At 44.1% G+C, this 72,089-nt stretch overlaps 1 long non-coding RNA gene across 1 annotated transcript; it reads right to left on the bottom strand.

Annotated features, from left to right (window-relative positions):
• Positions 1–42,505: 42,505 nt before the first annotated feature.
• Positions 42,506–65,058, bottom strand: LOC128338146 (uncharacterized). The gene is made up of 3 exons (XR_008312540.1): positions 64,962–65,058; positions 44,132–44,340; positions 42,506–42,629 (listed from the first exon to the last, which is right to left on the bottom strand). It is a non-coding gene; the product is annotated as an uncharacterized LOC128338146 (long non-coding RNA).
• Positions 65,059–72,089: the final 7,031 nt, after the last annotated feature.

The following is a 72,089-nucleotide window of genomic DNA, read 5'->3' as shown; positions in this document are numbered from 1 at the left end:
ACCTTTCCCTTTCCCTCAAAATGTACCAGGCAATGGCAGCAACAAAAGGTGGAGGGTGGGGTGCAGCAGCCTTGATTAGGCTTTAGAGCACGACAAGAACAAAACCTTGGGTGCCAGGTTCCTGAAGAATTGTAGTTTCTCTAATCCTGTAGATCTGGATTTCCTGTAAGGACCCCCAAACTGTGGGAAACCACAATTCCCAGGGAACCCACCAGTGTTCCCTCTAAAGTGTGCTACGCATGTGCAGGTGCTCACACATTTTTTTAATGTCCGCTCAGTTAATTTTAGATCCGACTCAGGTTGAATCTGGAAGGTTCCATTCTAAATGGATGTCCGCACACATTGTCTTAATACTGCTGCCCCAAGCAAAAGATCATTCTGCACAAAGCTGAAAATAATTAGAGAGAACACTGGAACCCACAATGCTCCTGTAGTGTTCAAGGGCCTAATAAATGTTAAAGGCACAGTCCTTTTCATCACGGCCACCAACAGATACATTTCAACAGGAAAGGGAAGGGAGAGTGTCTATTAGCAGGAAGGGCTGATGCTGGAGCTAATGCTAAAGTCACTATGACTTGAACTCAATCTATGGAAAGGTTTGAACTCTGTTTGCAACTAGCCCTGAAGCTGCTTTGCTCAGCAGCAGAGCACATACTTTGCCTGCACAAGATCCCACAATCACTACCTGGAATCTCCAGTTTAAAAGATCTTGGGTATCCAGGCTGCAAAAGACCTCTGTTGCCCAAGATCTTGGGAGCCTTCATAGGCCATTTTCAGACATCACAGGAAACCTGAAGCAAACTCACCTCAGGTTTGCCCCTGTGATGTCTGAACAGTCAGAGCCATGGCTCTGGGACCCAACCGCGGCTCTGATTCCATCCCCCAGCCTCCGATTGAACCCTTGGTTGTAAGTAAGGTACACTTACCTAACCGAGGGTCCGGAGGCTGGAGCGTGTTGTCTGGTTTGGGCAGAGTTAAGAGAGGAAACTCCTCCCGCTGCTCAAAATTCATTGGCTAGCACAGCTTTCCTTCCTGGGTCAAAGGAAGCCCACACACCCAGTTCTGCCCCCTTTGCAGTCTCCCAGACTGCAGATAGTCATCCTGTGGAAGTGTACTGTGGGACTCAGAGGGAAACTGCAGGTCCCCTGAACCCTCAGTTGGAAGGTATATCCAAAGGTGGCCATAGTCAGAGTAGACCCCACTAGAATGAGAATAGCTGGACCAATGTTCTGACCTGCTATAAGGCTTATGGTTTATGCACATCAGCATAACTTCAGCAAATTGAAACTCCCCAATGCAACAGGTTTTTTCCCCCCTAGTGATCCTTATTTGTTATCATATATTGAAAAAATGTGTGTTGATGTCCACATGGCACTCCTGACCAAGTGCTTTTTGCTTCAGTGGAGAGGGTAATTCAATGCCTGCATGGATGGAAGTGAATCAGGAAACTCTTATGGGCCGGGAGCTCCAAGTGGAGATTGCAACTTCATATCCTTAAACAAAATTACTGAAATGGGATATTTTTCTCAGTCATCACCAGTGGAAATGGGTCTAGCACATTATTTCCCAGGCAATTCTATCCACTAGCTCAAACCTTCAAGCATCTCTTAATGGGGTGGGTGGGTAGGATTACCAGTGGCAGAACTTACATTGTGATTTCTTCCTCTGGGTGGTTTTTTGTTTTTTTTTAAGCTTATTGGACTAAATCCAGAGGTTTTCTTCCAAAGGAACTCTTCCTTTGAAATAATTCTGTTTTCCCCTTCTGCACATTCAAATATTTATTTGCTATAGAAAGGCAGAGATTAGCAACAGCAACCCGAAGCGTTACTATTAACAGAGCCTGATGTCCATTATGGATTTCTATTCAGTCTTTGCTATACAATTGGCATTCTTTCAGGCACTGAAACAGACTTTATCCTAAATTATCCTTGCAGAGAACATCAGAGATTGATATATTTGGAATTAGATTGGATACATGCTTTTAATGCAAGCAAGGACAGAATTTGTCTGTGGAATGTCTATAATACATTGAAGGGAAAATTGCCCAGATAAAACAGATAAAATTATTAAGTCATAATTTTAGGTATTCCAGTATATACTGCAGCAGTGGCCTAACTTCAGCTTGTAAGTCAAAGCCAGACTCTGGGTTTAAGCAGCCTCAGGAGAAAAATAGGGCACAAAGCATGAGTCCCAGGAACCTGAGTCTGAATCTTGCACATGGAGACAAACTCCAAGTCTACATGGAGGCTAGCACTGGGCAATCCCTTTATTGCCGAGGCAAAGTTCCAATCTGACCTGGAAGCCTTTCTAAGCCCCTGGGTCAACAAAAGCCAATGAACTGCCTAGATGGTGGGCAGAGTTGCCATGGAGCCTGTGCATTGTAATCTATAACAACTCGGACGACAGCTGGAACGACGCTGGAGGAAGAGTCGTGACAAATCCAATCAAACACAGACTAGAGCCCATTGTAGAGACTACTCCGTGGCGGTGGGGGCAGCGAAGAAATGTTTTTTCTCTGCCTCCATTGCATCCGCTCAGTGCAAAAAAAAAAGAGCTGTTTCATGTGGTGAAAACATTGCTCCACACATCCCCCCATATAATGGGGGAGGAATCATCCACAGCCCGCTGCGATCAGTTTGCTTGCCACTTTGCAGATAAAGTTGCTCGCATCCATGCTGATTTGGACTCCAGAGTTTTGGCAGTTCTGGCAGACGTACCTCTGGTACCATCTGGTCCCGTTGTGTTGGATTCTTTTCAGTTGGTGCGGCCTGAGGATGTGGACAAGATCCTGGGCAATGTGAGGGCGACATCGTGTGCTCTTGACCCTTGCCCTTCATGGCTAATAAAAGCTGCCAGGGAGGGTACAGGTAGATGGTTGGAGGTGACTATTAATGCCTCATTAAGGGAGGGCAGGATGCCACCATGCCTCAAGGAGGCGGTGGTAAGACCACTACTAAAAAAGCCCTCCCTTGATCCCTCCAACCTAGACAACTATAGACCAGTCTCTAACCTACCTTTTTTGGGCAAGGTGATAGAGCGTGTGGTGGCGTCCCAGCTGCAGAGGGTCTTCGATGGTACGGATTATCTGGACCCTTTTCAGTCTGGCTTCTGCCCCGGGTATGGGACTGAGACTGCCTTGGTCGCTCTAGTGCAGTGTTTCTCAACCACCGGTCCCTGGACCGCTGCCGGTCCCCAAAGGGTTGAGTGCCGGTCCCTGACTGGGAGTCAACCCCCCCCCAACTGAAATCAAGGCACTCACTTCCTCAATTTTGCACATGGCACGGAAGAGGAAGAGTATCACGGAGGCATGGGACCCTTCTTGTGCCTTGCCTCCACGTGCTGCTGAGATCTTCCTACAGCTATCTTATTCCCTATCTTTACAGCTTCAAACTGTATGCGGTGCAGGGGCATGGAGGAAAAGGTATGGCAGTGGGCGCCACTTGAAGGGCTGCTGGTTCTTGCATGCTCATTGTTTGCAGCCAAAGGTTGGTTGATTGAAACCCAGCTGCCTGTTGTGGTCGAGGCGCCTTGAGAGGGAACGCTGTTTCCCTCTTGCATCAGTGGGGCTTGCTTGTATGTTGTTTTCATTGGCCCCATGTAGCTTTTGAATTTTTCTAATGGCCCAACATCCCCTCTCCACTGAGTAATCAGAAGCACCTCCACCACCACCCCGCACATACTGAAGACATACTGGAGACAAATTTGTTCACCCAGGCTTTTAGATTCAGGGGTTCTCAACCTTGGGTACCCAGACGTTGGTGGACTTCTACTCCCATAATCCCCAGCCATAATGGCCAAATGCCATTGTTGTTGGGGGTTATGGGAGTTTAACTGAGGGACCCAAGGTTAAGAACCCCTAATATTCCATGTTTGCAAAAGATTCCAAATTTAATTATTTTAATGCTTATATTATTTTCATTCTAAACTGCCCAGAGATGCAAGTTTTAGGCAGTATAGAAGTCAGATAGATAGATAGACAGACTTGAAACCCCTTTACTAACTGCTGGTCCGGGAAACTGCGCATGAAGAATGTAGCGGTCCTTGAAACTCTGCACGAAGAATTTAGCAGTCCTTGACTCCAAAAAGTTTGAGAAACACTGCTCTAGTGGATGTCCTACGCCGGGAACTAGACAGGGGGAGTGCGTCCCTGTTGGTTCTGCTGGACCTCTCGGTGGCGTTCAGTACCATCGACGATGGTATCCTTCTGGGCCGCATCTCGAGTATGGGAATCGGAGGCACTGCGTTGCAGTGGTTCCGGTCCTTTCTTGGGGGGAGGGTCCAGAAGGTGGTGCTGGGTGACTACTGCTCGGCTCTGAGGCCACTGGCCTGTGGGGTCCCGCAGGGATCGGTCTTGTCTCCCATGCTGTTTAACATCTACATGAAGCTGCTGGGAGAGGTCATCCGGGGATTTGGACTGAGTTGTCAGCAATATGCGGATGACACTCAGCTCTATCTCTCCTTGTCATCTGATCCTAGGGAGGCGGTGGATGTCCTGAATCGGGGACTGGAGGCCGTGATGGGTTGGATGTGGGCTAACAAACTGAAATTGAATCTGGATAAGACGGAGGTACTGTTGGTCAGTAGGAGAGCCAGTCGGGATGAGGAGATTTTACTGGTTCTGGATGGGGTTGCACTCCCCTTGAAGGAGCAAGTACGCAGCTTGGGGGTACTACTGGACCCGGCTCTGCTTTTGGAAGCTCAGGTGGAGGTGGTGGCCAGGGGTGCCTTTGCACAGCTTCGGCTAGTGCGCCAGTTGCGTCCCTTTCTCGAGAAGGCAGATCTGGCCACGGTTACCCATGCCTTAGTCACGTCGCGGCTGGATTACTGTAACATGCTCTACGTGGGGCTGCCCTTCAAGAATATCCGGAAACTGCAGCTAGTGCAAAACGCGGCAGCGAGGGTTTTATCTGGAGCTGCCCGTTGGGAACACATCACCCCCATTTTGAAAGAGTTGCACCGGCTGCCGGTTCGTTTCTGGGTCCAATTCAAGGTGCAGGTTTTGACCTTTAAAGCCCTTAACGGTTTGGGCCCGGGGTATTTGAGGGACCGCCTGCTCCCAAGGGTTGCTGCCCGCTTGACGAGGACATCTGAGGGGGCCCTGCTCCGGGTGCCGACAATGAGAGAGGCCCGGCTGTCGTGCACTCGGGACAGGGCCTTCTCTGTTGCTGCTCCTAGACTCTGGAATGCTCTCCCAGTGGCCATTCACTCCTCAGACTCCATCACGGCTTTTAGAAAGCTTGTAAAGACTTGGCTTTTTACCCAGGCTTTTACATAATCGTTTTTACTGCTGCTTCTGTGTGTTTTTACCTGTTGTATTGTTTTATGCCTGTTTTTATGTGTTTTTAGATTTTTTAGCTTGATGTTTTTATTGCCTTTTTATTGTGTTTTAACTTTTGTAAACTGCCTTGGGGTTGTCTTTTAACGAAAGGCGATATATAAGTGCAAAAATAAATAAATAATAGTGTAGGCTATGAAAGAAAGAAATTAGGCCTATGGCAAAAGGCGGGTGTAGCGGATTATAAGCAAGCTCACATGAGGGAAAGAAAAATGCTGAATCATCCCTTCTATGATTTCTGAGTAAGGCTTTTCCTTACTTTCCTGTATTTCTAGTAGTTTAAAAAATGGCTGCCACGACTATCACCTCTCTTTATCACGGAGCTTGACCGTTCCTGGACTTGGGGTGTAAATCCTAGGGGAAAACTCCCTTTATGTTGCTTTAAACTAAATGCAAAAACCTTCCACGTGCAAGCCTACACATGGTGAGAAAACTGATCCAAGTGGACTGAGACTCAGGCGTGTCTGCACCAGAGTAAAATCCCCTTTTAGCCCCCCCCACTTCCTCCTGAGCCAAAAATCCACTCAGAGAGACTCATAAAATGCAAGGGGGGGCTTTATTCTAATCTAAGGACTGCTTCCATCTGAGGCTCTCTCAACTTTTAGTTACAAGTAAAAATACTCCATGGTTACAAGAATACTTCAAAAAGTACCCCAGTTGCAGGGAACAGGGATGTAGGAAGATACAAAAGCACCTTTAAAAAGCTTACAAAGTCTTTTACAATGCCCTGGCTGGATGGGCGAAGGTTAGTATTTCTTAATTTAGTTACATTACTGGTAAACAAACGTAGAACAATTTCAGGGATCTACAAAGCACACAAAAGAAAACAAAAGTCTAACTCCAAGTCTGACTAAATGAACTTTTCCCTAGACTGCTTTCCAAAGTCAAAAGCCCTGGCTTCCTTTGTCTTGAATTCACCAAATCCTGGATGAGAATTCAACGCCTCCCCTCCTGGCTTCCCCGGACTTGCAGAGAAATTTTCCTGCCAGACCTCATAGCAACATCTCCTCTGCTCCTCCAGCCAGCTCCTTCTAACAAAGAAAGTATTCTCTTCCTTCCAGTGGCCTCCTAGGTCCCACCTACCTGGTGTGCAGATTAGCTAATCTCTGGAGTTCACCAGCCTGTCAGTCAGGACAGGGTTCACTTCCTGTTAACTCTTTAGGGGAGGGCTGGCTGGTCACTACAGGGGGCAAAGAAGCTATGAACGAGAATTTCTAAGAATAGTTGCCAGATTCCAAGCAAGAAATATGCACCCTTAAGCCCATTGAAATCAATATGCTTAAGCATGCTGAGTGCTCTGTTAGACTGTGGCTTTTGCTGGTAAGGGAAAACAAAAGTAAGTGGTGGGTTGAAAAAAGCAGAACTTTGGGAGCTCCAGCATCTCTCTCTGGCATCTCTCGCCATTTGGTCCTATCCAGCCCCAACACAACATCCTTCCAGTGGCTGTTGCTGGTATCTGCTTTATGTTTTTTAGATTGTGAACCATTTGGGGACAGGGGACCATCTTATTTATGTATATATTTATGTATTTTTCTATGTAAATAACTTTGAGAACTTTGGTTGAAGAATGGTATATAAATATTTGTTGTAGTAGTATTAGTGGTAGTATCTATCTCCCTCCCTCCCTCCCTCTCTCACGCACACTATCCATCCCTTAAAATTGGCTAGTTTAAGCATAACTGAATAGTATCAGCATAAGTGAGAGAACTGAATAGTATCAGCATAAGTGAGAGAACTTCACTGGTGGCCAGGGAGTGGTGGTGGTGGTGAGGTTTTACTAGCCTAGAGTCGCTGTCTGTTTTATAAGAAAGCTAAATATTAAGAGCCATAATGTAGAATTGCTCCCACTCAAGTACAGTATAGTCAGAAACAGGGCTGGCCTATAAAGTTGTGCCTGATGCAACAAGGCATTTTAAAAGTAGGCTGCAGATGAAACGCATGGGTTATCTTACAGGATGCCTGTGTAGCTTTCTTAAGAGAGGCTCCCCTCCCATCTTGTTGTGACCAAAGTGTCTCTGCCACCTCTTCTCCTACTTTAGCTCCACTGAAACGGAGGCCAAGATATTGGACTGGGTTTAATGCTGGATTTTCTGTCGCTTCACTTAGCTAATTAAAATAACAAATCTTCACAGCAGCCCTCTTTGGATTCCTTCTTATCACCATAAACTAATTAAAATAACACAACTGGTGGCAACTCATTAAACATCAGCCATATTTTCTGTATAATTATAAACCTAACGGATTGCAGGAAAACCCTCAAGAGGAAATGCTGCCACTTCCTGTCTTCATGATGTACAAGAGTGTTGCATGTGGGTTATGTCTTCTCTTGCCTTTTAGTCAGGAGGGCTAACGAGAGGAACATATGCACAGTTGCCGCCTACGGTGGATGTCAGCAACCTGCCAGGGCTGCCGCACAACTTCAATGGCAGCCTTGAAAGTGTGGCAACAGGGCTGCTGTGAAATGATTTAAAGCACTTCTTCTGGGCAGCAGCACTGCACTCCTTTTCACGGGAGTAACTTTCCATCACTTTCCCAAGAAGTGCTGCCCTGCAGCCCAGAAGCTCTTCAAAGACTTTCCATAGCAGCCCCCTCACTACACCATTGGGGCTGCCTTCTAAGTTACGTAGCAGCTCCAGCAGGTCACTGCCGTTGATGGCGGGCTGCACAGAATGTAGCCAGGAGGACAGTCCCTGCTGTATCAGGCAAAGCTTCATGGTTCAGTCCTGTTTCCCAAAAGGAGCCAGCTTCTTGGTGCTCACAAGCAGGGGCCAAGGACAGATTTTTCCTGTTGTTGGTACCAAGCAACTGGTGCTGGTATACTGCCTCTGAAAATGGAGGGTCTGTTCCTAACTAATTTCACTGACTGACCACTACCATCCCTGGGTTCCCTTGAAGCCAAGCCACTCAGACAGGAACTTGGCTTCAACCTGCGCTGCACCATGTTTGTGTCATGTTGAACAGAATCTGCATTTACACATCAGTATCGTTACATATGGAATTCATTGCCAGAATATGCTAGGGAGGCCACCAGTTTGGGTGGTTTTAAGGGCAAACTGGGGATAGCTCCATCGATGGCTATTTCCCATTATGTATGCAAATCAAACCTCCATTTTTCAGGGTAAAATACCTCTCATTAATGGATGCTGAAAACAAACAACAGAGAAGAGCTATCATCACTATCTACTGCTAGTATCAAGAGATGTCTTTGGGGCCACCACTGATATGGAGGAAGTAACAACTGAGTTGGAATGAATTCACTGATGCCTAGGAAGCTGCCTTCTACTGAATCAGCCCTTGGTCCATCGAGGTCAGTTTTGTCTACAGTGACTGGCAATGGCTCTTCGGGGTTTCCGACAAGAGTATTTTCCAGCCCTATTTGCAGATGTCAGTTGCTGAAACTGGAACCTGAGCTGTGGTTTCTCCCCAAGAGACACTGCTGTTCAACAATAATCACAATAGCATGGTGGATTAAAAAGCAATGTGCTGCATTCACACAAATTGCTGCCAAGAAGAAAGCTTCTGTCACCCTGGTTCAAACATTTTGTCCTCCATATGGCCGTGCCCATGAGAATCCTCTGTGTGGAGGATTTTAGAGTTCCTGAATGGGGTGTTAATTGGTATAGTCCAGTATTAAATGACTTGATTGGAAAATAGTAAGGTCATTCACACAATCAGAAAGTGTGTTCTACCTGGGATTTGGAGCTGTGTGCACTCCCAATTTTTGGTTGTGTGGAAGCAGGGTAGGATGAAAATCTGGGTATTTTTTCCTCCTGCCTTGCTTCCACACGGTCATTTCTACCCACATTTTCCTCCTACCTTGCTTCTACACAACCAAAAATTGGGAGCACACACAGTTCCCAAACCTGGGTAGAACACACTTTTTGATTGTGTGAATGACCTCATTGTATTTTGAGATGATAGAACAGTTCTATCTGCTATGGTTGATCTGTGACCTGTACTTATCAAGTGATAGCATGCACATGTGAAACTACTCTCAGTTATCATATCATCCAAGAGTGGATTTCAATGATCACCAGCATCAACATGTGACAAGGATGAGATGATGTCATTGAAGGATGCCCTGATGCACTGTTGGGTCATCCTTTAATCAAGTGGGGCATTCCTCAGAATCACTCCAAAAGCGTTTTGGAGTTCATATAGAGGAGCGATTCAGATGAACACCTCTCTCTCAAGAATGCCCTGACAGCATGTCAGGACATCCTGCAGTGACATCAGGGCAAGCACTCTCTCGGTACAACCCTGTCCTGATTGTGTATTGATGCTGGTGATCATTCAAACCAGCTCTAAATCAACACTTACAATTGCTCTTGCTTACAGATCCAGAACTACCAAATACAGTATGTCTCCACAGAAATATGCAGGCAAACATGTTAGCGGTCCGAGGTTCAGCTTTATGTAATGGTTGGGATGAAATTCTGTGGGGTTTTTAAAATATATATATATATATCTTCCTTTCCTTCTTCTTTTAAAAAACATTTGATACATTTCTTGGAAATTTTCCCATTCTGTAAATTAATATGCATCTCAGGCAATAATGTCCATACACATTTTTGAAGCAGGTTTAATCATTTATTTACTGCAAGACTTTCACTGTAATTGGTTCTTCCTTGTCTTTTTCTTTTATTACAAGTTCCCCCAGAGAAAATTTTCCTTGTCTGTTCCTAGAGTAGCTCAGCTTCATACTGAGTCAGATCTACTCATGGGGGCCTTCTTTTGTGCTCAGTAACTGACATCATTTTTCCCCCAAAGCACACAATTATATGTGTCCACTTCTTTTGCAATATCTCTTTCATGAGACAAGGCCTTCTCCATGCCCTAACTTAAAACTTCTGGGAGTGAAAAAATAGGCTTCAGTGAAGAAGTAACTGCAGAACAGTGGATGCTATTAATAAAACCGGAACACACCCTGTTCCATTTAGTCCAGGATGGAGATTTTTCAAAACCATTCTAAACATATTAGGTTACTGATCTTCAGCTAGCCAAAGTGTAAATAATAGTTAGGGTTTTAAAAAATCATGCATGACTTTAACAACATAGGAAGAGCCCTGCTGGATCAGAAAAAGGGCCCATTATCCTGTTTCCCACAGTGGCTTGCCAGACGCTTCTGGAAGATCCACAAGTAAGTTCATATTCTGATATTAGCAACAGAACCAATCTTACACAACATGTTGCCCACCAAATAGAGCACAGCCCAACAGAAATGTATGGTGGGCCATTAGGGGCTTGACCAACTTCCTGTTTTTGCTGACTCCCCCAGGACTGCAAAAAAAATGGGGTGGGTGGAGTAGGGAGATGGTTGAGCATCCCAGAGACCACAATACACCTGTGGGGGACTATATTCAGCTTATTCACAAGTTTTAGCGGTCTGAACAAATTCATAGAAATTAGGTTTGACATTTTTAAGGCCTTAGGCTTGGAGGAAATCTCTGGTGGTTGTGTGTGTGTGTGTGTGTGTGTGTGTGAATGTTATACTAAATCTAGAAATACTTAATTTTGTCATCAAATTATTTTGTATTATGCACAAATTGGTTAACTGCACACACAAGCTGCATTTTATACCCATCCTCTAACACCCATTAATATGCATAATTACCCATTTTCAATAGCTAATTAAGTTAGTTTTGCATATAGAGATGGTATGCTGCCACTTCCAAACACATGATTGCATGTGCCAGACTCTGACTCAGTTATGTACATTATGACATGTGGTAGGTACATGTACACATGATGTGGGAAGTCTGTAATTATTGATGAAAGTCTGGAATTACATTTGTAAGCGCTACATATATCTATACATATTCTGCACTGTAATTTGTATCAGCAACTTGGTTTTGGAGCTTCATCTATCTAACAGAAGAACACATCTCTATAGATGTAATTCTGCTGTCAGAGCCAGGTTGCTGATCACAGAAATGCCCACCATCACAATGATGGTGTTTTCCTCTTCAGACAAATGCTGTGTACTATGAGTAGTGTGGGATGGGAATGAGTGACATGCCGGGGCAGGACTTCTGGATCCAGTTTAGACAGTATACATGAGTACACCATCTTTTTAACAAAACATCTGAAGAGCGTGTCTACTGGTGTTGCTGATTGTTTTTTTCAACACAAGTCTAGAACATGGTCAGCTACACTGAGTCCAACATGGCATGGCAACACTGAGTCCAACATGTTTAACTTCGTATGGATATAATTTTATTAAACCATCTCTGATGTTTAAGTGGAATTATTTGGCCTCTTCTGCTGTCTTCTTGTGAAACATTCTAATATACTTGGTTATCTCCTTCTAATCTATTTGGTGTTCTCTGTGGAGGTATGAAGAGCAATTTTTCAATAAAGGAAGGTGGACTGGCCAATTTTGAGGTCTCTGTAGCCTAATGGTTCTATGTGTCATTGGCGCATTCGCACTTAATACAAAACCAGAGCTGAAGGGTCATCCAGTTTCAATCTGTGGCTGAATGTGGGCAAGTGCAGTTAAAAAAGAAAATGGACCTGCAGTTTCCCTCCCTGGACAGTGACTAGTAACTTCGGTTTGTAGTGAGGTCTGCTGTCTGGACCTCTGGTTCCACAGTGACAACATTATGACCAAACGCTGGCACCACAGTCTTGTTGCTTTGCAACTGGAGTTGAGGAAGGATGTTCCTCCCTCTCTCCAGTTGCTATTGGCTGCCGGGGCTGTCCTTCAGTAAAGAAGGAAGCCCAAGAAGCCAGTTCCCCCTCCTCTCTGCAGTCAGCGAGACTGCAGAGAAAGAGAGAACTCATGAATGTCCAAATTCGGATGGGAGAGCAGTGGCGGTCGGGGGGAGTGGATCCATGGGTCCAGTAGACCCACGGCTCTGTGTTACATGCAAATGTGGCCCATGTGATGTCTAGCAAAATTCTCTGTATTTGCTTACAGGTTGACCATTCATGGAGTAATGGATGTAATTCTACCCTGGAAGAATTTGGTCAAAATTCCACTGCATCCTTTTGATAGGCTCATTTTGATGCCTGTCCAGGCCCAGTTTGTTTATTTAAAACATGTTATATATAAAACATTTGGATTCAACTGAGTTGACTGGATGTGTCTTTCGATGTGAATTTGCGATACATATTCCCACTGAGGGCCACTAGTTGCACATGACTAGTTGTAGTTATGTGAGAGAGGATTTAGGGGCCATTTCATTGTGGGAACCTTTCCTTTTAAATGACAATGTACCGCCACACAGGATATTTTGTATGGTTAACTCCACATAAATAATAAACGATTTGTTTTCCTAATTCTTGTAAATTAAAATAACTTCTGTAGTTGACATTTCCAAAAACAAACAAATAGAAACATTTGTGGCAAATGTGGGTTCTTTTCTTTTCTTTTCTTTTCTTTTCTCTTTCTATAAGCAAGCTTGGTATAGAAAGTAGACCTTTAGGTTGAAAAGATTTCCTAGAAATTGACTCTATCTTTGCGTTCTGGAAGTAAATGAGCAGCTTGAGTGTACACTGACAGCTTTGTTGTGTTTTTCTATAATCTTCACAAAAACAAGATTCCTGTAAAACACAGACTAAAAGAGAGGCGCTCATTAAGAGTATGATATTCCCTAGGAAAGTGGAATGAAAAGCACATAAGTCTGATCTAGCTAGGGACCAGACATGCACATAAGCCTTATTCAGATGTTATGTTCGACATTTGTATAATGAATGTACAATGTACACAGGTACTGAACTGTGCAGTTATTCACATGTTATATCAAATGCAGGTGCAGCAGTATACTTCCTGTATGTATCCTGTACTTGAGAGACCTGTACCCAGGTTCACTTTTGAAACTAATGTAGCTAAAGTCATTCACACATGTACACACATTGGAATGTGGGTGCAACAGAACGTCTGAATAGGTCTAGAATCTCATAACATATCTGGGTGGGAAACTGCAGTGAGAGATCAGACCAAGGTTCCATCTAGACCAGCATCCTGTTTCCCAACATTAGCCAACTAGATGACTCTCAACAGTCCACTCAATGGGCATCGTGATGACTTTCCTCTGCTATTTGTCCCCAACATTTAGTATTCAGATAAACAATACGGCTATTCTCACAAGCAGCCTAATCTAGGCTAGGGCATCCCAGCCTGGGTTAGACTATCCTGGTGCTTCTGCCCCACCTAACCTGACTTTTTACCCCAGCATTTAGACAGGGTTAGGGTGTGACAGCTCCCTTAACCCCAGTGCCGGGGTCATGTGTGTGCTCGGGCTGTACGCAGCCCGAGCACACACAGAGTCAACTGCCTACAGCGCTCAACTCATGGGGAATCCCCCAGTGTACCAAAGTACTCACATGGTTCATTTTGTGATTCCTAGAGTCTGGGACTCATTTTCCTGGCCTCCAGAGATTCGTGCTGCTGGGAGCAGTGCAGATTGTGTGGGTGCATGAGTAGCATGTCCCACACATGTAGCAAGGTCCTCCTGGGGGGAAGGTAAGCTCAATCTTGCCTAGTTCTCATGAACAGCAGATGATGTAGTAAAACCTGTGTCTGGACTATACCACATCTGAGCACTGCATTATGAAATACTCCTCATTTTTTAAAAATAAAAATAAAAATCTTTCCATTATACAACTAGCAAGCATGATGAGGAAGAAGGTAAGGCTAGGAAGATTTCCCCAACATCTAGTATATTCAGTGCACCAGACTGAAAGCTGAGTGAAAGTAGCATAATAATGCAGGGGAGGGGGAAGAACTTTTTGTGTGTGGATTTCCCTAGCCTGACCCAGCCACAGGGGTTGCATGTACCTAGACTGTTCAGCCCTGTAAAATAGGCTGGAACCACATCAATAAGCTATTTGGGACTGGAGGTCTGACTTTAATCTCCCTCATACCCACACTTGCCCACTGCTACAATCAGCTGATTGGTGGGACTATCTCCTTTTACAGTACTACATCTGCAGAGTGGCTGCACAGACACAATGTTGGAGCGGGACCACGGCTCTTAAAGAAATGCATTTCTGTGTAGAACTGAAATACAGTCGGTTCATTCCACCTCAAGTTGTAGCCATTATTCTCCACAAATATTTTAAATATGCATTGATCTATTACTCAGTTCAGTTGTACAGCAACCTCCCAATCACGGAAACGGCTGCCATCATGCTTATGGAATTTGCCTCTTCAGACAAATGCTGTAAGCATGGAAAGCGTTGGGAAAGTGATGCTTCTCAACACATTAGGGCAAGGCTTGCTTCTCAACACACTAGGGCAAGGCTTGCTGGTGCACTTTTGGGACACTGAACACTAGTATACCCCTACCTCCCCCCCTTTTTTTTTTTTTCATGTCTGAAGAGAGCTAGACAGGTGTGCCATTTAAGCAAGGACAGGGCAAGAGAAGTGAAATTTATCCAAAGTGAAATTTGGAGGAGAATTTCAGAGCTTCTCCTCAGGGTTCTTCCCAAAGAGAAACACTGGACAATTTTCTCAGTCTTTCTACATTTCAAAAGCATATGAACCATTTCCCCTGAGCTATTTTCGAGGGGTGGTATATAAATCAAAACAAATTATTTATTATTGTTGTTGTTATTTATTTATTTATTTATTTACATAGACAGGTGTTATTAACTGGTTTGTTTTATCCAGACATCGAGTCCTTCCCAAGGACCTGGGATGGCTGAATTTTATTGTCAATGTTGTTGCTGTTGTTATAGATATCATCGCAGAATATAGGCTGTTCCCAGTAAAGTTGCTTTTTGTAATTGGCAGATGGTGATTTCTGTGGCCCCTATGGTGTTGAGGTGCTCTTCAAGGTCTTTTGGAATTGCACCTAGGGCGCCAATTACCACTGGGATTATTTTGGTCTTCTTCTGCCACAGCCTTTGCATTTCAATTTGTAGATCTTTGTATTTTGTGATTGTTTTTCTATTTCTTTTTCTTCTATTCTGCTATCCCCTGGTATTGCTATGTTGATTATTTTGACTTGTTTTTCTTTCTTCTCGATTAAATAATAATAATAATAATAATAATAAATATATCCTTCTTTCAGATCATGTGTCAGTTTTCCTCTTATATATCTGACCAGTACACTGGTTCTACAATAGATTGATGATTGTGATTTAAAATAATTAAATATGTCTGCATAGCAGATGCGAATACTAAAGGCACACATAAGTTCTGCTTTTTAAAAAATATTCTGTATTCATAGAACTGCTATAGTTATTGTGAGGTATAAAAACAGAAATCATCACAGCAAATGTTCCTATATTTAAAACAATTTATCCTTGAATGCATCTAAACAGCAAATCTTTTAACCTTATCAAACCTCTGCCTCCCTATTGAAATCTTATGTGCCTTGGAACCTCATGCACCTGAAATCTGAAATGACAACACAGATAACAGTTTGACCTAAAAAGAACACTCTGTACCTGAAAACCTTAGACTAGTTCCACCACGTTTCTCCTTTGTTTCTCTTCTGTGCCTTACAAGGGGACTGTGTGCTTTAGTTAGCACTAGGGAATTAACAGAGTAACTGCTGGATTTTATATTTTCTGGAAATGGAGAAACAGCCAGTATTGTCTCTTCTTTGTCCTAGAAGACCTGGGTGCCGCCTGAGATCATTTCTCATAATTAGTGGAGCTGATCAACAGGAGTCTGCTTAACTTCTCCTGTACTCCAGCCGCAGACATTCAAGGCTATTCCACTATGCCCAGTCAGCCCCCACAAACCTTTTGTTTTGCTTAACATCCAGCACGGTAAAGAGTTCTGGAGCACTCAACAGCTTGCTTAAAATCTTGTATCTGCTTGATGTATACGGTGGATTTATTTCCCAAGCAGTTCATCTGAATCACACATTGGGGCTATTCTCACGATTAAGAAAAATCGGGCTAGGAGAGCCTAGCCCAATTTTGGTTAATCATCAGAACCATCAGGCTTGTCAGGCTTGATTGGCTGATAAAAATTTTGGAATACGCGGAGATGGCAAAACTTACAGTATTGATAAGAGATCAAAATCTAGAATGCTTTAAAGAAGATTGGAAACCATTCTTGTTGTATCTAAAGAACTATTTTCCTACTATGGATTTTACAGCAGGGTTTGAAATTTAGTAATAATAGCAGGTTGGGTAGATTAAAATTGTGTTTGTAAGGTTTAAATTTATGTTTTGAATTATTATTATAGCAAAGGTAAATTTTATAGTTGATGATTCACGAAGAGGTGTGAGCGGGGAGTCCGTATTTGTTTATTTGTTGTGAATGTTAATAAGAATATTGTCAAAATTAATAAAAATTTAATTTGCAAAAAAAAAAAGAACCATCAGGCTTGGCTGCAGCCCGGTGGTTCTAGAGCGGGTAACCTGCTCTGGTACCCCTGGTAAAAAGCAGGTTTGCGGAGCGAGCGCTCCGCAAACCTGCTTTTTACAATCGTGAGTAGCCGCAGCGCGCCTTTGTGCCATGCCTACTCATGAGTAGACCCCTGGCCGGGAGGCGAAAAGCTACCTCCCGGGTCTGGAGTCTCCCCAGTATGCCCTGCGCGCTTGCAGGATGCTTCAGTTCTGGGACAATACATAGTTATTAAATGAAAAATGCCTTGTATGGCACAGTGAGATCATTCACATGACCAGGTGTATGGCAGGTGGCGGGGAAGGCTGGTTGAACTCACCTCCCCCCACCCCAGATGAGCACTTGCCTGTTGCTAGGAGCATGGACCATACTCCCAGATGATCAGTACTGCGTGGAACTCCAGAGGCCGAGGCCACAAGAGGAATGGTACACCCTGGATATCTGCTGGCTACGATGCATAATGTGGTGCATTGTGGGATATCCAGAAGCCAGGACCACACATCCCAGCCTCCAGATATCCCACAATGCACTATGTGACATGTACGATGCCGTGGTGGATTGCCCCAGGAGATGGGTGCTTTAGGAACCTCTCTCTGTGTTTGCTGCGACTGAATGTAGCCCCAGCAAACACACTCCCCAGATTAAGGGCTCACTTGCTAAGAGCTGGGGTTTAAAAGCTGGGCTAGGTGGCATTGCCCTACCAGGATCTGGCCTGATCCTGGCAATTCTCATGCACAGCCTAACCCAGGATGGCCTTCCCTAGCTTTGGTTAGGGTGACTGTGAGAACAGCCTCAGTATCTTTCAACTCTCATCCCTAGTTGCACTGTATAAGACATCAGGCATGGCCTCCATACAGGCCTGTAGTCAGGGAATGTCCAGGGTGTACCATTCCTCTCCAAACTATTCTCTGGCCCCACCAAGCCAAACACTTCATATGCCACCTCCTCTGATTTAGTTGGAATCTAAGTTCAGTGCAGGTATTGTGATCTCCAAGGAATTCAGCTGGTTGGCTAACAAGGGTTGTCTGTATTTCATTAATGAGGTGCAACGTGTTAGGGATTAAGTGTCAATTACCCTTGAAAGTCTGTGTTAATACTTCAGTTGACAGTGGGTGGAGGACCTGCTGCTCAGGGATAAGCCCCAGGTATGAACAAACCATTGGAATTACATTCTACACCATTTAAATTAAGGGCCTCTCCTTTGAGACAAAGACAAAACAGGCCATTGTTTAGATACCAGCACTGGAATTCACATTTCCTTGCACTCCAAATATATGTGAATGTCCCCTTTCCATTAATATTCATTAGTTGCTTTCAGTCATTCTCAGAGAGTGCATCAGAGGTCTGCATTCATTAACATGCTAATTGGGCAGTCCCTCCCAGTGGAGTTTCTAAGACTAACAGTAAACAAACCTGGTTAGCACCACAATCTTCCAGTCTTCCGTGAGAGTACAGTGCTTTGCTGAAGTGAATCAAAATGAATCATGGGACAGTGTGGCACTATTCAGCCATTAAGTTATATGTACACATGTACATGTTTCTGTGTGATGTGTTTTAAAAATGAACCTGGGCACAGGCTCTTCAGATGCAGAATCCAGATGGGAAGTGTGCTACTATATGTGCATTGAATGTTGCATCTGAATAACTGTATGTGCATATAGTACTGTATATTATTACACTGTACACAAGTGGTACATGAATTGAACATAACCAATGGGGTAGTTTCTAGCTACCCTTTCTAATCATTTGTAGTAGATGTACCAGTTTGATACCAAAAGGTCCCATTTAAATATTTATAGTTTGATACCAAAAGGTCCCATTTATATATTACTGTTGCATCATGATACCCACTTCTGCTGCTTTGTTTCTTCCATGCCACACCAGCTGCATTTATGGGCAGAAACCACATAGGACAGTTGGCAACGCTGCTGTTTCTTATACCAGCACCACCATGGAGAGATGTGGGAAGTGCTAATATGATCTGCTCATTCCTTAGGTTGCCTTACCAATGCTTCATGGGTCCTGATCATATAGTTGTGGCCCCACACTTCAAGTTATTCATCCGTTCAAATACCATAGAAGTTATACACACACTGAACTGATTAATATGTTAGACTTATAGACATTTCTGTTCTGCAGCAGTTGCAGAAATCAGTCAAAATCTGTCTCATCATAATGACTGAGTATCAGGTTAAGCCTGACAAATCATACTTTTTCCAAAGTCTGTTAGCAACCAAAGAGAGTGGCTGTATTCATACGTAACACAAAACCAGAAGTTGGCGGACCTGCAATTAAATTTTCAAACCAAGTGCATCTCAGATGTTCATCCAATCGCAGTCTGACAACCTCCAGTTTCAGGGCAAGGGAGCCTCTCCCTTTTCCTGGTCTGTTAAGGCTGTATCCCAGCAAGCTCTGTAGCGCTTGCATCACCAGACTGTGGGCAGGGCATCAGCACGTCAAGGAACAGCTGCCATTTGCTACAATCTTTAAAGGAGTGTGCTGAGCACAATCGTGCCTTTTCAGAACGGTATGCCCTCCTTTGGCATGGAAAGGATGTTTAAATCCCTTTATATGCCATGCCATGCCATGCCATGCCATGCCATGCCATGCCATGCCAGCGCTTCTTCTAACAGTGAAAGCACTGCTGCCCACCTAAAAGCCCTAAAACAAAACTGTCCTGCACAAGCACGATTTTTTTTGGGGGGGGGGGAGTTGGGGGCACTATTTCCCTGTTACTCAGGAAAGGGAAGGGAACATGATGACTTCCTAGGAGGGGATATGTATTTGAGGGAGGGCAAAGGATCCTGGGGGTTCTGGCCTGCTGTGACCAAGGATGCTCTTGTGAGGGCTCACCCTGGCAAAGCAGTCCATGCAGACCAAACCACACTCCTGCTCCCCTGGTGGCTTGCTGTTAGCAGACTTCAACTCTCATGAGAGGGGCAGACTACCAGGGAGGACCTTAGGGTATAAAACCCTCCGTCCTCCATCAGACTGTGCACTCAGGAGTTGAGCAAATCCCCCAAAGCCCACCCCACTTGCATGGGGCCTCCACTCTCTCTAGTTGCCCAGCGGAGAACACATTTTGACAGCTTCTTCACGGCAGTCACCAAGGCAGGGAGAGCAGTTACCGGGGTACCCATCCCCACTGCTTTCCTATATAGCGCAACCTGGCCGGGCAGCATCTACCATCTGGCCCACATGGCCTGACACTCTCATGGGAGAAGGGGATGTCGTAATACATTATTAGCTGTCCAGCTTGACACCCCTGTCCCCATAGACGGTTCTTCTCATGAGTTGTGTGTGTGTGGGGGGGGGGTGTTTCCATGGCCTTACACTTTCATGAGTGAGTGGTCCACTCGGGATCAGCACCCATCATCATTGCAGAGGAGGGATCTCCCCTCTCAGTGTCGGAAATGCTGTTCCTGCTGCCTGGCCCTTCTCATGAGTATGTCTAGGGAATGCACAGGTACCCCAACAGGGAAGGAGCTATTCCCCCCACTTCCTCAACATCTTTGTACAAAAAATATACCTTAGCTATTCAAGAAACTCTGGTTGGGGCCGCCCATTAAACCCAACCCCAGGTATCTCCATCCAGCCATATGTTCCTGTCCTTGTGCTCTAATGAGGTGCCCTGTTTATGTTGCCATCTGGAGTGCTTGTGAACATACATCTTTGTTGCTTCTTTTTCAGGGAGTAAAGCACTTAGTGGCCGTCCTTTCATCCCACCCCTTTTCCCTCTTGTCTGCAGGAGGGGGGAGCAAGGGACAGAGTGGGAAGAGGGCATGCCCCTGTTTGACTGTGCAAATATTCTACACTCACCCCTACTTTCAATCCTTAACTACTTTGCCACACTGTAAAGATTACTGGCAGCAGGAAGAAGATACTTGATTGGTAATGATCAAATGTGCATGGACACTGCCATATACTTGTAGGTGTGTGCACCTAAACCTATATCATGAACTTTGGGACATAGGAAGCATAATGAGTGCATTCTCCCATAGGACTATTGGAGTGGGTCCAGTTAGGCTATTGACCTGTATTTATTATTTAGTTATCATATTTATATCCCACCTGATATGTGGACCTCTAGGCAGTGTACACAATTTAAAACACAACAAATATAAGCGTTATAACAAAACAATTTCACAAAATAAAAAGGTAAAACTATTTACTGTATTAACTTTGTATGACTTGGCCCTTTAAAGTTACCTAGTAAATGTTTAGTGTTTTCTCCCTTTATTTTTAATTTTCAAAAAATATCATTTTGATATAAAGTAAGGAAGAAGATGCACACAATGAATGGAGATATATATATACACACACACACACACACACATATACATATATACACACACACACATATACACACACACATATATATATATAAATTCTAAGCAGCATTTCTAAGCAGAAAAGAGTTGTCTGGAGCTTGGGGTGTACACGGAACTGCCCCGAGTGGTTTGGTTTGAGCTCAAACTGGACTTAAACCAAACTGCCAGGTCCATGAGCCAATTTGTTAGAACCAGCCGGTAGTTTGGTTCATGTCCTAGAACCGGGTTGAACTAGGTCGAGCTGGTTCGGCCTGGTTCAGGATGCTTGCAAAAGGAAATACAATGATTCCAAGCACCAGGGGAACTCTAATTGCTTGGAAGGCAGGCGGAGGCTGCCTTATGTGCTACAGCAGCACCTTAGCAGCAGCGGCAGGCTGTCAAGGACTCCCCTAAGCACTGTCAGCATCTCTCCCCATCAGGGCGACCAGTCTGGTTTGAGCTTGAACCAGTCAAAATGGGCCTGTTCAATGTCAAACTCAGTTTGAGTCAAACTAGTTCACACACCCAGAGCTGTCCCTTGGGGGGTTGCGGGGTTCGGGGCCCACTCCCTTCGTCTGACGTCAGCAGCACCTGACGTCAGACGCAGCAGGGGGAGTGGCCTCGCTCTGAAACGGGGCTGCGCCCCCCCGCCCCATTTCAGAGCAAATGCTGGCCAGCACTGCGAGTGCAGTGCTGGCCAGGAGCTGCTCTCCCTGCCTTAAGGCAGAGAAAGCAGCTCCCGGCCACACTGTGAATGCAGCACTGTGGGTATTTGCTCTGAAATGGAGCACACAGCATCAGGCACAGGGGGCATGGGGCTTGCTCCTCCCCCAGGCAAGCACACACAGTGGTGGCAGGCAGCTGCAGCGGCTGCTGTGCACACCGCTGCCAGCAGCCAAGCATGCAGGCAGTCTGCGAGGCTGCCCGATGCTCGCTGGCACAGTGGGGCCCCAGGCTACCACCCTGGTCGCCCCGCCCTAAGGTCAGGCCTGCACACACCCCTACTTGCAGTATAAACTAAGTCTCTTCTATTTTATCTTTTCAGTCTGAACATGCACAGAGGTCATGTGTGTACCCTGTGTACAAATATTTGTAGGGATTGACAGATCTCTCTAGCCTGATTCAGACATTACGCTGTACGAGTGCACAGATGTCTGTACACTCGTACATGTGTTTGTGTAAATGACTGCACCTGTGTTCATTTTAAAAGCGAACCTGGATACAGGCCCTTCAAATGCATGGTACAGATAAGAAGTGTACTGCTGTACCTGTATTCAACCTAACATGTGAATAAATTTACTTGTCTACAGATCTGTACCTGTGAACACCATAAACTCATTGTACGAGTGTTGAACATAACATGTGAATGGGCCTTCTGCTGCCATTCCTTCCAAGCTTCATACATTTCCCCTTGATTCTCATTGTGTTCTCTGCTAAACATTCTCAGGATTTTCCCCTAATCAATGAAAAAAAATATGTATGTAACTATACAGATTTAAATACAGATTTGTTTCCAGTATTTTCATGTATTTCCTTCCCAAGTAACTTTACCACAGTTCTTATGTACTGTGGCACCATTATAACAGGGGCACAGAGAAGGCTGACGTCCTGACATGTGCAGACTGTGGAGAATTTGATCAGAGGTGTTGTGTGAATGCATTAGATCCCCAAAATGAACAACACGCAGATATACCCTCCAGCTTCAGTTCCCTAGGATTATGTTATTTTCTTTTAATGCTGTAAATCTATTGTAATGGTTGGGCCTCAGAATGAAGAGGAAGGTATTTTTTTGCAGTTCAAAAATCCTTTGAGTCTTAATGGATATGTTTGATGTCTGACACATAAGCATTTCAGAAATGTTCTCGGAGAACTCTTAACTCCTAATATTCATGCCATTTCCCTCCTCTTTTTCCATTGTGGAGAATGCAATTTAAACTTGACATGTAAAATTGATCTTAAACAACCGAGTCTGACATTCATAGCCATTTCATTTTTAAAATAAGAAAAATCCAAATTCTAAGCAACCAGTAGCAGTCATTTGGTAGCAATGCAATTCCTGGCAATAATCTGCTATGGAGCAGTGGGGAGGGGTGATATTTCAGTCAGCATTATCACTAGGCATAGTGAACAGAAATATTTGATTCCGGGAGTGCTGCTACAGAAATCCACTTGAGTTGCCCTTCAAATGGTGAGGAGATGGATTCAAGGGGATATGAAATAGAAAACCAAGAAGATGGGGTCTGACTTTGATACTTGCTTAGTGTGATAGAGTAATTTACTTGCCATATAGATCTCAAAGTAAGGGGGGAAGATGAGGGGTGAAAGGGAAGCAGTAATGTGTCACCTTATCTAAATAAGGTACCTGTCATTCTTGAAAAACTGTTTAAACTATGATAGATGTTCTTAGTCAAGAAAGAGAGGAATTTTGCCCCAGTGAAGGCAGATCCCTTTAAATAGAAAATGTTATAATAAGCCCATATTTCCTGGCTCAAGATGATGAGCAAGAACAATGAAGAAAGCCAGATCTGATTTTTATTCTGAAAGAAAATAAAAGGATTTACTCGAAGATTCTACTTGCATTATGTCTTTCCGTGTGGGAGAGTATGTACACTATTGGGTCAAATCAGTGGCAACGATGACAACCTGCTAATAGCCTTTGCTGATATGAGAACATATGGGAAATGCTTTTACTTTGGTTTGCAACTGGGAGATGCTTAGGGTTGGGTTTTTTTTAATGTTAACGTTAAAGACAAGAACCAAAAGGGGAAAGTACAGCTCTTAAGTACTGACATTTGAAGGCACAGAACCTAGGCAAATGAAAAATGAATAACTTCATTCAAGTTGAGGGCATTTCAGCCTTGCAGTGTTCATGCCAGTAGTGTTTAATGGAATGTCACTTCCTCTTCTATAGTAATGCAAAAATTTGATTTGTGGATTTGTTAATTTTTAAGAAAACACATTATTATTCTCTGCTGGAGCATCATGGTTATTCTGTTATTGCACCCCTGGACAACTTATGACCCACCAAGTGAAACACAACCTACCAGAGGCTCAGTGCCTGGTTTTGGACCTTCCTAAGACCACAGACACTGAGCAATTGTCAAGTGGCACATCAAAGCCAAAATATATGGCTTATTTAATAGGAAACTTTATCCTAACTTTTAGAGATGTGCAGAACATTATGAGGACAGAATGTTCCACCTCGAAACAGGCCGTTTCAAGTATTCTTCTGTTTCAAGTATCCATTTTATTTATTTATTTCTCTGTGTAAAACGCTTTGGAAACTTTTGTTGAGAAGCAGTATATAAATATTTGTTCTTGTTTGTTTATTCTGAGCTCAGAACAGAACACCCTTTGAAAGGGAGTCCTGTTCCAAGCTAGGAATGGAATGATCCATTCCAAGGCAGAATGTTCTGACCCTGGTCCAAGCACCATTTTGAACTCCAAAATGGCAACCAGAATGGTCAGGCAGAAGTGGGGTCATTCCGCCGGCACAACCGGCTTGCCCAGTTGTTCTGACAAAATGCTTCCTGCATTTAGCTCAGAACAGAACAAAACATTTGTATCGTGCACACTCCTACTATATTTTCATTGTCAAAGAGAATGCCTAAATGGACTCACGTTTTTAAAAGTTCATACCATTGCCTAAAAACAGTTACAAACAACAATAAAAAGAGTCTTCAAGTGGAGGCTGAACAGCCATCTCTCAGGTATGTTCTGTATTTCCTGCATTGAGCGGGGTGGTGGGGGTGGACTAGATGGCCTACAAAGTCCAATCTGAGCTCTGAGATTCAATGAAAACAACATACATCATAAGCTTTAGAATGTCCTAATAAGAAACAGAAGAATCCACTTGAATGGGAGGAGAGTTGGTCTTGTGGTAGCAAGCATGAATTGGCCCCCTTGCTAAGCAAAGGACCACCCTGGTTTACATTTGAATGGGAGACTATATGTGAGCACTCTAAGATATTCACTTTAGGGGATAGGGCCACTCTAGGAAGAGCACCTGCATGCTTGCATATAGAAGGTTCTAAGTTACCTCCTTAGAATTTATTGATAATGTTCTGCAAATGTTTCAGACCATGATTGTGTTTGTAGTTCTATGTCCTATTCCATAATGGAGCAAAGTTTGCAGCAGGCTTAGAAAGCAACACTGAGATGAATTCTGCCTGTAAATTTGCAGGGGGAAATTTGAAGATAGATAGATAGGCAAGCAGGCAAATGGGCAGGCATGATCAGTTGCATTGTTTGCACAGCATTTCCATCAGTAAACGTGCTGCTCACCACGTGTGGAAGAGCCTGACAGACAAGACTTACCTAATTTAGCCGATGTCTGCTTGACACCTCAGCAGGGGAGGAGTGCTCTGCTTTTGAAACAGACAGGGTGCCCAGCCCCAATCTAGAGAGTGTATAGCAATGCTGAAATGCACACTTTTGATGTGCACTTTTGACAAAGCCTGTCTTATTTTAGTTCCCAACCTCAAATAAAGGCCATTTTAAATTACAGGCGTGAATGACCTTCTTTTTCCAACAGCATTTCCTCTTTCCATTTGCTGCTGGTATTTGAAGAGACAAACTACACATTCAACAGAAAAACCCTTGCTTTCCCCCTGCAGCTTCCCTCAGCTGTATATCCCCAGTAGCCACAGTCTTCCAGCTGCTGCCACCTGCTGCTTCTTACTCGCTTTAAAGTGGAGAACTACCATAGTGAGTGGATTTTCCAGCCCCATCTTTGCTACTAAATGTATAGTTCAGGCCTAGGAGTGAAAAGCATGGTATTATTTAAAACAACAACAACACGGCATTCTGATGCCCATTTCTAAATATGAAATACAATAATTAGGTCATTAGAAGTTGTTGCGATTGCATTATTTAATTTTCACTCTCCAACTCACCATTCTCCACTGTTTAATGATTAAAGGATCCCTTAAGTCATATCATATGAAAAAGTCAATATTGTATTCTCTGTTCTGCATATCATTGACATTTCTGTCCTTGGGAAGTGCTATGAGCTGTCGGCTAGACATTTCAAGGAGCAACGCACGCTTGTGTGCATCCACTCCGTTTTGGCACCCCGGAGGGGAACCCAACAGCAACAGCTGTTCAACGTCGCAGCAGAAGTTCTACACAAAACTCTTCTAAGCAACTGAAATGTCTGCTTTTTAAATGACATGTTTCTAGGGCTGTCACAGTTTGAATAGAATATGGTTATTGAATTGCTGTGGTGCTAATTCTGCGCTTGATATTATTATTCAAGTCAGAAACAGATAATGATGGAGCCAAAATAGAACACAAGCAAAAGGAAAGAAATCTGTCCCAGACTGTTGTATTGGTTTACCCCCACCAACAACTTAAAATGATTAGCAGCCATGGAGATAACTGCTATTTACAAAATACAGAATATTCCCCATAGATAACCCTTCCAGCTTTCTTTGCCTGTAGGGTGGGAGCCTTCAGGTGCTTTAGGACTTCTAAATGGACAGAGCCAGGTGACTTTTCATGTTTAATCGAAAATGCAAAATGCATCCCGGTGCTCAGCATTATACCTGGCTGCTTTTCAATTTGCTTTTCAGATAATAAGGGCAGGTTTGCATACCCACCGGAAAGTAAGGTGGAGGGAATTCAAAATTCCCAGTGAATACACACTTCCAGTGTGAACCACTACTTTTACTCATTTCGGTTTCATCTAAACCTGCCACTGACAGGTCAACAGTACTGGATTCCCTCCACCAGCCAACTTCTGCCGCCCAACTTCAAATGTAGGTTACAAATGTCCGATAGTGGAGGAAATCCAACACTGCCTACCCAATCTTGGCAATGTGACATTGGTGGGTTTGGATGAACCTCCAGTTCCCCTTGAGTTAGCAAAAATTTTGCTCACAATTCCCCTCTGTCAATTTCTTTTACCAAAAAGATGATTCCATTCAGAATAAATCAAGTTTTAAATGGTTTCAAGGCATTTGGCAAGAAGGTACTACCTCCTTACTCCGTTCTTGAAGGATGAAACAGAAAATATTCCATTGTGGGTCTATTTGTTTACAATAGAACCCATGATTACATCTGGATATGCTGGAGAGCATCCATACTAGTTAGTCATGACTAAGCACCATAGAAATCAATTAGACAAGTTAGTCATGATTAACTTAAGTCCCGTTAATTTCAATAGGATTTGATTATGACTAACTTAGGATGCTGCCCAGTGTTTCTGACTGCAATTCAACAGTTGGTTACACTTAGACATGGCTCAGATGAAATGCTAAATCGTGGTTTAGCACAATGTAAACAAGCCTGAGTGGGCTGTGGCTTCCTGCTTCTCCTTCCCTCTCCTCCACACTAGCCCACAAGAAGAGACGGAAAGCTTCTACCTTCCCTTTAAGAACAAACCACAGCTCCCCTCTGAAGCTATTCCGACAATCAGCAGAAAGAGGGCCAAGGGAGCCTGGCGTGCTTTCTGGTGATTGTCAGAATCGTGTGCTGCCGCAGTATGCAATGACACACGAGTAGACCCCCAACTGGGAGGCTACAAGCAGCCTACCAGGCTCAGGGGTCCCCCCACCCCAGAATGCCCCATGCACTTGCGCAGGGCATCCTGGGACTTCCGGGGGCTGAGCAGTGCCCTATCCCCGCAGCCCCCACCAGCTCCGTGACAGAGCTGGTAGTCATGTGGGCAGCTGATCCGGCCACCTAGGGCTCTGCAGGCAATCATCTGCAGGGAGAGCAGGCTAAGCCTGCTCTCCCCACAAACTACCTCAAGGTGCTTCACACTAATCATGTGAAGCACCTCATTATGTACAAACTCAGCAAATGTGGTTTCGTAACTAGACATAGAGCCCTTTCTCACAAGCAAATAAAGGGCTCCGATGGGGTGAGGGGAGGAAACCTCAAAAAGCTTACCTCCTCTGCAGATGAGCAGTTCCTTGCCTCTGGGCGGGCGGCTGACAGATGATTGGTAAAATGAGGTTAAGGGAGCACTCAGTCCCTTAACCTCATTTCGAAGGGAGGCTTCATAGGTGGGTTTGCCGCCATGGTGCCACTGGGATCAGCCTGATCCCAGCAGTTTACACACACATGCAAAACCAGGCTGAGGTCCCTTAGCCTGGATTTGCATGCGTGTGTGAAGAGCCTCATAGTCAAAACAAGGAAGCATCTCAAACCAGGATCAAACAATAGCCTGAAATCCTGGCTTGTTCTAACACTAGTTAGTTCAGAAACCACAGTTCCCTGAGTTCATATGGAGCAGAGAATTGCAGTTTATAAACCTTTAATTTTCTTTCTCTGGGGTGTAAGATCACTGGGGCTTGCACATATCACTAAACCATGCTTTAGCACTACAGCTGAACCAGGCCTTAAACCTAACTCTGTGATGGCCTGATAGCTGTTATTTTACAGCTACATTAAAACTGAAGTGAAATTTTCCATTTTGGTTTGTCTGTTGCCTGGAAAGATCAACTAAAAATATGTCAACAGTGATGAGATTTTCATCAAAACCACTCTCACTTCTTAGCCAGCAAAAAGTCTATACTGGCGAAGGGTAATGTCTTCCATTCTCCCTTTCAAACAGGGCTGCAATTTAGAAAAGATTGTCTGGGCTTAATGCCAGTGCAAATTGCAAAACTAACTGATAGCCATAGTAAAAACACAGCAGCAAAGAAACAGGGAGATACTGCATGTGGTGTATGCATTGCAGAGTACTAGATTACCAGAAACGGGATTTGTTCCTGGCATCCAAACACTGCCAAATGCCAAGTGCACCTTATGCCTCTGGGGAGGGTTGCCTATTCTGACTGAAGCTACTCCTGGAGATTTTTGTTCCAACTAGCAGACCCCGCACAGAGCATCTGTGTGCTCTTTGGGGCCGGCTACCTCTTGCCCCGCCCCGCCCCACCTTCTGCCCCAGTCTCCAGCCAGCGACCAATTCTCTTGGGTGCGCCTCAGCCAATCAGGCACCTCCACTGCCCATCCAATCAGCTGGCTGCCAGGATGCACATTCCAAAGCTCACCCAGGAGAATTAAATATATAGATATCCCCCCCACCTCCCACCCCACCAATACATTAATCAAGCCATTAAAATCTCCAAGATTGCTTTCAGTAGTCATCTGCAGATAGATGCAGATGCCTGAAGACTCTAAGCCAATGCTGGAGGATTGGCAATCCTATCTCTGGGTATTTTGAGTCCCTCTACTAAACAGTGAGGACTTGATTGCCGCCACCCACTCCCCAACACACACACACACACACGCAGGACATGCCAGGAGAATGCCAGGAGGACATCATGACAGGCGTGCTCTCAATGTGTTCCCAAACCGGCCCAGTAACTGCACAGGGCTATATGTTCAAGTGCAAGTACAGTCTGTGCACAGAGTATGTACATACAGTTTTCCATGAATTACATTGTGTCTATATGGTAGTACACTTCCTATTAATACCCTGCAAGATAGGAGGAAATGTTAGCCAGTTTTGCCGCAAGCTCTAAAATGGAAAATGGTGTCTCAGCTATTTTAATTCCAATGCTGAAACTTTAGAAGAAAATCTGTTAGTGAAAGGACAATTATACTTGGAATAAAAAACAAGGGAATATCTCAGTCATCATCAGAGATCTTCAGTGTGCTGTTGATTGCAAACCTGAAATATAGATAACCCAATCAGTATGTGGGGGCCAAGTCCTCAGAATCCCAGTGGGAATTACCTGTAGTCAAGTCAAGTCAAGTTTTATTTACGGTCCTAGACCAAACAATCCATACATGCAAAAGGCGAAACAAATTTATAAGAAACTCTATAGATTCTCATTATACATCTTAAAAGCAATACAGCACAATTTGGCTACGGAGTTAAAAATTAACATCTTCATCAGAAAGTAGAAATTTAACAAGTTGTTTAGCAGATTGATCTGTCTGTTTACAGACCAAAGGTAAAACTAAGTGCTCCCTCGGGAATTACCTGTACATTATCATTATCCTTGGCTATGGAATGGTTAAAATATATCATATTTTTGAATATATCAGCATATTTTGAATATTTACTATATGGTAGAGCGATTTATTCCACTGAAATATCACAATGAGAGGAGGAGAAAGAAGAGATGGACATAAATAAATACACTGAAATGGAAAAATGTTTGCCTTTAACATAGCATTTTTTTTACCCTTTTTTCAGTGAGACTGGCTAAAAAATAGAAAAAGTAATAGCTTGAGAGGTACATTTTCAATCATCTTGAAATGCCCTTTTACCCTAGTAATTTACTTCCAGACAGTGCACGCATTTTAAATGAATACTTTGCTAACATTTAAAAAAAAAAAAGGAAAGTGGTTAAAAAGTGAAATGAACACATCATGTTCCAAAGATGAATGATGGAGAAAAATAGAGGTCACTTAAAATTATATGTAACAGATCTATAACTCATGATGATGATAACACTGACAATGAAATAATGGTAGGGAAGCTGGGTGAGAGACAGGTAGAGAACTACCAGTTCCAGAAAGTTGCTTATCCCTGATACAGGAAATGTTTTCCAGGTACTTGTACAAAGCACTCATTACTGGTGAAGCTGCAGAACAATGAAAAGAAGCCATGTGCACTTAGTATCTCAATACCCTGTCACTGCATGACTCACAGACGAACATGTGAGCTGCCTGCTGGGAATTATTTATACACGAACAAAGTATTATTGTTGTTCGTGCAAGAATATGGACAAGGATGCTGTGCAGTTGTGCAGGAATATGTGTGCGGATATGCATTCATATGTGCATCAGAATGTAGGTCCCTTTCAAATCATCACGATAGTCTCCATTGGGAAGATCAGACAGTTTGTAAAGATCAGACTGTTTGTAAAGGTAAGCGGGGAGAGTGGGCTAAGCCTCGAGGGCTGGGAGGATTGGGGGCAGCACGGCCCCCGGAAGCTCCAGTATGCCCTGCGCGAGTGCGCAGGGCATACTGGGGAGATCCCCCGAGCTGGGAGGCTGCTTTTCAGCCTCCCGCCGAAGGTCTACTTGTGAGTAGCCATGGCATGGAGCTGTGGCACGGATACTCACTATTTTTAAAAATGGGTTTGTGGAGCACTCGCTCCATAAACCCGGTTTAAGGGGCAGGCTACAGAAGCGGGTGACCCACTTTGATGGAACCAGGCTCGTCTGCGAGCCTGGTAGGTCTGACGATCGGTGGGGAGTGGGTTAAGCACCCTTAGCCCGCTTTCCACTGATCATCAGAATAGCTTCTTCGTGTTTAAGGTAATACGAGAGCTATGTTTTTGCTGTTTCCTCCATGGTGGCTATTTAATATACAGGTGAACTGCGTTATCCACAGGAGTTACATCCTCTGCTACAGCCACAGATAATGGAACCACGGATACTGAGTCACTGAGTCAATGGTACTTGGGTGGTTAGGTGAAAAACTAAAAAATTGACCCTATAAACTGCACCAAAAAAGGGAGAGAGAGACCCATGTTCCGTGGGTCTCCAGGTGTCTAGCAATTCCTTCCCAATGTCCCAAATCCAGCATTTTTACATGAAGAATCACAGTTTTAAAAAATTAAACAAATGAGCCACAAAATGGCTCCTCTCCTCAAAATGGTGGCTGGAAATGAACTCAGAGGTAATCCCTGGCCACCCCAAACCTGTGGATACACAAAGTTAACTCTTTGTGAACCTTTTTATCCTGTATATGCCGAAGTAGGGTATTAATTACCTGACCACAGCTACACGAAGCTCCGGATGTCAGATCTGCAAATGGCGAGGTTCACCTGTATGCAATTTATCATTTGATGTTGCCATTATGATGAATTGCATCTGTGAAGTCACCCTAGGTCCATGCACTGTAAAATATTTATTTATTTTTGTAATTCTTCCAAACATAGAGACATAGATTAGATACCACAGTATGGGCCAAGCCAGATGTACCATAAGGTCAAGAGATCTGTGTTCAGATCTCCAAGTTGTTTTCTAAAGGTAAAAGCAACTGGGGAGCATTGGACACTTTCATTGTTATGCATATTCCTCTTGTGATCGTTTTTGCTTTTAAAGTATTTGAGGTGGTAAATGACTAGGCCAGACAACTGAAATGATGGTAAAAGGGCACAGGGCAAAAAAAAGTCCATAACTTTATTAATAATAATATAAGCAACCAATTAGGTGTTTGGTGCAGCAGGGAAGCAATCTGCCTAGAGAGTAGGAGGCTGTTGGTTCGAATCCCCACTGGTGTGTTTCCCAGATTATGGGAAACTCCTATATTGGGCAGCAGTGATATAGGAAGGTGCTGAAAGGCATCATCTCAAACTGTGCGGGAGAAGGCAATGGTAAACCACTCCTCTATTCCGCCAAGAAACCACATGGCTCTGTGGTCTCCAGGAGTCGACACTGACTTGATGGCACAATCTTTCCTTTCCTTTTTGCAAAAGGAGACTGAAGGACAGCAACCAATGGGAAGTGGAGAATATCCAGGGCAGTGCAGGCTTGCACTATCCTTCAGTCTATGCAAATAAGCTGTATAAAACTATAAATCGACTAACATGAAGTTACAAGCATCTGCTAATTGACCGAGCAAAATAATTAACACAAGGTAGCAAGAGATAAACAAAAACTCAAAATTAACATTCAAGATTAATTGTCATGCTGTCTCACAGTCTCCAGCACCCAACTAACAACAAAACAACCACTTTCCCAATGGAGGTGAAACACCCCCCGCCAATGGGCAATCAGGCAGGGAGGCAAAATTTATTCATGGCCCTTGTGAGGGGCGACCAGGAAAGAAGTTTCTTCTCATGAAGAAACAAGAAAAAAACCACTCCCTCACCAGAACCAGTGAAGAAAACAAAAACAGTGGGGAAAAACTGAAGAAAGATTTTTTTTAAATGCCCCAAAGCATTATGAGTATGCAGCACGAGTGGAAGGGGCCAATGAGTAGAGAAGGACCTGGTCTACCTTGCTGCACCACACAATCATAGGTCCAGAGAAAGGGGCAATGGTTCCACGTCTGCCTCTGGAGCAAGCAGCCTGAACCTGGAAAACTGAAAGCACGAAAGGGCATCTGCAATCCCGTGTTCCTTTTTGAACACTCAAAAAGGTGTTCCTGGAGCCACCACTCTGCAAGCAATGTTAAGGTGCCCCACTACAGACTGCAGCTCATGCAACGAAGCCTTCTTGTGACCCCTATAAGACAGCTACAGCTCCCGAAGGGCATTCACTTTGGGCCTCAGAATCCTAGAAACACGGTGGACAGAGTCCAACTCAATGCCCAGAAACTGAAGGGTAGAAGTGGGATTGTCTGACTTCCCTGCGTCCACTGGAACTCCCGGCTCTGATATGAGTATGACTAATTTGCCCATAACCTGGAAACATGCATCAGTGCCCATTGAGCCAACAAAAAGAAACTCATTGAGAAAATGCAGAATGGAATTAGACCTTGTAACCCATCGGAAGCACCGCTGCAGGAAGGTGCTACATTTCTCAATAGTTGAACAAGAAATAGAGCAACCCATGGATAAGGCCTTGCTGAAATAAAAACTACCCTGAAAGCAGAAACCAAATAACTCAAAGTCACCAGAATGCACAGGGAGCAGACGAAAAGCTGACTTAATACCACATTTACCATGAGTGCCCCCATGCCATTAGCACATACCAGTTCCACAGCGGCACCAAATGAAGCATGTTTAACTGATCCTAATTTAGGGGCAATAAAATCATTCACTGAGCCACCCTTAAGATAGGACAGTTGATTGATCAATCTAAATTCACCTGGAGTCTTCTTGAGGACAGTGCTTAAAGGCGAAATCCTAAGACTGGGCAAATGCAGGGGCCCCAACACTCTACCAGCCTCAACTTCTTTGCATATACGGTGTCTTCCAAACTTTTGACTAAAATCAAATTGTTGACAGAACAAGCCAACCTACTGTAGGTCCCATATATGGGATATGAAAACCGTGGGGAAAACCAAGCCACAGAATTAGTCACCACTCTGTCGGGATACACAGCGAGATATCTACGAAGAGCTTCCAACCGCACAAGCGTTGGTGCCTTTGTTTTGACCACTTTTAGTTGCTCCTGCATTAGGCTGCTGCTTGGGAGAACTGTTTCCACACCACCATGTGACTCCTGCTCAAAAGCAGTTGGTTCCTGGATTATTACATCTGCAGTGGGAACATTCATGCTTAAGCTTGTGTTGCATGTGAAAACATTTGCCAACAAAATGGAAATCTAAACAGACAAGTTTTCCTAAATCATGAGAATTAAGAACATAAGAACAGCCCTGCACAAGGCTCATCTCGTCTAGCATCCTGTTTCACAGAGTGGCCCACCAGATGCCTTTGGGGAGCCCACAGGCAACAGGTATGTGCATGCCTCTCTCCTGCTGTTGCTCCCCTGCAACTGATATTAAGAGGCATATTTTGGCTCTGAGGCTGGAGGTGGCCCACAGCCACCAGACTAGTAGCCATTAATAGAGCTTTCCTCCATGAATTTGTCTAAGCCCCTTTTAAAGTCATCCAAGCTGGTGGCCATCACCACATCCCATGGCAAAGAATTCCATAGATTAATTACGTGCTATATGAAAAAGTACTTCCTCTTGTCAGTCCTACATTTCCCAACCTTCAGTTTCATTGGGTGACTCCTGGTTCTAGTGTTGTGAAAGAGGGAGAAAAATGTCTCTCTGTCCACACTCTCCACTCCATGCATAATTTTATACACCTCGATCATGTCTCCCCTTAGTCATCTCTTTTCTGAGGTAAAGAGCCCCAGATGCTGTAGCCTAGCCTCATAAGGAAGGTGTTCCAGACTCCTGATCATTTTGGTTGCCCTCTTCTGCACCTTTTACAGTTCTAAAATATCCTTCTTAAGATATGGTGACCAAAGCTGTACGCAGTACTCCAGCTGTTACCACACCGTAGATTTGTATAAGGGCATTATAATATTAGCACTTTTATTTTCAATCCCCTTCCGAATTATTCCTAGCATGGAATTAGCCTTTTTCACAGCTGCTGCACACTGAGTCAACACTTTCAATGAGCTGTCCACTAGGACCCCAAGATCTCTCTCCTGGTCAGTCACCAACAACTCAGATCCCATGAAGTTTGGGGTGGGTGGGTTGCCCCAATGTGCATCACTTTACACATGCTTACATTGAACCGCATTTGCCATTTTGTCACCCACTCCCCCAGTTTGGATAGATCCTTTTGGAGCTCCTCACAATTTTTTGTGGATTTCACTGCCCTAAATAGTTTAGTGTCATCGGCAAATTTGGCCACTTTGCTGCTCACCCCATTTTCTAGATCATTTATGTATAAGTTAAAGAGCACTGTTCCCAGTATCGATCCCTGGGGGACCCCACTTCCTACCTACCTCCATTGTAAAAATTATCCATTTATTTCTACTCTTTGTTTCCTGTCCTTCAACCAGTTACTGATCCACACATGAACCTGTCCCCTTATTCCATGACTGCTAAGTTTACTCAAGAGCTTTTGGTGGAGAACTTTATCAAAAGCTTTTTGGAAGTCCAAAAAGTGTATGTCAGCCGTATCCTTTGGTATCCTTTCCCACCTCAGCTTTCCAATATTGACCCCTAGTGGAGCCCATAGCCAAAATATGGCCTCTGTCAGAGTCCTTGCCCATGCAAGCCCCATCCAAGGACATTACGTCAGATCAAAGCTTATTGTCCTTTCGGTCCCAGGGCAGAGCCTTGTTGACTAAGCTCAGCATGCAAAAAAGCTCATCATATGCCACTCAAGAAGTCCCTGTGTAAGCATTATATGACTTGTGAATGATGTCCAAATATTTTACCAAGGACGGGGCCCACCAAGGTTGTGCCTGAGGAACAACTACCATGAATATGGAGTACTAATATAACCAATTGCCCCAATTCTTCTCAACTTTAGGTTTCTTAATCTGTTTAATTTCCTTAGGGAGACTGACCAACACCCCATCCTTGACTAGAAGCTTCAGTTCAGGATTCTGAAACAGCAGAGGGGGGTAAGTCAACATATTCCCCCCACCAAATCTTCTCCCTTGTGGCCTGTTGCAGATGGCTCTCTAAATGAGCAGCCACATCTATATAAGGGTTGCATAAGGAAGATCAACTATCCCAGCTAACTCCCACACCATTACCCTGTGATCCACTGATGGGAAAATATACCCACTGCCCCGAAACCGGGTCTATGGTCATAACCCCATTCCCAGGAGTAGATGAGAAAGTTGGGTTAACTTGAAGAGCAGCTGGGGGACCACCATCCTCTGGACCAGGAACAGAAGGTGTAGCTCCTCAGTCATTCACAACATCACCTGTAGCATCCAAAGCAGTCCTGGGCTGCAGTGTTCCATCTCCATGAGTGCCAGACATGCCACACCATGAACTAGGCCTGGTGAGCTCTTGGGTGCGGCATTGTTCCCGATGAAGCTTGTGTAGACAAGGTACTCCCTGCACTGATTGGTCTGCTCGAGGTTGAAGAACCTCCCACTCTGGGGTGGGCAGCTATACTGCCTGCCACGGAGGCCACAGCTAAAGCCCCACTATCACCTGGGCTGGTAATCACCACAGGCATCTGCTCAGGAGCAATAATCACTTGACAAATACCACCAAGGGTAGCCTGCTGCAGCTGGGGAAGAGAATACTCCCAACAGCTGCCAAACAATTGGTGCTGCCACACAGGCCACAGCAGGCCCAAAGAGGCCTGGGCAGATTGCAGCATGTGTGGCCACAGCCAGTGGGGAGTCCATGGAGACCCCATGCTTTCTGACTACCCCTCTCTAAGGCAGATTAAACCTGAATGGGCGATACCATGGGTAACCTGCCATCTGGAATGGCTGGCAAGCTAAGGCAAGGCTCCACTCATCTAGACTACCTGTAGGGAGGGGTTACATGATAAAAAGTGGATTCTGGATTAATGTCTTTCAGGGGTATATAAATGAGAGCAAAGGGCACTGAGTGCCGCCGAAATGCCACCTGAAACCTCCCCCAAAGACTTGACAGAGCAGAGCTTACCAAAGCTGAACCCACCGCCTCAGCCCCACATCCCTTGGCATTACACTCTTCAGGCCCCATTCTCCTTTTGAAGCACAGCAAATGCTCACAGTCCTTGACCAACAGGGCCTGATGTTGCATCTCCTCAGAAACCCCCTCCAGTGAGGATGGGGTAGATGGCACAGAGCCACGCCACTTAGGAGCAATGCTAGGCTACAAAGAGACATTTAGAAAATACCAAGAGCCAGGTCTCACGATCAGTGAGACCCGGTTTGTAAAGGTAAGTGGGGAGAGCAGGCTAAGCTAAGCCCGCTCTCCCCACAGACGAGCAGGGCGGGAGCCCTGGGCGGCTGAATTGGCTACCCACACGACTGCCATCTCTGTGACGGAGCCGGCGGGGGCTGGGGAGTTCGGGGGCCATGCGGCTCCCGGAAGCTCCAGTATGCCCTGTGCAAGTGCACAGGGCATACTGGGGAGACCCCCGAGCCGGGAGGCTGCTTTTCAGCCTCCCGCTGGGGGTATACTCATGAGTAGCGGTGGCGCGGAGCCGCGCCACCGCTACTCACGATCCCAAAACCCGGTTTAAGGGGTGGGCTACTTGAGCGTGTTACCCGCTCAAGAACCACCGGGCTCACAGCTGAGCCCGGTGATTCACATGGCTGTAGGAAATCGGACTAGCAGAGGCTAGCCGGATTTTCTACAATCGTGTGAATAGCCTCCAAGACTGGACAGCAACCAATGTGTGACTGCTCTATAACAGGTTGAAACAACAACTGAAACACGCCAAGACTAAATCTCTGCCCTACGCCATGGTGCAATGGGTGGGACAGATAACCCCATGCTGGTCTGACTCACCTCAAATCACCCCATCTCAGTATAAACAGTGGTAGGGTGCAAATTTATATAGTGCATTGTCTAACGTGTTATAAACTCCTGTATTGCTTGCATTATACTTTTACTGAAAAAGTGATTCTCATCTCTTCCCCCATCCGCGAGTATACCATTCTTTCGATGACTTCCAAAAATGCTTTGTAACAGGCAGGCAAATATCTTCCAAGCTGTAAACATAAAGAGCCAAGTATTTCTTGACCTGTGTGGAAGGCATGCTCTTTAAAAAAAAATCCACTGAAGAGAACAAGGAATGGAAAAGCTTTCAATGTATCATCTTATTCTCTTGTAAAACAGACTGAGACAAGAATGCAAAGTGTTCTTTTTAGCTGAAAATGAATACACAATATTGAATGTGTTTTAGATTTCAAGCAGTGTGGTCACCCAGCTAAACAAATTATTTGGACTAATTAATACAACTAATTAGTTGGTCTAGTGTATGATTTTAATTAAAGACCTGACATTTGCATATGGATAGAACAATCACTCTGAAGACGAAAAGCACACTTTCCTTGGTTTTAGATGTTGCTACCCTGTTGCAGCTGGCATCATATTAGAAAGGGCACACCCTCCTATGTGAGAAAGAGAAGGAATTGCCTCTTGTGTATTTTTAAATCTTTTTGATTAAAAATACATCTCCAGTATCTATAATCAGTATGATTACCTGAAACACTACTAATAAAGAGCAAAACACTATATTTGTTTACACATGTCGTATAATTTTAACAAGTTGTTCTAGTAAGAACTGATCAGCTTACTCTCCTTTCACTGTCTCTACAACTGGACTAAATTTTATTCAAATCGAGGTCCACAAGTTACATCTCTTGCACCTCAAATGTTCACATGCCAACCATTTTGGATCAGGGTGGATGACATCATCACAAACTACACCATTGAGGCATCCCTATGTGTCCATACAGCTGTAGCAAATTTGGTTCAAATTAGTTAAGCGGTTCACAAGTTAGCTCACTTGTGCCTCAAAAGTTTATGTTTCCGCCATCTTGAATCGATGTGGATGACATCATCACAAACTATGCCATTGAGGTGTCACTTTGTGTCATTCACTGCAACTGTACCTAATTTGGTTTAAATTGGTTAGGCAGTCCACAAATTAGCCCCCTTGCACCTCAGATGTTCACACGGCTGACAACTTGAATTGGAGTGGATTACATCATCACTCACCACACCGTTTGGGCATCCTGATGTGTCCCTGCTGCTGTAGCAAATTTGGTTCAAATCGGTTAGGCCGTTCACAAGTTAGCCAACTTGCACCTCAAAAATTTACGTGTCTGCCATCTTGGATCGGGGTAGATGACATCATCACAAACTATGCCATTGAGGTGTATCTTTGTGTCCCTACAACTGTACCTGGTTTGGTTCATATTGGTCCATGTGTTGAGAAGTTGATAGTAGTGGACATAGACACACAGACACATGGACACACACAGAATGCTTGGTGATCTCATAAGCCTACTGGAAAGGTGACCAACATTTTTCAAAAGCCTTATTTTTTCTTTCTCTCCCTGTGTAGATATTCTGTTTCTATTAATGTAGTCTTTTCACAAATTTTCTAATTTTTTGCCAGCCACTCTTGAATTATAGGTATTTCAACAGTATGGCATTTAGATATAACTAAAATTGTTGCTACTAACAATGTTAATATTGTGTTGACTTGAATTGCAGGATTGCCAACACAACCCCAGAAATATGTCTAGTGCTATAAAAGTTATAATTAAATTGGATTCATAATTTCTTTCCAAGATAGATATATTCAGAGACAGGACTACCAAACATGAATAAAATCAGCTCTACAGTTACAGCAGCATCAACAGCGTCTTACAGATATGCATTATCTGATCATCTGCATTTTTGTAACTACTTATATTAAAAATGATTAACAATTATTTTATCAAGGGCATCTTTTCCTTTACATAAAGGTTTTTTATAATTAAAATGTTTTTAATAATTATATTATTAAATAATTTAATTTAAAAAAATAATTTTTACAATTTAAAAAACTCCTTTTTGTTGTAAGTTTGATCTCATCCTAATAGAATCACATTGATCAATAATTTGATGTCTGACCTGATTAATAACAACGGTAAAGGTAAAGTGTGCCATCAAGGCAGTTTCGACTCCTGGAGCCCACAGAGGCCTGTGGTTTTCTTTGGTAGAATACTGGAGGGGTTTACCATTGCCATCTCCCATGCAGTATGAGATGATGCCTTTCAGCATCTTCCTATATCACTGCTGCCCGATATAGTACCAGCAGGGATTCAAACTAGCAACCTTCTGCTTGTTAGTCAAGCATTTCCCTGCTGCGCCACTTAGGGTGACCAAGTAATAATGGTAATACACATTTAATGCTAATGGTAATATATGTATGTGTCTTGGGATACATATTCAAGATCAATTAATGCAGGCTTCTTAACCTCTTAAACTTTAATAACTGTTGTATATGTACAAATAATGAAGATTTGAACTTCTGGAGTTTCACTCCAGATTCACTTCTAGAGTTTGGAGATGAAATATATATTTTCTCTAATGGCACTTCCACAAGTTCAGTATTTTACTCCATATTAATTTTTCAGTTCAGAATGAATGTCAAGCCTGGTTCTGTATCCATAATCACAGATAATTTAGAGGTGCCCCCACAAACACACATGTATAATGAACACGTGGAGGAAGAAGTGGGGTCATGCTTTCTGGCTCTGGCCCTGGCCCTAATATGGCCATGCTCTGCTCCCATTCCCACCGCTGACCTCCACACATTCAGCAGAGCACTGGAAAGGAGTGCCTGTGCACATGCAGTTGTATGCACACAGGATGTCCATGCCAGTAGGAAGCTGGGACACAGAGAAGACAGGAATGGCCCTTTCATGAGGCAATGTGATGAGGCAGTCACCTCAAGCAGTAGTTTACTGGGGTGCCAGCATGGCAGCAAGATGCCTCCCATTTTTGCCATCAGAGAAGCTCTTTGCAACCCATCCAACCCTTGCAAGCTTTGCAAGGAGCGCTTCTTCTCACGCTCCTTACAAAGCTTGCAAGAAGCACAAAGAGAGAAGAGGAAGCTGCTGGCAACCTTCTCCCCTCCCTCCCTTCCCCACCGTGCACTTTCAAAGCGTACAAGGGTTGTTTCTGAAAGGGGGCGGGTCCTCCCTAGAGAAGTGGGGCAAGGCAGCATTTTGGACCTCACATAGGCAACACAATACCTTGGGCCACCCCTGAGAGAAACAACCTGAGGAAATCCTTGAATGTTTCTCCTTGAGAAGAACCCTGAAATTCCTGTTCAAGTTTCAGTTTCTCCTTGGAGGAACCCTTCTATTCTTTTAAATTTATCTTCGGAGCAGTGTTGGTTCCAATACTGTCTGTCCTTCAGGAGACCGGCAGGGGGGTTGGAGGAGCCCCCGCCACAGCTCCCTGCCACCTCCAATCTCTCCGCCACCTCCACCGCCTCTGATAAGGTACCAAGTACTCTTTCTCCCCCTTACAAGTATATCCCTGAACCAGCCCGGCCTGGTTCGGTGGCCAAACCAGACCAGACCCAGTTCGGCTGGACCCAGAACCAGACCGGCCAAACCGGTTCCATGCACACACCCCACTCAGCTAATTTCATGAGGGTTCAGCACTTGCTGAGGGAAGGCAGAAAGTGCCTTTCACAGTTCTCCAACCTCCTTGACTGTAAGTGTCAAAGAGAAGTTAAAGTGCATGCATCTTCAGATATGAAATGTCATGTGAGAGTTCACTTAAAGTAGCCCCTGAAGCTTCATTTAAAGTGAACATAGATGAAGATTAATAGAAAATTACTGCTTTTGTAATGGGGATTTTTAGCACTATGAACAGAGATTTAAAAGTCAGCAATAAAACCATTTAAATGCTTGTATAAAGGGTGTTTCATATGAAACTAATCTTGATGTAATTTAAAGCAACTCCTATAGAAGCATGTTTTCTCCTTCCTTATTAAAGCTTGCCTACGGGACTATTCTATAACATTGCTCAGTGTATTATGGTGGTATTGGCTTCATGCATTTTTATTCCTGACACTTTCTTTGGCTACAAATTCACAGGAAATTAAAAAAAAAAAGTAAAATGCAAGAGCAGAGGGATGCAGTAATTTATTACAGCCTCCTGCTAAATGTCAGCATGCCAAAGTTTATCAGCATTGTGGCACCAGGGATGAGGCCAGAGTGGAGGCATTTTTAGATAATAGTAATAAGAAGGGACAATGTACCATGGAATAAATGGAAATAATTTTGGCTGCAATCCTTCTCAGTATTAGACTGCTTAAGTCCCATTTAATAGCTTGCTGCTAAAACTTGCTCTGCGAGTCAGAATAGAAGCACTTAGAATTAGGGTTGGCAACTCTGACTGAAGATCTTCCTGCAGAATTTCCCCCGCTGTCTCTTTTCCAATATGGTTCGCCACATCAAGCTATTAAAATCGCTAGTATTTCAAAACTCACCTGGAGATTGATGCCGATTCCCGAAGACTCCAGGCCAGTCCTAGAAGGCTGGCAACCCAGAGGGAGCTAACTGCACCTCACTGATGATATTGTTCTTCTTCTGTATAGGTAGATGGAGGAGGAGGAACATCAGAAGTAGTCTTATATTGAGTCAGACTCTTGGTCCATCCGGCTCAGTATTATCCAGAATGGATTGTCAGTGGCTCTCCAAGGTTTCAGGCAGGAGTCTTTCCCAGCCCTACCTGGAGATGCCAGGGATTGAACTTGGGGCCTTCTCCACCAGTGAACTAAAGCCTCCGTCCTGAGGAGCAGATTGCTCTGAGGTTCTCTAGAGGCTGCAGGAAAGAGGCCAGCCTGGGAGAAGTTTCCCTCATGTTGGAAATCTGAAAGGAAAAGGATGGGGGAGTGACTTCCTTCCCTCTCTCCAACCGCCTCAGGTCCTGGTTCCATATAAAGGAAACAATAGGAAAGCAATACTAGGCCTCAGCTCTTTACATCCTCTGATGGAAACATGCATTTTGAACTCAGTGGTTTTTTCAAGATTAAAATGATATATGGATAATTTTAGAGCCCTTTAGAAGCCATCTTCATCCCCTCTGTCTTGGAATGTGCCAAATATATCATAACTGTCTTCTCCTGCATAATACAAGAGAGCAAAGCTCTCTTCCTGGAATTATCAGCAACATCAAAGACCAGAAATCAGTTCTGCAGTCTTGTCATCAGTTTTGCATTTTGCCCCCACCTGCTGCCTCAAGCATTATTTGTAAGCCCTTCAAATTACAGGAACATTAGCAAGCCTTAAGCAGCCATTTTAGAACTGGACGACACACGTAAGAGTTCACAGCATGATTATGGTGCATGTGGCACCATCCTTGTACACAGTATATGTAAAGTTGCATTGGCAAAATATCCTCTGGGCAGTACTACAATAACAACAACAACAAATCTAAAAATTAAATCAATAATCATAGCACACAAGGGGGCTGTTCACACAGCCCTGTGTGCAGTTGGGCAGGTGGGGGGAAAGGCAGGGTTCAACCTACCTTCCCGACCCTTTACAGCCCAGGTGGCCCACAAGCCCATGCGACCAATGCTGCTGGAAGCAGTGCAGATTACTATCCATGCTGCTCCCAGCTGTGCTGGTAAACAGAGGCCAGGACTTTTCGTCCCGGCCTCCATAAATCCCACAGTGCATCATGCACCAAGCACCATGCACTGGGTGATTCCCTCAGGGAAGTGGCTCTCTAGGCACCCATCTCTGTGTCAGCATGAGCTGCAATCAGCTTGCGCTGACGCATAATCCCAGAGCCAGGGTTAAGGGTACTGGTTAGGAGCCAGGCTGCAGCGCTGGGTTTGGCACCACAGCACTGCCAGGATCGAAGAGGATCCCAGTGGTTCCCAGCCCAGCCTTGGCTGCTTAAATCTGGGCTTGGCTGCTCATGAGAACAGCCTCAAGGAATAAAAAGCAAAGGAAGAATAAAACACAGCAGGGCCAGCATACGCAGCTTGAAAATAATTTGGCTAGTATTTTAAAAAGCCATGGAAAATGAGAAAAAGCCTTCGCCTGGCTTGAGAAAGTCATTTATTTAACACATTTCTATACCGCCCAAAACTTGCATCTCTTAATGCCAATTCCATAAGGGCAGGTTTGGGCAATCTTTCAGCTCAGCTTTGCAAGGGACTCTTGCCCTTCAATCAAAAAAATTTAAACTGCCATAATTTAGCCACTCTTCAAGAAAATGCTCTGAAAGCTGGTCAGATTACACTACTCACAAAGCAGAACATTATCATCATTCCAAATATCTGATCAGACAAATTGTTTTGATTTTATGGTTAATAAATTTTTCAGGCTCTATAATGACAGAATGCTGAAAAAGCCACTCACTTTATCTACAGAGTCGTGGGATTCAGTCTGTAATTCTTGTAAGCCTCAGGAAACCATGCCTGTAACGCCCTATAAGTTTGTTTGGTGCTAGTTTCAGGTTTGGGGAGGCTCTTTGAGTGCCCCCCACTTTTTGTGTTCACCGTTCCCTGCCTTTGATGCTCCTGCTTATTTGTTTGTCCTCTGCCTCTGGGCCCAATCTGCACCATTGCCTAGAGAAAGAAGGCAAAAGAGACAGAGACTGTTGTTCATTTTCACTTCGGTCATGGCTCACATGCTCAAAGGGGTCAGACAAACAGGAAGTTACATCAAAGAGGAAGAGCAGCAGAGCAGGGGACTCCAGTAGGGATATGCATGCAACGCATCTGGTGCTCATATTCTGGAGCTCTGAACCAGTTCTGTTGACTGGCGTCCGAGCCAGTTCAAATATTGGAGGGTTCACTTAAAGAGGCAGGGAAGGCGCAACCTACCTGCCAGCACCCGTCCCACCACTCTTCCTCTGCCGGCGCTCTCTCCAAAAGCGTGTGTGGGACAGCAGCGTCTCTCTCTGCACCCCATTCTGCGTCACCATGCAAATGGCCAATGCTTATGCATGCCAGTCTGGCCTCCTGGCCCAGGATTCCTCCCAGCCACTTGGGCAGACATTTTGCCTGCCAGTGGTGGTTCTGGCACAGCTAAAAGGCTTCACCCACCTCCCAACTTACACCATGGGAATGAAAATAGATGGGTGGAGATAGACCATCAGAGCTTTCTACTGGATCATGAGAAGCTACTGCTGCTTAGCGGGCTACTGACAAATGGATTGAATTCTACCCTCATGATGATGTATCCTTGCCTTTGGGAGATCATTTGCTTCTTTCCACTAAGGAAAAGATTTGGAAAAATGAATATGTTGACAAGTTCTCTTTGCTGTATTGGGAATCCGAGCAGCAGGAAAGTGATAAAAGTGATGCTAGAGGTAAAGAGATGTTCAATGCCAAAGCAGTTGACCGTAATTGGCTAAACTGGTTGGTGGGGGACATGGTTTACATGGGGGTGGTCTTACATAAACAACCAGCATGGGCAGCCTCTATAATAAAATATTTAGATATCATTTATCACGCATTTTTATTGTTTAGTGGACCCGCTATGATGAATCATTTTGGCATCGTTCAGCGTTGGATCCTTCTCTCCTTTGAGATTATCCCCAACCAAAGCTTTGGTTACAAATCATGACTCCTTATTGCCCAGTTTTGGGGAAATACTCCAATAGCAGTCACTTGGTGGTCAAGTCCTCAACTACTCCCATTCAAGGTCAGGCGCAGGCCCCAGGTGGTTCTTTTCATCAATTGTGTTGGGAATTCTGGGTAAGTGGTGTGTGCTCACATCCCCATTGTTTGTATCATCACGCAGGTTCAATTTGTGGGGGCTCACATTCTTTTAGTGATTGCCAGAGGGGTAGGCATTGGTGTTAGGGTCAAAGGGGTTTGGCTGGGTCAAGATCCACCCCCCGCTTCAAAAGGGACCTAGTCCAATAAAGTTAAGCCCCCTTCAGTCTTTATTACAGTGTTATCCTGTTGAGCAGGATATTGCTTACCTTTGGGAATACTTTCACGATGGTTTCAGGATACCTTACCAGGGCTCAAGGGTGGTCTTTTGGGCTGACAACTTGAGATCTATAATGGGTATGGAGCACATTCTTTGGGCTAAAATTGAGAACAAGGTTCAGGAATGGAGGGTCTGCCCCTTTTCTGTACCACCTTAATCTAATTTATAGATTTCGCCTTTGGGAGTAGTTCCTAAGAAATCAGCAGGGGAATATTGTTTAATACATCATTTGTCCTTCCCAGCAGGCAGCTCCATGAATGATGCTTTTCCTCTGCATTTGTGCTCAGTGCAGTATGCTTCATTTGAATCAGCTGTGAATATGGTCCAATCCCAGAGGGCTTTGATGGCAAAATGTGATATTAAATCAGCTTTCGCCAATCCATCCTGACGACTTTGACTTGTTAGAATTTTCTTTCAATGAAGCCTTTTATCTGAATCTGGCACTGCCAATGGAATGTTCTATCTCCTGTTCAGCATTTGAGCATTTTACTTCCTTTTTAGCCTAGGCTGTGCATGATCAAACAAGTCTGACATACATGGTGCACTGCCTAGATGATTTTCTTTTTACTGGTCCTGGTTCCTCTTTGATTTGTGAAAATCTCATGACTTCCTTCCAGGGACTGACTCAGAAGCTGGGGGTTCCCTTAGTGAAGGAGAAATCGGAAGATCCAGCTACTTTCCTGACGTTTTGGGGCATTGAAATTGGTACTGTTGCTCAATGTTGCCATTTACCGGCCAATAAGGTCTTGATTTGGGGCCAGCTCCTGGGTAGATTACTGGAAGCCAAGAAGATTACATTATGGGATATGCAGAGTGTCATCAGTCATCTGAACTTTGCTTGCTGGGTGATTGTGCCTGATAGGGCTTTTTTGAGGCATTTATGCAATGCTACTAAGGGGATTCATGCCCCTCATCATCACATGCATGTAACCCACAATATTCGGAAAGATACCAGACTTTGGTCCAAATTTCTTTTGGATTTTAATGGTATTTCCCTTTGGTGTTCCAAATTTTTACTGAAGCTAAGCTGCAAGTGCATTCTGATGCAGCTAGGGGACTCGGTTATGGTTTATTTTTAAGGAATGAATGGTGTTCTGCCAGATGGCCAATGGACTGGGTAACACAGGGGATTACTTGTGACCTGACATTTTTTGAATTTTCCCCTATTGTAGTGACAGTACATGTGTGGGTTCGTGAGTTTGCAAATCATACTGTTCAGTTTTGGTGTGATAATTTGTCCACCGTTCATGTAATTAATTTCAAGACTTCTCGCAATCCTTGGGTCATGCAGCTGGTGTGGCATTTTACTTTACAGTGCTTGTGGCATAATATTTTGTTTCTTGCTGGCCACGTTCCGGGTTTGGATAATAATATTGCAGATGCCCTGTCTCGGAAGCAGGAGGAGCGTTTTCGGTCCCTCGCACCAATGGCAACGGAAGTTTCCGAAAACTTTCTGGTTGAGTTGTGGAACCTTGAGAGGTAGAAACTGAACAAGCTATCTGCCTCTCTTTGACTCATAACACCAGGAAACATTGTGCTGTGGCTGGACATGAGTTCTGTGAGCTAAGGGATTCATCTGGGTTGGATGATGTTTGGACTATTCCGGTGGAACAGGTGTTACACTATTCAGTTCACTTGCACAGCCGGGGCTTGGTGCCTAGGTCTATAGGTGCCAGGTTGGTGGCTCTCACCTTCCAGGCTATTTTGTGGCCATTTTTTTTAGCACACTTTGGTTAAGTGAACTTGTTGCATCTTCTAAGCAAGATACTTCAGCCCAGGCCCTGCAGCATAAGAACCAGCATGGTGTAGTGGTTAGAGTGCTGGACTAGGACAGGGGAGACCCGAGTTCAAATCCCCATTCAGCCATGATACTAGCTGGGTGATTCCGGGCCAGTCACTTCTCTCTCAGCCTAACCTACTTCACAGGGTTGTTGTGAAAGAGAAACTAAAGTGTGTATTACACCGCTCTGGGTTCCTTGGAGGAAGAGCAGGATATAAATGTAATAATAATAATAATAATAATAATATGCGTGTAACACGTAAGGGAGTCGAGTTGGTGATTCGACAGGCTAAGACTGACCAGCACAGGAAGAGGGGCATTGTTTGTCTTTCTCGTAATGATACTGATTCTTTGTGTCCCATGTCGGCAGGTATAGACTACGTGCGGGTTCATGATCAGGGTCCGCTTTTTGTCATGCAGATTCTTCTGCATGTACCCATTACCAATTTTGAACGGTGGTTCATAGTGCACTGTGTAAAGCAGGTCTGGATCCAGCAGAGTTCAGTACTCACTCTTTTCGTATATGTGCTGCATCTTCTGCAGCAGCAGTTGACATGCCTGAAGGTCAAATTCGCATTCTCTGGCGTTGGCGCTCATCTGCTTGCCATCGGTATATTAAGCCTTTATGCTGTTAGTAAGTATTATTACTGCTATGAGGTACTAACCTGTTTTGTTTTTCAGTGGTGCAGATACCATTCCCAGTTAGGATTCTTATTCTTGGCCACAGTTTTGTGTTTTGGGCCAGTTGTCGGGTGTGTCAGGCCAACATGGGCACCCAGTTGTGCCTCACCGGCGTGGCCGAAATTGAATGGCTTGGATGTTGTGGAATAACCTGGAGCCTCTTCATGCCCATCCTGGATAAGTATATTGCCAAATAGGGTGTCCCTCACCTGTTGGTGACGCATTTGGGTGGGAATGATATTGGGCTGCTATGTGGTAAGGCTTTAATTTTGCAGGCGATTGCTGATTTTTGATGTCTGGTTACCCATTTTCCAGATATTGTGCTGGCTTGGTCCTGCATGATTCCCCAGTTGCCTTGGCACAGCCAGGGTGGGATTCAATGTTTTACTCATGCCCCGCAAAAGGTTGGCTGTGCTATCCTGGCTATGGGTGGGCATGTTATTTCACATCCTGACATACAGACCCAAGACAAAACCTTGTATTGGAGTGATGGGTTCCATTTGTCTAATCATGGCAATGATTTATTTCTTTGGGCCCTGCAGCAGGGTATTTGCAGAATTTTGGATGGGTGGGGTAAGCAGGGCTAAACTGAGGGTGGCCCTGCTTTTGTGGCTGGTGAGTGTGGGTTGGTATAGGTTGTCTTGATCAGTGTCTGACTGGAGAACCATTTAAAGTGAGCGGGCAAGCTGAGAAACAGCCCTTGTAGGTTTTGCTGCCCTTGGGCTGGGATCTGCCCCTACTCGGAGGCTGGCTGGCACCCACCACTCAGAGTTTTGAGGCCTAGGTGGGTGGGGCTGGTTGGCCTCCCCTCAGTGGGGTTAACACCTCATGTTTGTTATGATGTCCAGATTTGGTCCAGACTGAATTAACACCCAGTCTTTCGCCCAGTTCTAGGTGGTCCTCCTTATGAAGCTGGCCCTTAGAGCTGGTGCCCGCACTATAAATTGTTATGCCTCGTTACAGGTTATGTAATATTAACTAATAAAAGTGGCCCTGGTTCATCCAGTCACATGTGTCTTGTCTTTATTGGGCCTGGGCATGCAACTATACCTGCAGTCTTTTTCCCCACACAATAGTTTCCCAATATCAAGCCATTAAATTCTCCAGGATTGCTTTCAAAAGTCCCTGAAGAACAGGTCCTCACCTGCTCTCTGCTGCCCCATGCAGCTTCCTGCTGGGGCAGTGTGCATCCCTAGAAGCTCCGTGGAGCGTCAGCATGCACATGGCATCCATGGGCACCATTTGTGTGGTCAGTAAAACCATGCTGACAATGCAAATGGCACCCGTGCATGCACGGATGCCATGTGTGTGCTGACACTGTGCAAGGCTTCTAGGGATGCATGCCACCCCAGAAGGAAGCTGCAGTGGGCAGTGGAGAGCAGGTAAGGACCTGCTCTCCTTTTTCTTAAAGTTCCTAGTCTCCCTGCCCAAGAAGTGCTTGAATGGTGGTTCGAACCACAGCTCATGCACATCCCTACTTCCATGCTGCTAAATGCAATGTCCAAATGAGCTATTGGTTTGCCCATGAACCTGCCCGACATTGCCTATGTTAGCCAGTAGTGTGTCATGTGCACATCTATGCTGCTTTGCTGGATCAGGTTCAAGGAGGTTTACTACTGAATTTACAAACTTAAGGTTTTCAGTTATTACTGTGTTTGATAAAAACACACCTCTGAAGTCATGAATCAAAAACAGTCAATTTGAAATCAGAATAAGTTGTACAATAAACTGTTGTATATACGGTTTCCAGAAATTGTATATACTATAATAGATTTGTCTTATTTGCAATAAAGGGGGGGGGGGACCCATGTATTTTGAACCTAAGTTAAGAGCCGAAGTGAGATTAACATTAATAGCACTTATCAAATGTAGACAATATGAATTCTTGTGCTATTGAACATCAGGAAACAATAGCTGAGCACATACTTTTGGTATAATATTGTACTAGCTAATAGCTATTGTACAGTGACAGAAATATCAGCCTTAAAATCATATATCCACCTATCTCAATACCTTTGAATATCTCTTCATTACCCACAGTGTGTCTTTCCCCCTTAGTTTTTGTTTCACCTCCTCTCATTAGCTTTGCTACTCATAATACTCAAATCATTGAGCCTCTAAATCAGTTTTAAATGCCTGTCAGATTTCCAAAGATCAATTCTTACATACAAAAAAGTACAAAGAGGAGAACTGTGTGGTTATAGAGGGTGAATTAAAATATCCGCCACTAATAACCTGTTCAGATTACACTGATGATACATTTTATATTACTGCTAATGGACACAGTTCTTTATGTAAGCTGTCCCAACCCTTGATTATATGTAACTGGACTGTTGTATGATGCAGTGCTCGTTTTCAGCTGCCACAATCCCAGAATTCATTGTGGCCATATCAGTGTATACCAACATCCTCCCATGGAAGCATATGACCAGTCATGAGCTGGGACACCTTACAGAAAAAAAGCTTACTATAGTGGCTTCTACAGAGGAGGCCCATATTTTACAGAAGAGGTGGTGGGATTTTACCATGGATATTGTCTCAGTTCTTTATATGGGCCATGCTTGTATATATTTGAGTGTGACTTTGTACTGGCTTGGGGATTGATTCACTGTGTTTGTTTGTCTCCTTCTCACTTGCTGTCCTGAATTCAAACAGAGAGGTTCTCCCTCTCTCTGCATAAGAGACTGTTAGTCTGTATAATATTTTTTAAGCCTATGTTTTTTGTGAGTAACACATATCAAACTCCTGCTTCTCAGTTAAAGTTGACTTCCTGTTCAATTGCTTACAGTAGATAAGTAATTTCTCTGCAACATTGGGTTATGGAACCAGATGTGAAGCAATAAGTTGCAAGATAACAAAGAGTTTGTAGGCAAGAAAACTAGACAAGATGACTACTTTTGCATCTGTGGGGAGGCATCCCACTGTTGAACTGCTCAATGAAACAAACTACAGAAAATGGTCCTTCAGAATGAAGACGTTGCTGAATATACTTGACTATACTATGTACTGGAGGAATAAAAAGAAACAGCGAGAATTGGATTCTGCAAACAAGCAAGCCATGGGACACATATCTCTGACTGTAAGTGATCAGTTAATTTATCACTTAGGAGATAAAATTACAGCAAAAGAGAGGTGGGAAAGATTAAAGGAGATATTTCAATAAAGAACCATGAATACTCAAGTTTATCTTATGCTGCAGTTGTGTAACGAAAGATTCAAAGAGGGAGAGAGTCTGCAAGAGCACATATGCTCATTTTTTGAAACATTGAGAGAGCTGGAATTTCAAGAGATAAATATGCAAGAACCAGCAAAATTGGACTTTTGCCTAATACCTTGACTAAAGAATATGATAATATTGTCAATTTTCTGCAAATGAAAGAAAATGTGACTTTGAGTTTTGTGCAGGAATGTTTGCAAGAATGTAATTTGAACAGCAAACAGAAAGGGAGGAATCATTTTTAAATAAAGTTTACAAAGTTGCTGATGGTAGGCAGTGTTTTATATGTGGAAGCACCATGCTTTTGAGGAATACCTGTCCTAGTAAAGAACAAGGGAATTATTTTAAATAGGGGATAAGACTAAATTCCAAAAAATGGACTTTCTAACAAACACACTTGCCTATGCAAAAGTGAAAGTGCCTATGAAATGAAAATGAGGATGAAATAGATGAACAGCTTGTTCTGGTAAGAACTAATTTGCCTACTTTCTTTCACTATAATCTTAATTTATCATTACTATCCTCACAAGTTAGCCCACTTGCACCTCAAAAATTCACACATCCACCATCTTGAATTGGGGTGGATGATATCATTACAAGCACACCACTGAGGCATCCCTATTTGTCCCTACAGCTGTAGCAAATTTGGTTCAAATTGGTTAGACAGTTCAAATTGGTTAGCCCACTTGCACCTCAAATGTTCATGCATCTGCCATCTTGATTTGGAGTGGATTACATCACAAACTATGCCATTCAGATGTCCCTATGTGTCCCTACAACTCTACTCAATTTGGTTCATATTGGTCCAGGCATTGTGCAGTTGATAGGGACACACACGTGCACGTGCACGCGCGCACACACACACACACACACACACACACACGGATGATCACATAAGCTTACTTTCCTTAAGGAAAGTAGAATAAAAACTGTTTGCTGCAAAATACATCTGCAGGACTGATGCAATTCAATGTAGAAACAAAATATATTTGGATAGTGGAGCTACTTCACATTTCTTCAATAATTTGCAAGATGTATCTGAAATAAGCATGGGACATAAAAGTTCTATATACTTGGCTAATGGGCACCTAATTGGAAGAAGGAAAAGGGGACAATTTAACTGAAGTGTAATCTTGATGCAAATAGAATGAATGAAGTGTGTATTCCAGGGGCATACTATGTTCCAAGTTTACAAAACAGTTTAATGAGTGTAAAAACAAGGCATGGATGTAGAGTTCTTTTCAGAAGGGACTATTGCTTTATTTTCAAAGGAGGAAAGCTTCTAATGAAAGGCTCATTACTGTTAAACTGTGCAGTGTTGCATATTTTGATGAGAGACAAAAGACAAATGCCAATGCAATGTCTGACTGTGACCTGGATTTTCCAATAAGTGAAAAGGCTGAACAGCAACCACAGCAACAAAATGAACAAGTAATCATAGACTGTTATACAATAGAGAGATTCAGTCGAGAAGGGAAGACTGAGTCAGAACCAGAGTTCCAATCAGGAAGGGGAGATTGAAATAAAACAAGAAGTGAGATACTCAAGAAGAATAAATAAAGGAAATCTACCTAAAAGATTGTCACTGGCAGCCAAAGCGGAGAAAATAAATACTAGAACCTACAGATTGGCACAAAACTGAAGGCATGCCAGATTCAGAGATAAATAAATTGCTGCAATCAGGGAAAGAAAAGATTGCATCACACCATGAAGCAAAATGTTGGACTCGGAATTCAAGAATGAGACAATGAGAAGGGGAATGATGGGATTTTGCCATGGACATTGTCTCCGTTCTTTATATGGGACATGCTTGTATATTTGACTGTGACTGTGTGCTGGCTTGGTGGGTGGAGTCACTGTGTGTCTCCCCTCCTCACTTGCTGGCCTGAATTCAATCTGAGAGGTTCTCCCTCTCTTTGCATAAAAGACTGTTTAATGTTTTCTTAGCCTATGTTTTTCATAAGTAATACATATCAAACTCTTGCTTCTCAATTAAAGTTGCTTCCTGTACAATTACTTACAGTAGAAAAGTAATTTCTCTGCAACAGGAGGCCCACTATTCCAATTTATTTTTTCCTATCAGGAACATCATCAGAGAGAGCACTTCAAAAGTTGCTGAATCAAGAGTCATCTACTATGTTGATCTTCTCTGGCTCCTATCCAGCAAAGCTATTGGCTACACAAGGGGAAACATGGACACAGTTTGGGACTCTTTTGAGGTTTCCACTGCAGCTGCTTGCACTGCTGAAAAGGCAAGCTGCTCTCCCATGTGCATTTGAGAATGTGGGTTGCCTCTACAACCTGTGGTGAAAACTTCAGAAAAAACTCAACCTCTTCAGCATTTTCACTCAATTATTTTTATGGTAGTCTAAGATAACCCTTAAGAGCATTCCAGGGACACAGGTAGTCCCCAGAACACCATTTAAAGACCACCAACATATCAGCTTAAAGACCGAGTATACCATTTACATCTACGAAACCAGTATTAATGAAAAATCCAGGTATATGTTGAGCTATATAGGACTTAAAGCTCTTCAGCCACACTGGTGGAAAGCTTTTTATGCTTTGATAAACCACCACATTTATAGGTTAAATAGGTACTTGCAACTCCACTTGAATGAATGAGATGTGAAAGCCATTTCTTCCTATTTTCAGATATAACAAGCATGGTACAGGTTCAGTTCTCCCAAAATAAATGGAATGATATGATCCATATAATATAATTTCAGAAGTGTAAAACTCACTGGTCTGTCAGCTAATACAAAGAGTAGAGAAAGGACTTATAATGTAAGACTACAGGGCCAAATAGCTTCTCCCTAATTCTCCTTGAAGAGAGACCATTCTAATTGAAAGAGTCTAACTAAAAATGGGGGAAATGAAAATCACTTTATCAACAAAACAGGGTAATCCATCTGTACCTGGACAATGTAATGCCGCTTGATAGTCTAGCAGTTTAATTCCCTAGTTGGTTTCATCACTGAAGCTGTTCTAGCAGCCTTGAATTTAAGTTTATTATTTGCTAAGAAGAGAGCATTGTCATACTTTTATATAATAACTTTTAAATACGAACTCAGAAGCTATATGTGCATGAGGATGACTGGGCATTTCCTGGAATAGGATTTGGTCCTTTGCACATTAATAGGTGACTGTTCCTTTCAACCACTCTGCCACAATAGCTCTCTCCCTGTCCCAGCTGCTCCTATTAGACCTCAGCAAGGGTCAGAAGCAGGTGTGTGTGTGAGAGAGAGGGAGAGGGAGAGGGAGAGAGATCCAGAGCAGCAGTGAAGAACAGAAGGCTCGGAGGCCAGTGTGTAGACAGGCAGGCAGAGATCAAGATCCAATCAGTAATCAGAACAAGGGAGCAGGCGCTACACAGAATCCTCACACAAGAGGCAAGCTGCTCAGATGAAGGCCAAAGTTATACTGAGCTTGCAATTCGGGCTGAAGTACTTGGTTTCCCCTCAGTAAATAGAATGTGCTCAGAGGCGCTCTTACCCCTGAGCTTGGGGCCCGGCCCATGGCCTCAAAGGCCCGGGGGGCCTCCAAAGGCCCAGGGGGGGGGCCTCCTGTCACCTCGAGCCCTCCTCACCACCGCCACTGTGAGCCCTCCTCCCAACCAGTGCAAGGCTGAACATCTGACATTCTAGCTGCCATGTGTGTGGCGAGGGTAAGCAGGCCTCCCCCCCACACACATGGTGAGCCTGACTGTCCAGCTCAGTGGTCTCTGAGAAGTACGAGGCACTCCAGTGGGCCTGCACAGTTAGAATAGAGTGTTGCAAGCCTGTGACGTCATGGGCTTGCAGCACTCTGTTCTAACTGCACAGGCGCACCGGAGTGCCTCACACTTCTCAGAGGCCGCTGAGACAGACCGTCAGGCTTGGCAGCCACTCTGCCCACTGCTGCTGCTGCCATGAGGGAGGTGGCCTGCTCGCCTCACCCCCCCCCCCCACTCCCCGGCCATGCACATGGCGGCTAGAATATTGGTGGTTGAGCCTCACGGCGGTGGCAGAAAGGAAGACTTGTGGGGGCAGCAGGGGGGGCCTTGCAGCAGGGGTGGTCTGGGCACCCAGATTACCTTGGTGTGCCTCTGCATGTGCTGGAGTCCAATGCGTTTCAACATCTACATGAAACCACTCGGAGGTTTGGTGCTGGGTATTATCAATATGCTGATGACACCCAGATTTGTTTCTCCATGTCAGCCTCATCAGGAAATGGCATATCTTCTCTAAATGCCTGCTTGGAGGCAGTAATGGGCTGGATGAGGGATAACAAACTGAAGTTAAATCCAAATAAGATGGAGGTACTGACTGGGGGTTGGGGGTTGGGACCTGAGAGATGGTTTAGATCTGCCTGTTCTGGATGGTGTTACACTCCCCGTGAAAGATCAGCTACGTAGCTTGGGAGTACTCCTGGACCTCAAGTTCTCCCTGGTTTCTCAGGTTGAGGCAGTGGCCAGTAGCATTATTTATCAACTTGGGCTGCTACAACAGCTACATCCATTTCTGACCTTAAAACAGTGGTACTTTTCTGGTAACCTCCAAGCTTGACTACTGTAATGCACTCTATGTGGGGCTGCCTTTTACATAGTCCAGAAATTACAATTGGTGCAGAATGTGGCAGCCAGATTGGTCTCTGGGACTACTCAAAGGGACCACATAACACCAGTTTTAAGGGAACTGCATTGGCTGCTGATATGTTTCCAGGTAAAATACAAAGTGCTAGTTATTACCTATAAAGCCCTTAACAATTTGGGTCCAGAGTATTTAAGAGAGTCCCTCCTTTGTAATGAGCCTTGCCACCTGTTATGATCTTCTGGAGAAGTCTGGTTATGGTTGCCACTGGCTCATTTTGTGGCAACCCAGGACCAGGCTTTCTCTCTGGCTGCTCCAGGGCTTTGGAATATGCTCCATGAGGAAATAGGTGCATCTCGTTCTCTGTTTGTTTTCAGGAAGACCCTCAAGACTCACCTGTTCTCACAGGCTTTTAATTAGAATTAATTTTAGTAATTTGTTTTAATGAGCCCCTGGTGGCGCAGTGGTAAAACTGCTGCCCTGTAGCCAGAAGGTTACAAGTTCGATCCTGACCAAGGGGCTCAAGGTTGACTCAGCCTTCCATCCTTCCAAGGTTGGTAAAATGAGTACCCAGAATGTTGGGGGGTAATATGCTAAATCATTGTAAACCGCTTAGAGAGCTTCCAGGTATAGAGCGGTATATAAATGTAAGTGCTATTAATAATTGTTTTATACTACTGCCTTTATTTCCATTTTATACTACTGTTATAATTGTTCCATGTATTCTAATCTGTGCTTATTTTTAAATATTGTTTTAAATTTTGTACACCACCTAGAGATGTACATATCTGGCGGTATAAAAATATGATAAAGAAATAATAAAATAAAGCGTTATTCAATGCTTCATTGTAGACTGGTGGCCATTCATATTTTCCGCCCATTGCAACGTGTTTTCAAGGCAGCACTGTCCATATTCTCTCCTTGAAACACATTTATCTGCTCCTCCTCCATTTGGGCCAATGGAGTTGCGGGTGTGGGGGTGACATGAAACTTTTTTTGGTTACTTCACAGCTGCCTTGCTATAATCCACAAGTGGGGGAAAATGCCGTTTCAAAACAAAAATCTAACAATCTGGCAATACACGATCAAAAAAACAGGGTTAGCGGAGCACTCGCTCCACTAACCCTGTTTAAGTGGAAGGGTATTCAAGCAAGTTACTCACTTTGGAGAAACCGAGCTGGTGGTTCTCACACTCGGCCGAAATCGTGCTAGGCTCCCTTAGCCCGATTTTGGCTGATCGAGAGAATCACCTCAGAATCCAGCTATTCTGACTAAAGGCCAAACTAAATTGGATGTTAAATGCATCATCTTCTAGATAGAGGCTTAAGTGTACTCATGGGTAACAGCCACAAAGGACTTCAATTTGGATCAACACCATGGTATGGAAGCAGCAGGTATTAAATTATGGACTTCTGCACCATTTTCCCATCAAAAATGGAACCCACACATCTATATTATTAATTCTCCAAGACGGGCCATGCGTGGGGACATGGTAGAAAGGAGGCGATTGGCTGACAGAGTTTTCAAGCAGAAGCACCTGATTGGACAGTGGGGATTCCATATGCAGATAAGGAGGAGGAGCCTGTGATGCTTAAGGTCAGTTGGAATGCAACTGTTACTGGTTGGAAGATGTTGTTGATTGTAGAGGAGAGGAATGGATAGTGGGCAGGGGTCTGTGAAGAGAGGGGTTGTGAGGGAGGAAAGAGAAGAAGGATGCCGTTGTGTGAATTAAATAACTCAGGGAGGGAGGGAGGGAGAGAAAAAACATGAAGGGAGGGGGAAGAAAGAGTGGGGAAGAGCAAGTGGAGGAGAGAGAAAGAGAAAAAGAAGGGAGGGGTCAGAGAAACAGAAGAAAGGGCAAGGGACGGGCCTGAGCCTGTCAGCAGCCCGAGGGGAATGAGCGGCCATGGCAGCACTAGCAGCAAGGAAGGGCCCAGTCAACCATTGCTGCTGTTTGGGGCTACCGAGGCCATTGGCAGAGGGAGGGAGGCAGGCAAGGGACGGCCCCGGGCTTGTCAGCAGCCTGAGGGGAACAAGTGGCCATGGTGGTGGCAGCAGAGAGAAATGGCCCGGTCAACCACTGCTGCTGCTCCTGGGGGGAGGAGCAGGAGCGGGGTTCAGGGGAGGTCTCTGGGGATAGGGGGCTGCAGCTTGGCCAATAGGCTGCAGCAATGCTGCCGCCATGACCAAAAAGGGTGAGGGGGATGGAAGCAATGGGATGGAGGAGCAGGAGTGCAGCTCAGGTGAGGGTGGGGAGATCTCTGAGGTGAGGGGATCAATCAAGTACTAACGTGCAGATGCTCTAGAGCATCCAGCATTGAAACATAGAGCGTTCCAGCATTGAAACAGAGAGAAATAATGGTGGCGCCCAGGAGGCAGAGGTGGAGGGCCAGCAGGTGAAGCCCCTCCGGCCAGAAGAGGTGGGTGGACAGCGGGTGAAGCCCCACGCACCAGGAAGAGGGGACGACAGCAGGGAGAAATAATGGCAGCAGCGGAGAGGTGGGCCGATGGCAGGCAAAGCCCTACCAGCTGGGAGGAGGAGGTGGGAGGTGGTGGCGGGATGGCCTGGCCCTGGCCTGCCCAATGGGGAGAGCAGCGGGGGGGGGAGAGCTGCAGGGCAGAGAGCGAGTGAGCTGCGGGGGGAGCGCGGGCGAGCGAGCTGCAGGGGGAGGGCAAGCGAGCTGCAGGGGGAGGGCAAGCGAGCTGCAGGGGGAGGGCGGGGGCAGGTGGGAGGTGGTGGCGGGATGGCCTGGCCCTGGCCTGCCCAATGGGGAGAGCAGCGGGGGGGGGAGCTGCAGGGCAGAGAGCGAGCGAGCTGCGGGGTGAGGGCGGGGGGAGCGAGCTGCGGGTTGAGGGCGGGGGAGCAAGTTGCGAGGGGAGCGAGCTGCGGGAGAGCGAGCTGCGAGAGAGCGAGCTGCGGGGGGAGCGAGCGGGAGAGCGAGCTGCGGGGGAGAATGAGCAAGCGGGCTGCAGGGGGAGTGAGCGAGCGCGCTGCTGGGGGATGCCACAGGCTAAGTGCACAACTGCACAGATGCTCTGTGCGAGGTCAGCTAGTTGATTTTTAACTCTGAAAGTATCTTTGTAGCAAGTGGCACTTTCAGAGTTACATAGCTGCTCCAGGAGCTTTTCCAGATGGCGATTTAACACAGCTTTGCTATACTTAGGCTGGGTGGGTGGAGTTCATACGAGGGAACCATTTACAGGGATGTCAGGACATCATGCAATGGTATTATTAAGCTTTTCTCCTGGTGATTCACAGTGACTGTGCATTAGGTGTGTCCTAAAAAAGTAGCCCTTTCGTTCAGTAATCAAAACAGCTTAACCTTAGGCACTTCCTGCTGCAGTAAAGCCAGCTATCTGCAAAAGTTCCAGGGGGCAATCTTTAGTAGGAAGATGGCATGGAGCATAAGTTAAACAGCCTCTACCTCTGCATCATAGTCTCTTGATGTGGTCTCATACAGTTGCTTCATGAGAGTACATTTAAGTCCCTAATTAAACAAAAACACATTTACCATCTTATCTAGTCACAGATGGCCTTCTTTGAATAGTTCCAGGGGTTCTCCACTGCTTTCTCCCCCCTCCCAGCCCCCATGCCCACCACAACAGCCCCAGTTGCTTGCCAGCCTCCACCCGGCCATTTTGAGGAGCCCACCCCCGCCGCCGCTCGCCCAGCCGGGCTCCTCTCCTCTCCTCCTAGCCTCTTCTCCTCTCACTGCCCCTCGCTAGCCGCCCCCAGCTGCCGGAGTGGCACCCCCTCAGCCTCCTCCTCCGGGCGGGCTCCTCCAACCTCCAACCGACGTTTCCAACCCCTCAGTCCCAAACTCTCACAGCGTGTCGCGAGAGTTCCGCCGCCAAATCCTGGGCACGCATGGTCCCAAGAGAATTAAATATATAGACAGATGCTCCTAAATAATGGGGATTTTTTCCAGGTATCTAATTAGTGGGCCTATTGTTATTACTGTTGTTATTATTTAGAGTCATTGTCATCTGATCACTGGAGCCCGCCTCACATTTCTAGATTTCATTTTTGTATGGGTGTCATAACTCTCATATACAGTTTAATTTTCAGCTCAGAGTGGGGGGAAACCAAGGAAATGCCAGGAGACCTCAGAGGGCTCCCTTGGTTAACAATTAAAGAGAACACAGCAGTGTGTGTTAAAAGATATTATAATCACCCATCTAATTACAAAGAAAAGTAAACTGTGCAGTGTTTTAAAATGTGAAGAACAGAAGATGAAGAATAATTTGCAGTCAGATATATTTGCAACTTGAACCCTATGAGGTAGATTTAAAAAGTAAGAAAATTCTTCTCATTAGCAGTAATTGGAAAGTCTATGCAAACTCAGCTTCCTGTCTTTTATATCTGGATGGTACTGCTATGTGCAGCTGAACCCTTTAATTTGAAAGGCTTGGAAGTCTTCTGTCTTTCTAGTGCTTCAAATACTTTATACTATAGACTGAAATGTATGTGGTAAACAGAACACATACCTTTTCAAAGTCACCCCTGTGCAATAGCTAGGGCTGTTTGGGATGGTGCTTTGCTTTTGCCAACCAGCCCACCCCACATGATGAAGACATGCATGTGCTGTGAGCATGCACATTTTCTCCCAGAGCACTGTTCCTTAACAACATGGGGGTACAGTTCATATCTGGATTGCATGTAGAGGGGAAATTTGGACCACCCACTCCCACACAAGGTTATGGAATGGCACACTGGAGGGAGGGGAGACGTGCGTGCTCACACAAAATTCATGTCTTATCCTACAAGGCAAGCCTGTTAGGCAACGTATCATCTGAACTGGCCTTTATTGGAAGAGTTCAGTTTTATACAATAATTTTCTGATTTAGAACAGCAGATTGTGCTTACCAATTTGGATTTCAGCAGGTTTCAGTTTTTGATTGTTTCATTCATAATTACTGATTCATTCCTTCTTTTGCCTTCGGTCCCATATGTGCTTGTCTAGAGTTTCTGTATTTTTAAGTTTGCATACGAAGTTCTTCACACACATTTGTGTTTCACATATGGTCTCACTACATCATGGATTTTTATTTATTTATTTTTACATTTATATCCCGCTCTTCCTCCAAGGAGCCCAGAGCGGTGTACTATATACTTAGGTTTCTCCTCACAACAACCCTGTGAAGTAGGTTAGGCTGAGAGAGAAGTGAGTGGCCCAGAGTCACCCAGCAAGTATCATGGCTGAATGGGGATTTGAACTCGGGTCTCCCAGGTCCTAGTCCAGCACTCTAACCACTACACCACACTGTAGTCCGATGCTTCATTTAAAAGGTCATTCTCTTGCACGTGAATTTTGCTTGCCATAACACAAAGGTTTTGGCAATAAAAATCTGAAATACATCGTGCAAATGCAGATAAGTAAGTGATACATACTGCTTGTTTAGGTAATCATGGCGATTTTGGATTGGCTACCAGGCTGTCTAAATACAAATTCAGAAGTGATGAGACCACAGTCTTCAATCCAAAGGTGTGTGTGTGTGTGTGTGTGTGTGTGTGTACCATGGTAAGTTTACCCTTAAGATGCCCTAGGTCATACTTGTACCATGAAGTGACAACTCCCATGCTTTGTCTTATTTACAGCTTTCTTTCCCACTGTAGTTAATTGATCCATCCATTTGTTTTTGCAAGCAAGCCCAGCAATCAGTTACATTTGCCAAATGGAGGACCTACCTAGTGACTCAATTTCTTTCCATTTTTGCATTTTTATCTTCTCAGACATTTCCCCCTTAAATTCTCTTATAGAAACTGGAAGAAAGCTCAAGTTTATATTGGTGATCCCAAATAATCTCCGAGTATTAACCGATCAGAAGGCATCCGTTTTAATAAAACATTCTGCTATCTGGAATGATAGAAAGACTTTAAATATGAAGGAATGCCTTTCATTAATTTGATGGTTACCTGGTGGAACTCATGGCCCTGCATATAAATGAAGCATTAACAAAGTCTGTCCAATACCCATTGTCCTTTGCCATATTTTGAAGGGGAAGAAGCATTTCAATGTAATCACCTAAGTACAAGACATTCTGCTTCAGCACAAAGCAACTATGCCTGTGTATGAAGATTGGCATCTGGAGAGAGCGACCAGAAAGGTAGCTTGTCTAATACAAAGAAGCAAAGATGACAAACCCAGACAGCTTCTTTCAGGTTGAAATTCATATGATAAGTGAACAAGAGGAAACATATTATTTTGCATATGTAATGTTATGGCCTCATTATGTGTTAACCTTGTTGCCTAACTAGGAGACATATTTATCTCCACTTGGGCAATAAATGCTGGTGCAGAGGCCAAAGTGGTCCCCGCCCCATGAGGAATGGAATCCGTTTCATTCAGAAAATATTTTGAGCAGGAAGGAAAGAATGTATTATGTTAAATGTACTGGGTTTATTTGTATTTGGTTGTGTCCTAAGGTTTATTTTCCCCTTAGAAGCTTCCTCTAGTATAGAGAACCTTCCTCCAGAGCAGGTCTGCTCAACATAGGCCCCCCCACAGCTGTTTTTGAACTACAACTCCCATAATCCCCAGACATAGTGGCCAATTGCCAGGGATTATGGGAACTGTAGGCCAACGTCTGTAGGAGGGCCAAAGTTGAGCAGCCCTGCTCCAGAGGAAGGACTCCTTGCTTCTTACTCAGGTGCATTCAAGAGCAGGACAGTGGAAGGAAAGGTGGTGATTGACACACTGCAACTGCTGCTGCTGCCTTCTGGGCAGCCAAATTCTTCTGGAACAGCCAGCTCTGAAAGAAAAGTAAGCCCTCCCCACTATAATATTCAGTAGGATGCTGGTGCAATGCAGCATTGCCTTGAATCAATTATCGATAGAGAGATTTTTAATCTGAATCAGTTATCGATACCAGGGACATTTGCCATTGGAATAGTCCCCTGCTAACTTGGCAAAGAGGCACCTTTTAACGTGGTGATTCTCTTTATTTAGCAGGGGGAGAGTAACCGGCCCTATCCACCCCCCAGCATAGTACCTCCAGTGACTGTTGCTGGTGTCTATGTTACTTTTAGATTGTGAGCCCTTTGGGGACAGGGATCCATCTTATTTATTTATTTCTCTGTGTAAACCACCCTGAGCCATTTTTGGAAGGGCGGTATAGAAATTGAATAAATAAATATAATAGTAGTAGTTGTTGTTGTTGTAGTTTCCGGTGAAAAATGCCAAAAGGGACTGTATTGAATGGGATCCTATTATTGTTCTTATTCAATGCACAGTCCTATTATTTAGTAAGCACTGGGTGATGAACTAGTCCAGTTAACCGCCCTAAGTTTTTATTTTTGCTCAGCCATGAAGTTCACTCCATAGTTTTTGCCAAGTTGTGGGGAACTCGGGGGAGTGCTGAACTGTAGCATCATTGTGTACCTCTTCCAGAAGGTAAGGAAATCTAGGGAAGTAAGATGCAAGCCACAGAGATAGGCCTTACCAGAGGGACCACAAAGTGATGGAGGCAGATGGGGAATGAGGCAACAGTGCTGACAGAAAAGAGTACTAGCAGTGGAAGGGGCATGGGGTTACAGGACAGCAATATGTTATACATTATACATATATAACATGTTCCTGGGGAGAAGATGGGCAGATGGAGGAGGAAGGCCAATGGAGGAAGGCATATGAAGGGCTACAGTTTGTGGCTATAAAGGGAGAGTTTGAGGCCACTGAGGACAACCTTCAGGAATGCAGGGCATAAGCCTCTTGTGCTTGGAAGGAGGAGGTGATGCCAGTGTAGGAATGTGGAGAAACGGTACCAGAAAATCCCCCATTTCTCTTGAGAAGAACCCTGACATTTTGTAATCCTTTATGAACTTATCCTAGAACAGAAAAGACTCTTGCCCTTTCAACCTAACATCCATCCTGGAGCTGTAGTGAGAATAAATGATATAAGGGTTATAAAGCTCTGTCTGTACTGAATTGTCCATAGTATGGTAAACAACCAGTGGTGGTCATGATGCATAGTTTAATGGAGCCATGTCGCTCCATATGGGACTGTAGTGAAGCTGTAAGATAAGACCCAATGCTTGTAAAACCCAACAGTTGCAGAAGCTACATTACTGTATTTGTCCCCGTGTCATATATACAAGTCTCTTCAATGTGTCATTGCTTCCAGTGTGCAAACTCTGGCTTAGAGGCCTAAGCAGTGTGAACTGTAACCAGCTTGTGATGATCATTTTGTCCCTTATTAAGTACAGTTTGCTGTTGTGTCCGTATCGACTTCTGCCTCTGTGCTGGTATATAGAAGGCAAAGAATTATGCACCTACTGTATACTAAAGCAATTGATATATGGGTACAGCATGCAGCACCCCATCAATCAAGATGTAGGAAGCAATATATAACTTATTGCGTCATCTTGTGTCACTGAATATTTAATGGTGGTGGATCCTTTTGATTTATTACAGACATAACCTGAATGTCACTTTGTGGTAGGTAACTTAACTCTTGGCAGTCTTATGTATGGCAAGCATGTAACGTTATAGCAAAGACATGGTTCATGCAACAAAATGGTACTGATATATTTTTTAGTTCTGGCTCATTATTGTTTTATCTGATGATGACACATTCTCCATTACACCACTACCAACTCATTGTCCCCTAATTGGCTGTTCCAATGATAAAGTTCCTACTGGGAAATACCCTTCTTCTTTGTGTGAAAGGGTAAAGACTAGTAGTCTAAGGCCCACTGAAATCAGTGGGCATACTTCCAAGCAAACAGATAGAGGGCTGGGCAAGATGTCCATTTTCTTATTACACTACTGATGAACCCCACTGGATTCCATACTCAGTGATGCACTCAAAGAAAAGAGAAATGGCCACACTATTTCAGTCCTGACATGTTGTCAAATAACATTATTAGAACTAACCATGATTGGGCTAAGCTATAAACCCTCCCTCATTTATTAGCCCTATGCATTCAAACATTTGATTCCCCACTTGCAGTATGAAATAGTATGGTGCAGCAACACACCGCATAGGGGTTTTGCTCACCTGTTTTAGCACTATGTTCTGATGCATTCCTTCCTGTTGCCTGATTGTATTGGACTCCTGCTACGAAGTACGCTCTTGTTTTCTAACTGTATTTCCCACTGTGTCTGTTGGTTGATTCCTGCAATTATTTGAAACACCCTGTGATTTGACCCTACAATAGCTTCTCATATCTTGAATATCCTCAGACCACCTGTAGTCATAGCTCTAACAACAGATAATCCCAAAGCCTTAGTCCTGCAAGAACTCTCCCAAACTAAGTACAGGCTACACAGAGATGGGCTTGCCCTCCTGTTGATCTCACCCCACCCCCCTCAAGCAATACTGAAGTAATTTCATTCTACCAGCTCAGACTGGGAATCAAGATTTCTTCTTCCAATGTCCTCTGGTCAACAAACATTACTATTTAACAAATTTATACATTTTTCAGATGAGGTCTTAAACTGAACTTCCCAGAGCTGAAAGTTCCCAATGCAGGTTTGTTTGTTTTTTTAACCACAGATGGATGCTGTGAGAATGTAGCTCTACCTCATGGTATGATGGCATATTCTCTTAGCAGCCCAGCTTTGGTATCCTGTAGATCAGGGATTCTCAACGTGTGGGTCCCCAGATGTAATTGGACTTCAACTCCCATAATTCCCAACCAAAGGTCATTGGGGCTGGGGATTATGGGAGTTGAAGTCCAATAACATCTGGGGACCCACACGTTGAGAAACCCTGCTGTAGATAGTGTCACAATTTATCAGGCAGGAATCCATCAGGTGCATCTGTAGCATGTGATTGTTGATGGATGGTGGACCTATTGAAAGTTGACATTTACTATAAAAAGTGTCATTTGGAGGAAGCACTATGCCTTATAGAGAGGCACTAGGCAGAAATTCATCAAGTGCATCTCTAGCAAGTGATATTGCCCAATGCTGAGCTGAAAGACCAAGGGAAAGAGTGGGTGCATGGAGTCGAATTTGTAAAATCAGCATAATATGCAATACTATACAAAATCTTTATTGCTTTCATTGCATGGAACTGAATGTGACCACCTTAAATTGCAATATTCATGCTTTTTAGAGTACAAGTGAAATGTGTAATCACTAACTCCCATCTGAACCAAGGTTTAAGGTTTTTTGATATTTTAATCAAATATTGTTTGGGGGACTAAACTAAGCATGGACTAGTTTGCTGCTGTTATGTGAAAAGAAGCAAGAAAGAAAATCATGGCAGGTTATGATTACCTAGAATAACATCATTCCCAAAACAAAAGTACACAACAATTAAACAATAATAATAATTTGAGAGATCTTCAGCTGAAAATTATTTCCATTTCAAAAACCTTTCCGAAGAAACAGTCTTAACTAGAAAATAAATCACTGAAAAGGTAGCATTAAAAGTAGTATTGGTCTAGCAAGGCTTGTGAGAGCTTTCCCTGCAGTGAGCTCCACGTGGAACAGGGACTTGAGATGGTTCCAATATTTATTTGGATTGCCAGTCAACATACATTTGGCTAATTGGATTCATGAGACTTGTTTAACTTATAATTACTATGAATTGTGCAAAACCTTTCCAATTATTTCTGTGGATATTTCCACCTTGCCAAACAATGATACTGCAGTTCACTACACTTATCTACAAAAATGGATCTGTGGTTTTCATCAGAACAGGATTTTCCAGATTATTCCATATGTTTTTGAGATGTTTTTGGTATAATTACTCATTGTTCTCCGTCTGAAAGCCCAGTCTTGGCTTTGTTGTGCATCATTTTTTATTTAGAAGCTAGCAGGGAGCCTTGCACTATTTTTATATATAACTGGTGATATCTGCTCATCAGTTATATATGTTTATTCTAAAATAAAGCTGCTCTAGGGATGGAGGAAGAAAGTGTCTTAGTTGTACTGAGTTCCCCAATCAGAAGAAAATATTAGTTAGTGTACTTCCTTCTCCAAACAAAAGCACAGAATTAGCTATTAGAAAGCCTTCTCAATTGAAGAGAACAAACTGAGCTCTTGGGCATCATTATTCTGTACAATGGTCTTAACTGTACAGTATCTTGTGCAGGTGTCTTGAATTGCTTTTTGTGTGCATCTCCATGAAAACCAGTTTTAAAATGTATTGCTTTGTACAAGTCCTTTATCTAAAGCTACAAATAGTGATATTGTCACTTTGGAAATAGAAACTGGTTGATATTTGTGCTATTCTTAATTATGTCCAACCTCATATTTCTATGTGGTTCTCAAGGTACATAAGAACAGCTCCGCTGCATCAGGCCCAAGGCCCATCTAGTCCAGCATCCTGTTTCACACAGTGGCCCACCAGATGCCACTGGAAGCCTACAGGTAGGAGTTGAGGACATGCCCTCTCTCCTGCTGTCACTCCCCTGCAACTGGTACTCAGAGGCATCCTGCCTTTGAGGCTGGAGGTGGCCTATAGCCCTCCGACTAGAAGCCATTGATAGACCTCTCCTCCATGAAGTTATCCAAATCCCTCTTAAAGCCATCCAGGTTGTTGGCTGTCACCACATCTTGTGGCAGAGAATTCCATAAGTTGATTATGCATTGTGTGAAAAAGTACTCCCGTTTGTTGGTCCTAGATTTCCTGGCAATCAATTTCATGGGATGACCCCTGGTTCTAGTGTTATGTGAGAGAGAAGAATTTCTTTCTATCCACTTTCTCCACAACATGTATGATTTTATAGGCCTCTATCGTGTCTCCCCGCAGTCATCTTTTTTCTAAAATAAATAGCCCCAGGTGTTGTAGCCTTGACTCATAAGGAAGGTGCTCTAGGCCCCTGATCATCTTTGTTGCCCTCTTCTGCACCTTTCCCAGTTCTACAAAGTCCTTTTTTAGATGTGGTGGCCAGAATTGTACGCAGTATTCCAGGTGTGGCCACACCACAGTTTTGTATAAGGGCATTATAATATTAGCAGTTTTATTTTCAATCCCCTTCCTAATGATCCCTAGCATGGAATTGGTCTTTTTCATAGCTGCTGCACATTGACACTTTCAACAAGCTGTCCACCACAACCCCAAGATCCCTCTCCTGGTCAGTCACCGACCGCTCAGATACCATCAACATATACTTGAAGTTGGAGGGTTTCGTCCCAATGTGCCTCACTTTACACTTGCCAACAATGAACTGCATTTGCCATTTTGTCACCCACTCACCCAATTTGGAGAGATCCTTTTGGAGCTCCTCACAATCCGCATTGTATTTCACTGTCTGAAAGAGTTTGGTATCATCTCCAAATTTGGCTACCTCGCTGCTTACCCCTACTTCTAGATCATTTATGAATAAATTAAAAAGCACCGGTCCGAGTACAGATCCCTGGGGGACCTGACTTCTTACCTCCCTCCATTGTGAAAACTCTTCATTTATACCGACTCTCTGTTTCCTGCCCTTCAATCAGTTAGCAATCCACACATGTACTTGTCCCCTTATCCCATGACTGCTAAGTTTTCTTAGGAGTCTTTGATGAGGAACTTTGTCGGAAGCTTTTTGGAAGTCCAGGTATACTATGTCAACTGGGTCACCTTTATCCACACACTTGTTGACACTCTCAAAGAAGTCAAAAGGGTTTGTGAGGCATTTCTCTTTGCAGAAGCCATGCTGTTTCTCTCCCAGCAGGGTCTGTTGTTCTATGTGCTTTACAATTTTATCCCTGAGTATGCTTTGCATCAATTTGCCTGGAACGGATGTTAAGCTAACCCGCCTGTAATTTCCCGGATTCCCCCTGGATCCCTTTTTGAAAATCGGTGTTACATTTGCAGGTACAGTGTTGTTGTTTTTTAAATCACTGTGTGTTGTGAGTAGAAGTATGGTGTGAACCCAGAGTATGTGTCTTTGTGTTGATTTTCTCTCTCTGTGGTACTTGTTACTTGTCAAAGAGCCGGATGTGCAAATGTCCATGCCAATATCTGTTTTTAGTTCTGGACTCACAAATCTATTGCTGGATTCTGGGTTTTTGCATCTCAAGCCTTGTGTCTTCTGTAACATCTGGTTCTGGCCTGTTGTGAGGGTTAATAAGAACATAAGAACTGCTCTGATGGATCAAGCCCAAACCCCAACCAGTCCAGCATCCTGTTTCCCACAGTGGCCCAACAGATGCCTCTGAGAAGCCCACAGGCAAGCAGTGGAGGGCATGCCCTCTCTCTTCCTGTTGCTCCCCTGCAACTGGTATTTGGAAATGCCAGTTGCAGGTTCTTCGTGATTGTAACCGTTGAGAAGAGAGAAACCATTAGGAGTGTGTGGGATTTTTAAAAATCCCATTGTTCTATTCATTCTTGATATGAAATGCTTCAGTCATTTGTTAAAATATTATTCATGTGTTGCAATTACATTCATTTGATTACTCACATTTTATTTTCATTAAGTTTCCTTCGTTATCCTTGGACTTCTGTTGGTTCCTCTTGCTCAGCAAGATTGGCACTGGCTAGCAACAGTTCTTCAGGGTTTAAGGCAGAAGTCTTTCTGAACCCTTTCTCAACCCTTTGAGATGCTAGAAACTGAAACAGGAACCTTCTTGATGCTCTACAACCCTTTCCCAACAGCCCTTCCTTGTAGCGTGATAACAGTATCAGGTTTCTTTTGGGGGGGGGAGACATTTGTTACACTTGAAACAGCAGCAGTGCCCCTTTCCCATTCCTGAGATATTCTGTTGGTCTAGAGCATTATGGGGAAGAAATGGCAGCCACTGATAAAGGAGCTCTGCCACTGATGCTACCTGCACAGTGTGTAACAGATTTTTTATAAAGAAAAAGAAGGGGGTGGGGAATGCTGCTACCAGGTCCGCCTTGACAAAAGTGTTCAAATGAAACAAACGGCACATGCCATTCATTTTGTTTGGACCTTCATTTGTTACTGTAGGCATTCACTTTGGCACGAAATATTTTATTTTGAGCCAAATGGGCTTGCTTCTGTTTGTTTCTTCATTCATTGCAAAACAAAGGCACACTCCTTGAAACTGTGTAGAATATCTGGAGTAGATATAACAATAGTTATAACAATGAGTTGCTTCACATAGGTAGACATACAGCACTTAATTACTCAAAACATGATGACTATTGCGCTTTATTGATGGGCAGCTGAATGTGTGAAATAACTCCATTGAAAAAGGGCTGCAGCCGAGATGGTGTTTACTAGCACTATGTTAGTAGAATGTGAGAAGAGATAGACTAGGTTGTTTGCAGTGTTGTGCCATGCTGGACAATCACAAATGGAAGACCTTTTTCAAGACATACTGAGCAAGCGGTTGTGCGCTGTGTTGCACATGTTAACATCTTCCACTAATACAAGAACTTGACAGGAACAGAAGTTCCTTTCGTTTGCAACATTATCACACTACATCAGAAGCATTACACCAGCACAACTGAACTTGTTTGGATGTCAGTCAATACAATATAAATTATTTTTTTAATCAAGGCCAAATCAATATAATATCATGTAATTGCAATCAGAATCAGAAACCAGGATCAAAAAACAACAATTTACAGCAGACATAATTCAAAGCATTGTGATTAGCCTCCCCTTCCCCAAACAAAGACATGGTGAAATAGAGTGGTTTTTACCTGGTGCCTACAAGGTATCGGAGAAGATGCCTAGCAAACATCTCAGGAAGGGCATGTCACTGACAGGGCACCACAGCAGAAAAAAAACTCTGCACATTCTGTCTTGCTGTGACTCATGTGTGCAAATCATCATTCGATGTTGCGGCCATCAAGCGACAAGAACATGAATGTATGAACCAGCTCCGTACAGATTGGGCACCATCATCATGTCCTGCTGAACCACCAGGTAGCATGTCTGCCTCATGTACTGAAACATAGACTACAACCCCTGAAAATCCAGCTTCCATCTGTCACATGGGAAACAAAGGGACTACTCTGATGTAAGCTGCATGGGAATTGCAAACCCCATTTTTTTGCTAGACTTCTTTCTGCCGTTAAACTGAATATTCCACATAGAAGTAGAGAAAGTTCTACAAGGAAGGTGAATGCTGCATTGCGGAGAGCATAAAAATTTTAATGGCACCCATTATGTATAGTTATGAAGCAATTTGGGATCCTTGGAGATGAAAGGTGCCATGGAAGTGAAAAGTGAAATGATATTATCTCAAGATTTCTTACATTTTTAATATTATCTGACTTACTTCTGCCTCAAAAGATCCCAAAGTATTTTATGAACTCTCATGTGTTCAAGGGCAGTAATCAGCTGCATGGAGTTAGTCCGCCCAACAGCAGGGGAGAGATGGCAAATGGCTAGGAAGCATTGCCTTACTTTTCATGGGCAGTAAAACTCCAGTCTCTTTGTGAGTAAGGCCTCTTTAACACACACATGGAACACACACACACGGAGGAGGAGGAATGCAACCCAGTTGCTCATGACACTAATCGAAGGCATTGGGAAGTATATATGAAGCATATTAAGTAACCTCATTGGGAGTGGCCCATTTAGCAATAGCAATAGCAATAGCACTTACATTTATATACCGCTCTATAGCCGGAGCTCTCTAAGCGGTTTACAATGATTTAGCATATTGCCCCCAACATTCTGGGTACTCATTTTACCGACCTCAGAAGGATGGAAGGCTGAGTCAACCTTCTCTACTTCTATGTGGAATATTCAGTTTAACGGCAGAAAGAAGTCTAGCAAAAAATGGGGTTTGCAATTCCCATGCAGCTTACATCAGAGTAGTTCCTTTGTAGTTCCACACACACAGTCCATTTTAAAATGTCAAGCTCAAAATTCAGATTTCAAAAACTGAAATAAAACTATTTCAGTTTTTACTCCATATGTAGGAGGATTTTAGAATAGAGGCATTCTAAGGTGGCATAGCTACAGACAGGCATTAACCATATGTCCTTGAAATTTGGGTTAGATGCCATTTGGACATCTTTAAACATCTTCCATAATTAGTCCCCCATTGACAAAAAGGAGGAAATAGATATAAAACCAGAATCAAATCAGAGACATAGCAAGACTGGAGGCAGTGCTAGAGCAAGGTTTGAAGATGGCCCCCTGCCTACCACTCACCACCAAATTTGCCACCCACCACCATCGACTCCTACCTCCTCCTCAATGCCACCTGCCTTTGTTGCCTGCCTCCCACACCATCACCATCACCACCTGCCTTTGCCTGGGAT

The sequence above is a fragment of the Hemicordylus capensis genome, chromosome 1 (genome assembly GCF_027244095.1).
Source record: "Hemicordylus capensis ecotype Gifberg chromosome 1, rHemCap1.1.pri, whole genome shotgun sequence".
NCBI lineage: Eukaryota > Metazoa > Chordata > Lepidosauria > Squamata > Cordylidae > Hemicordylus > Hemicordylus capensis.
Note: the sequence above shows the minus strand (reverse complement) of the source record. Positions and strands in the feature narration are given on the sequence as shown.